The sequence below is a fragment of the Cupressus sempervirens genome, chromosome 5, assembly GCF_028749045.1.
Source record: "Cupressus sempervirens isolate cs-2001-9-10 chromosome 5, ASM2874904v1, whole genome shotgun sequence".
Classification (NCBI taxonomy): domain Eukaryota; kingdom Viridiplantae; phylum Streptophyta; class Pinopsida; order Cupressales; family Cupressaceae; genus Cupressus; species Cupressus sempervirens.
The window spans coordinates 100,104,627-100,176,715 of NC_143122.1; the positions used below are offsets into that span (position 1 = coordinate 100,104,627).

Genomic DNA, 72,089 nt, shown 5'->3' on the forward strand with positions numbered 1-72,089 from the left:
ATATTTAATTTATTTAATATTTTATTAGTCTAAAAATAATTTATAATAGAATATATGAATTTTAGAAACTTCTTTTACCAATTTAAAATATTAGAATGTAATTATTTTTACTATATATTTATTAAAAATTAAAATCATTTCTTAAAATTTCACTTTACAATCTATTCAAGTGCAAGTAGTGAGGGGAAAAGAATGGAGAAAGAGAATCATCAATGTAGCCTATTGAATCAATGCTTACTTTAATAGTTGATCACCCTAGACTTAGTGGCATTGTTAACAATGTTTTAACATTACTTACATTCCCAAATATCAATATATTGTTTAATTTTCTTCAAATAACAGATTATGTCTTAGAGTTAGAAATAAATATTTATTTTATTTTATTAAGAGTAGATATTTTTATCTCTCTCCATCTTGCTCCATGTTTACTCTTTTATCTAATAATTCCATGCCTATTCAAGAATTTTTAGTGGATCACATATATATTCTCTAGTTTACATGATTTTGAATCAATTTAAATACTTTTACTTAACTAGGATTGTGCTTAGTCATCCAAAGTAAGTATTAAGTAATCATCAATTGGAGCCCCTTGACCAATATGGTATTGCAATCGCAATAATGTGACTAATACTTATTTTACATTACTTATATCACAAGTAATTATTTTATATAATGTATTGTATAAAATATATAAATTTAGAAACTTGTCGAACTTTAAGTTTTTTTTTAATGTGTAATATTAATTTATACTTGTGTTCTAGTTTTACGCAATTATACTTAAGAAACTATAATATAAAAAGAATTAAATAATCAAAATGTATCATAAGACATAACATGAAACACATTAAGAGGACTAAATTCCAAGCCACCGGTTCATAGTTTGATTTTCTTACTACTTATTAAAATTCAAAATAAACATTTAAAAATATAGAATTAAAATACATATATTAATAAAAGTGAAATGCTAATTTGATGTTTATAAAGAGATGAAGTTCTATTAAATTGAACACCAATAGTTACAAATGTACAAATCTTACGTATAACTACTTATATAAATAGGCAAATCATAAAGCATTACTTAATAAAGATATTTTGCAATGTTTAATTGTATGATTTTTAACTTTGAAAATTGTGAAAATTATTTTTTTACAATTTGATTGGCTCATATATTTTGGGTTTATAGGAGCGGATTTGGAGGAACCACTACCCAAAATTTTTGAATGAAATATTTATTAAAGTTTAAAACCAATATAATAACATATAATTTCATATTTGATTTTTCTACCTTAGAGCTACCAATTCTTTTCTAGCATTTCCCTGATAAGGTTTAAATTCAATAATAATTAAAATTCTTCCTATTTCAATTTTCAATTTTTAATTTTAATTTTAATGTTTATGTCTGATTTTTAATTTCTAAAATCATCAATTTATTTTACTTGGTATTTTGAGTCTTACTACTCTATTAATATTCTTACTATTATAACTAACAATAAAACATATAGATAATTTATATTATAATAATAACATTACATTAATATGAAATGTTAATTAGATTAAATACTATTAAATATTATCAGCACAATTATTGCTTTCTAACTATTAAATTTTTAACTTTCAACTATTAGAACTTTAGGCAAATACATGCCACTATGTGGCACCTGTTAAAATTGAAAATAAACATTTAAAAATATAGAATTAAAATACATATATTAATAAAAGTGAAATGCTAATTTGATGTTTATAAAGAGATGAAGTTCTATTAAATTGAACACCAGTAGTTACAAATGTGCAAATCCTACGTACAACTACTTATATAAATAGGCAAATCATAAAGCATTACTTAATAAACATATTTTTTTCTCTCTTCATCTCACTCCATCTTTACTCTTTTATCTAATAATTCCATGCCTATTCAAGAATTGTTAGTGGATCACATATATACTCTTTATTTTATGCAATTTTGAATCAATTTAAATACTATTACTTAACTAGGATTGTGCAAGGGTGAGTTAGTAGCCGAGTTGGTGTGAAGGCAAGTCGTGAGGCGTAGTGTTAGGCTAATGATCCCGGTGCTATGCATCAACTCCGGTTCGAGTCACACTAGGTTTACCACAAACCCTTTTAAGGGTGAGTGAGTAGCCGAGTTGGTGTGAAGGCGATTCATGAGGCGTAGTGTTAGGCTAATGATCCCGGTGCTACGCATCAACTCCGGTTCGATTCACACTAGGTTTACCACAAACCCTTTTGAGTCTTAAAAAGTATTAGTTTTAAAATCCGTCTGGGCTAATATAAGAGGTAAATGAGTTCACAAAATTAAAAACTGAATGAACTGGGTTCTGTAGTTTTTCATTTTGAGGGAGGATGTGGAGAAGCGTTGGCTGCCGGCTGGGCTAGGGTTTTTCCTCTAGCTTGTTCTTGGTGTTTGATCTTTACTATTTTTCTGTTCTGTTTGGATTGCTAGCTACTGGACATAATTTGCGTCGGTGTTTTTGGAGATCTTCTGCAGTCAATTTTGGATTGGGTTTTTATTGTTTGCATGGCAGGGCCTAGGATTTCTTCTCCGTTGGTGAGAACAGATGGTTCTTCTCCAACTATGCATGCAATGTAATCTGAATCGTTTTATTCAGGGGAGAGCTCCAAGCTGAAAAAAGTTAATGGTTGTTTTCCGCGTAGCCATGATCGCCCTATTTTGGTTATTCCTCCAACGGCTGTAATGGAGGACATTGATTATTGGACCAAGCATGCTTTGATATGCAAATTTCTTGGAATCCGAATTTCCCTATCCGCTCTTGAGGCATGGATCCACCGCTCTTGGTAGGTGGAAGACGATATGGAGATTATGTTGGCAAGGAATAGTTTTTTTTTTTTTTATTCTCTTGCATGTCTGATCGTGATCATGTTTTTGAAGGAGGCCCTTATTTCTACAACCATGTGGGGTTATTTGTCAAACCTTGGCATTCAGGTTTTAATTCTGTTGAGGATCTCCCTTCAACAGTGCCAGTTTGGGTTCGCTTGCCTCGTCTTCCCTTGGAATTTTGGCGTGAAGACATCCTTCGACAAATTGCTGCTTTGTTGGGGAAGCCAGCTGCGATCGCAAATCAATCCCTCGATAAAAAGGTTATTTCTTATGCTAGAATTTGTGTTGAAATTAATTTGAATAACTCATTACCAGATTCTTTGGAAATTTGTCTAGGGAATTCTTCTTGGGTGCAGCAGTTAGATTATGAATCCCTCCCTTTTCGTTGCCATATTTGTCATGAGTATGGTCATTTACTGCGGCAGTGCCCCCGTAACTCGAGTTTCAAAGGAGTGGATCGTTCTACAACTGGCAATGCTGGTGGTTTGGCAGATACTACAGGGAAAGGACAATCTCAAATGGTTAATACTACCAAGGGGATGAATCCACAAGATGCTACAGGTAAGGGTAAGGCTCAAATGCAGGATAAGGATGGATTTACCCCTGTTCGCCCTCAAGCTAAGGGACGTGGTCAAAAGAGGCCTTTGAAAGAAAGATTATCTGATTCAGGTTTTAACCGCTTTGAGGTGCTGGATAGTATGGTTCTAGAGGAGGCCTCGTATTCCTCCTCCTATCTCTTCTGATCCAGTTTGCCCAGATGAGAGATCTGTTCCTAATGATGCTTGTGGGGCATCTCAAGTTGTAGTATATCAAAACTATGAGATTCTTGTAGCTCCTGTGACAGAGGCTCTAGTGACTCCTGCAGTGTTGGAAGATAATGATGTTGTTTTGGCTAACCTAGTTAAGGATGTGCTACCATCAGGTAAGGGCAAGGGATCTCCTCTCCCCTTGGGGTTGCTGCCTCGACCCTTTAAGCGGGCTTCTTCTACTCCCCCTTTAAGGAGTGGGCGCAAAACAGACAAAGAGAAGATTAAACTCACAGGAGATATATTGATTGAGTCTAGTTCAGTGAAACCTTTGGATTCTCATTTTCCCAATTCTACCCAACGATGATTATTCTCTCATGGAATGTAAGGGGGTTGAATAGCATCCCTAGACAAAAGGCTATTCATAACTTGGTGGTTGATCATAGTCCTGATGTTTTTTGTATCCAAGAGACTAAGCTCTCTGTGGAGTCTATGGTCCAACATGCCTCTAGTATTTGGTCTCATGGCCAATGCCAGTGTGTTGGGGCAATAGGCAGTGCTGGTGGTTTAGCTATATTTTGGGATCCTCAAAAAATGTCTCCTCTTAGCTGGATGTCTTCTCGCTCAGCTCTCTCTATGGTAGCTTCTTCTCTAGACTCAGGAGAGGTAATCATGGTTACTAATGTGTATGCACCTGTTGATCTTGTGGGAAAGGAGGAACTTTGGGAACATATTCAATATGTTAGAAATTGTCATCCTTATCATCCTTGGGTGTTACCAAGGGACTTCAATTCAGTTTTAAGTCTGGAAGAGAAGCATGGTGGTTTGGCTAGATTGGGGCCTTCTTCTGCTCTTCTTCGGCAACACATATCTCTTTTGCATCTCTCTAATGTTAAGCCTTCTAATGGCCTCTATACTTGGAATAATTGCAGGACTGGTGTTGCTACTATCTCAGAACGTCTAGATAGATTTCTTGTTTCTTGCTTCTGGCTTAGTGGCACCCTTACTATCTCTTCAGAAATCCTTGATTGGAGGGGTTCAGATCATTGGCCAATCAAATTTTCTGCTATAGGGGCTTATGTTTCGAAGCATCCTCCTTTTAAGTTCCAGTTGATGTGGCTTCGTGACTCCTCTCTTCATGATTTTGTTTTTTGTTGGTGGAAAGATGGTGCTCCTGCATATGGTATTGCAATGTTCTCATTTTCTAAAAGGCTTCAATATGTTAAAAGGCAGCTCAAGATATGGAATAGGGAATGCTTTGGGAACCTTCACTTTATGAAGAGGCTTGCTCAAGAAAATCTTGATGTCATCACAAGGGAGATTAGAAATCAAGGTTTCTCAGAAGATCTTGGCCAGGCTAAATCCCTTGCTTCTAGAGCTCTAGAAGAATGGGAACTTTGAGAGGAAATTTTTTGGAAGCAAAAGGCTTGAGTTGATTGGCTCTAGGAAGGTGATCAAAACACTGCCTTTTTCCATAAAATAGTGCAATCTCGCCAGAATCAGAGCACTATCTCTTCTTTGGTTAATTCTCAAGGTATCCAACTGAATTCCTTGCCAGCTTTGTTCCAGGAGGCTATTTCATACTTCTCTACCCTCTTCTCTAAGGACTCTCCTCCTACTGATAATGAAGAAAATATTATTTTGTCCTGTATTCCTTCCCTTATCACTCAGGAAATGACTGATTATCTCATGCATCCTATCTCTTTGGAAGAGCTAGAGGAGGTGGTCTTTGGCATGCCTAAGGGGAAGGCTCCTGGTCCTAATGGCTTTCCAGTTGAATTCTTTCAGGAATTTTGGGACATCATTAATCATGATTTGTTGGAGGTGGTTAAAGAATCCTATGCTAGCAAGCAGATGCTTCAAGCTTTGAACTCTACATTCTTGACTCTTATTCCTAAGAGAGAGGGTGCTAATCAATTGGAGTTTTTTAGACCAATTGCCTTATGTAATGTGGTTTACAAAGTTATTACTAAGCTGATTGCTGAGAGACTGAAAAGGTGGCTTCCCATTATTATCTCAGAAGAACAAGGTGGTTTTGTTGTTGGCAGACAAATTTTGGATGGGGTGGTTATTGCTACTGAGGCTATTCACTCTATGGCTACTTCAAGGGAGAGAGCCATGTTTGTTAAGCTGGATATGGCTAAGGCCTACGATAGAGTTAAATGGAGCTTCCTAAGGAGTATTCTTCTTTCTTTTGGATTTACCTCTAACTGGGTGAGTTGGATTATGAGTTGTGTTACTTCTGCCTCTTTTTCTGTTCTTATTAATGGTCAACCTTCACAACTATTTGGTGCTTCTAGAGGCCTCTGCCAGGGTGACCCTCTCTCCCCATATCTATTCATCATCATGGCTGAAGGCTTGGGCAAATTCATTAAGCATCAGGTGTCCCAGAATTCTATTCAAGGCTGGCGGTGGGGTAATGGCTTACCTTCTCTTTACCATCTTCAATTTGTTGATGATTCTGCTCTTGCCGGTCTTGCTAGGATCAAGGAAGCTGAAGCCTTTCGACATGCTTTGGACGTTTATTTGGCAGCTTCAGGCCAGAAAGTTAATGAGCATAAATCTTTCATTTACTTTTTTAACACTCCTGATTCTATTCAACACAGGATTGTTGGTATCTTACGGTTTCAGATAGGTTCACTTCCTTTGACTTATCTTGGCATTCCTATTGCTGTTTCTAGGCAGCCACGTCTCTTCTGGAAAAATTTGATTACCAAGCTTTAGGATAAGGTAAATCATTGGACTCATAGATGGCTTTCTACTGCTGCCCGGGTTACTCTTCTTCAAGTTGTTATCCAAGCTCTTCCTACTTATAGAAGCATGGTTCATGCTGCACCTATTTACTTTCTCAAGGAGTTTGATGCTCTTTCTCGACAATTCCTTTGGAGTGGTAACTTGCATAGTACTAAATGGAGCTTGGTTAATTGGGCAACTGTTTGTAGGCCTAAAAAGGAGGGTGGTCTTGGTCTTCGATCTGCTCTATTGAGTAGTCAAGCTTTGGCTGCTAAACTTTATTGGCGATGGTGCTCTGGACAACATCAACTTTCGGCTCATATTATCACTCATAAATATTTTCATGGTGCTGATCCTTGCTCTGTTTCTACACTTCCTCTTGAAGGTCGTGGCTCAATGGTTTGGCATACTTTGAAGATAGGTGCGATGTTGGTGAAGAGGTGTCTGTTCTGGATATGTAAAGGAGGTTCTCAGGCTTTGTTTTGGTCTAATGCTTGGGATGGATTCCCCTCCATTTTATCCATATACCCTCATCTTCAGCCTCTTTGTGACTCTTTTCTTGCCTCTGGATGGGATAAAGTGGCTCATTACAAGACTCCTTATCAATTGGGACCTGTTGTTGGTTACAGATGGAAGCATTCCTCTGATTGGCCTCCTGGAGGTACAGACATGGATCGTCAGGAGCTTTCTCAAATTCTAGCCTCTAGAGAGTGTTCTTCTTTGCTTGGTCTAGATGTTTTGGCTTGGGGCAGTACCTTGTCTGGTAAATATCATGTCTCTGTTGGGTATCAGGAAATAACTAGACAATTATTTGGGGATGCTGAGGTCCCTTGGTGGAAGCAAGTTTGGAATAAAGTTTCTTGGTCCAAGTGCAATTTTTTCATGTGGCTAGTGGCTCACAACCGTTGTCTTACTTGGGATAATCTTTGTAAACGTGGATTTCAGGGTCCCTCTTATTGTGTTTTGTGTGGTAATGGCGAGGAGTCTGTCTCCCATCTGTTCTTCCATTGCTCCTATTCTACTCAGATATGGCACCTTTGGTGGAGCGCTTTGGGTTGCTCTTGTCGACATGCTTCCTCTTTTCCTGAGTTTGGCCCGCTTGGGTAGTGCTCCCTCCAAGTCTTCTTCTCTCCATGCTGCTTGGATTGCTGGCCCATCTTTCATGCTTTGGCATATCTAGTTGGAGAGGAATCGTCGCATATTCCAAGATGTTCGGCTTGGTGTTTTGCATCTTTGGTGGAAAATATCACATTCTCTTCAGGAAACTATTCTTGTGAAGTGTGAGCTTGATGGGGGTATGGATCCGGTTGATCTTGCTATCTATAATCGCCTCAATTTTCATTTGCAGGATGGTGTTGCAGCTCATAGGTTTCCTTCTATGTCCAGGCAGCTTCACCATCAAAGGAAGGGTCAGGTTAACCGGGATGGGCACTGGACTCCTCCTCCCTGTGGAGTTTTGAAAATTAACACTGATGGTTCTTCCTGTGGGAATCTTGGTCCGGCTGGTATTGGCAGAGTGGCTCGTTGTAGTTTTGGGGATGTTAAATTTTTCTTCTTAGTTCATAAGGGTGATTATACTAACAATCTCATGGAAGCTCAGGCTATTTTATATGCTGTGGAACAGTGTTGCTTGCGGGGATGGAGTAAAATTATTTGTGAGTCAGATTCCCAGGTGGTGGTGAACATGCTTTCTTCGCAAGAGCTTGAGGATGTTAGTTGGTAGCTGGCCACTATTGTTAAGCAGATTCTTTTCTTCTCTTCCTCTTTTCAGTTCATTAGGTTCATGTATATTCCTCATGAATGGAATAGAACTGCTGATTGTTTAGCCAAATGGGCTTCTAGTCATGATCCGGGTTGGAATATTAGGAATAGGGGGCAACTGTCCTTTGAGATGGTGCAAGAATTTGATGATCTTGTTGCTCAGGATCGAGCTCCTTGTTGAGCTCTCCTTGTTGTATTCCTTTCTATCTTAATAAATTTTTACCCCTCTTTTTGCAACTAGGATTGTGCTTAGTCATCCAAAGTGAGTATTAAGTAATCATCAATTGGAGCCCCTTGACCAATATAGTATTGCAATCACAATAATGTGACTAATACTTATTTTACATTACTTATATCACAAGTAATTATTTTATATAATGTATTGTATAGAATACATAAATTTAGAAACTTGCCAAACTTTAAGTTTTTTTTTAACATATAGTATTAATGTATACTTTTGTTCTAATTTTACACAATTATATTTAAGCAACTATAATTAAAAATAATTAAACAATCAAAATGTATCATAAGACATAACATGAAACACACTAAGAGGACTAAATTCCAAGTCCACTACTGATAGTTTGATTTTCTTACTAGTTAAAATTGAAAATAAACATTTAAAACTATAGAATTAAAATACATATATTAATAAAATTGAAATGCTAATTTGATGTTTATAAAGAGATTAAGTTCTATTAAACTGAACACCAATAGTTACAAATGTACGAATCCTATGTACAGCTACTTAATATATATAGGCAAATCACAAAGCATTACTTATGCATCACGAAAAGCTTTTGAAAATTTTACTTAAATTTCAAACCAGAAAACACACAAACCAAGCTTTCAAAAACTACTAAACAAGATATTTTCTACAATGTTGAAAACCACCTACTCGGACATGCATTGGAATTCCTTCCTTTGAAGTAAATCTATTCTTTCGTGCTTGACATCTCAACTAGAGTAGAAAATGGTTCATCTCAGTTAGTCCCAACTAGAGATCATGGAAAACTGTTACTCCTGAATCCATATGAAGTTTGTGATATTTCTGTTGAAATGCCTATCTGACTCCCATGAAAAATTCCCTTTCTTGCTCCATCTCTTACAAGCAAAAGTTCATCCACAACCTCTTTCATGGACGGTCTCTTCCTCCTTTCCAAGTGAAGGCATTCTCTTGCTAGCCTTCCCATGTCTTCCATCTGTTGAAGGTTTCCCCCCTCTAATACTTTTCTATCCAATATTTCTATGAGGCGGTTGAGATCAAGCCTAGATAGAAAAAGGTTAGATAAACTCATCTCCTCGCTCTCCCTTTCCACAGAGATGGGTTTCAGAGATGTCAAAAGCTCCACCAGGACTACACCAAAACTATAAACATCACTTTTGTTAGTCAGTTGATATGTTTGAAAGTACTCAGGATCTAAATAACTGATTGTGCCCATTATATTTGTGGTGATATGTGTGTCATTGGAAGTTGAAATGAGACGGGAAATCCCAAAATTTGCAACTTTGGGAGAGAGTCTCTCATTCAGAAGAAAATTAGATGATTTTATATCTCGGTGGAAAATGGGTTGAGAAGCTCCAGAGTGTAGCTATGCCAAAGCCTCCCCTGTCTCAATTGCAATCTGTAGACATGACGCCCACTGCAAAATCCCTTCTTTGGACTGTAAATGTTCAAAAAGTGTTCCATTCAAAATGAATTCAGATACCAACATCGGGAACTTAGTTTGTATGCAGCACCCTAATAATTTCACTATGTTTTTATGATTAATCTGCGAAAGAATTGTAACCTCATTTAGAAACTTGTGATCATCTTCAACATTCAAAGCTTGCCTGGACTTTTTAATGGCCACAAGATTACCATCCAACAGAACACCTTTAAACACAGTTCCAAATCCTCCACTTCCCAACACCATTTCTTTTGAATAATTATTAGACGCTCTTTCCAGTTCTTTTGCAGAAAACATTCTCAGGCTTTCTCTACCCACTCTAGAAGCGATGTGTTGCTGCAAGTGCTGAAAATACTTGGCCTCCAACAGTTTCAAGTTGCGTTTCTTTAGCCACGAAACCACAAGAGTCGCTGCTAAACACACAATCACAAATGAAGAGACGGATCCTTTGTACCATAGTTGAATAGACCAGACATATTAAAATTATATTTATACCTATTTTTGGGCAAGTAATTAAAATAAGACAATCCTTAAACAAAGAAATTAAGTTTGGAAAAATTAATCAATTTTGACTATTTAAGACTTTTAGCGTAGGAATCAAGCCTTAGTGTGTGATGTTTAAGCAAATAATAGACACAATCAGTAAGTCTAATATTGTTTTGTTACCTATGATTGTAGAAATGACAACACGATTTGAATTTGTGGACACACATCCTATGCCATTTTGAAAGCCATCTCCTTGATAGCCCTTTGCACATGAACAATTGTAAGAACCTACCGAATTTAGGCATACTCCTCCCCCCTCTTCTCCAACACACATATTCTGCATCTTCTTATCATTGCAGTCATCTATGTTTGTAAGATCATCACCACTATGATTAGAAGTCATCAGATTTGAGATGCTAATAAGGATAGATTTATGGCAACAATTATTCATAGATCAATATATTTGACTCAAAAACTATACAAGTTAAATATCTATGACAATATATATATAAAACTCATAGATTATACCTATACAATCTGTACCATTGATGTATCCATTTCCTTGGAACCCAGGAAGGCATTTGCACACGTATCCTTTCCTAGAATGGGAGTCAATGCACTCTACTTTGGACAAGCAAGAATAGTTATGGGCAGTACGTACTTTAGCCACAGAAAAATTATGAAGGCCAATACCCTAGTTAAGGCGGAGACCGTATGAAACAACGTTATGTTTTTCCCAAAAAAGGGTTGATTTATTGTTGAGGATCTTGAAGGTGGAGGGGTAGAATATGGTAGAGAAACCATACACCTCCTCATATTTGTTGGTGGTAGAATTGAAAATTTGAAACGTACCTTCACCCATGAAATTTATGGAGAGCCAATTATTTGGGAGGTTAATTTTGCAACATCCATATTGGCAGTATGGTTGATCTTGCATTTCAAAGTCATACATTGCTACACATCTCACCTCCCCCAAACCCCTGAAACTGTAGGTGCCAGATGTATTGTTGCCCACAACCACGAATCCATTGGAGCCTTAAATAGTGAAAGGCCCATCTGAAGGTAGCTCAATGTAGATTTTCTTTATGTGGTCGCCATTGTTGGAATATTAAATGCAAAAGGTCGTTTGTCCTTGGAGCCAAACGCCCACCTACCATCTCTGACGACCTGCACAACAGTCATAAACATTAATGTGGTAAGTGAATTTTGAAATCATGTTGAGAGGGAAAATGAAATATGACAAAAGGAATATCTTAGTTCATTCGACCAGTAGAGTGTGTGTTCAGCAGAGCAGAGCAAAGAGTTGCAGACCAGAGAAAGAAGAAAGAAGTTGATTAGCAGATCAGTCATTGCAGAGATAGAAGAAAGCTTATTTCTAGTTGCACATGTTTCCTCTATTCATTTTGTAAGTTTGTTGTTATCGGATTTTTCCTATTGAAGTAGTGATTGCTCCATGCACCATTGTATGTAGCCATTAGAGCTACAAGTTTAAAGTTTTTGAAGTATTGAAGTTTTACCAGTTTTAGAGTTATTTTAGGGTTTTCTGGTTAAGGTCGAATGCTCCCAGATTTTGTAATGGTTTAATCAAAGTTGAATAGAAAGCAACCAAACATACTTGAATCCATTGTCGTTCTTTTCTATTCATTGCATTTGAGAAGTGTGTTTAGATGCTTCAAGCTTTAGCTCTCTGGTTTTAATGGTGAAAGCATTCAAGTTCAAATTTCTCTAAGTTAATTTTGTTCAGATAATGGGTGTTGCACACATTGCATAGTATTGTTATATTTTATTATTTTATTTTATTATGTAATGTTGTATCTAGATGGACGTGCAACATGTAAAGATTCCCATGGAATATTATTGATGAGTTGTATTGTAACATTGTGATAATATTTTATGTAATTATTTAATATTGGGGAAAAGAATTAAATGCCCAATATTAAATGTGGGGTCAGTGGGTTAGGTAGGACATGGTTTTAGCACATATGGTTTATGTAATACCACTTGGTGGTTTTGTGGGACTTGCTACTATATAAGTAGCCACAAGGGTAGTTGTTGTAGAGAGAAAGAGTGAAAAAGGCAAGAGTCAAGCGGGACAAGGATTGACAGGTTAGCCAAGGGAGCATTTGTGAAGGTTGGAAGCATGGCATGGGATGTGTGGATTCATGCTTGTTCACATAGTTTTCTCGGTTGTAGCTATGGCCATGAATGCTTCCATGGTTGTATGGCAATGGTATTTTTGTTGAATAATACATGGTGATGGATGCTTTTGGAGGCTGGGTTTTTCCCTCAATGAGGGTTTTCCAGGGTATATCTTGTGTCACAATTTTTGTGGGTATGTTGTCTATACTCTTGCATGTGGATTTTAATTTTGTGTTTATTTCAGATCTATTATGGGTTATGTGGAAATGGTTATATTCTTTGTTGCCAAGTTTCCTTACAAGTGGTATCACAGCCTGGTTTTGGCCTGGTCATGGGTTCAAATCTCCCCGGTGCCTTCCTGACCCGTGTAAGCACTTGGTATGCGCATCAAGGGGGAGATTTTTGGGTGATGCGATGCACTCCCCTGTCCACCTGGTATCGCTCCCACTCAACTGTGAGACTCCCACTTAACCGTGAGACTTTCTTGCAGAGGATAACTGAAAGACAACCTCGTTCTAATACCACTTGTTAGGCCCATTTTCCGTTGCACCAAAAGCCATGACTATTAGTGAACATGGAACACCACATAATTAACCACCTTTGGGCAGGGGAGCACGTCGCATCACCCAACAATCTACCCCTCGATGCACATACCAGGTGCTTACGTGGGTCAAGAAGGCATCGAGGAGATTTAAACCCATGACCAGGCCAAAACTAGGCTCTGATACCAATTGTAGGGCCCATTTTCCATTGCACCAAAAGCCATGACTATTAGTGAACATGATACACCACATAATTAACCACCTGTGGGTAGGGGAGCACATCGTATCACCTAACAATTTTTTTTTTAGTTTGAGTCGAGCTCACTCAGCATCGACTATAGCCGAGCATTCCCCTTTGGTTGCCAAGCATTCCCCTTTGTGTGTCGAGCTTACTCGACTTCTTCTTGCGCTGAGCTAACCTGGCTAACCTAGCACCTATTGCCTATCACTCGGCACCTTCAAGTGCCAAGCAAACTGCCACTCGGCTCCTTAAGGTGCCGAGAAAAACTAGCACTCGACACCCTCTTGTGTCCAGTAAATTTTTGAGTTTTTGAATTTGTGATTTATATTTCTCACATGGTATTAGAGGTTTGAGGCCCCCACATCCACATTGAGTTAGGGTAAATTTTTTTGGGATATTTATCATGGTAGGATGCAAGAAATATATGGCAACAACCACCACCCTTCAATGGACAAAATTATGATACATGGGCAAAGAAGATGAAGACCATAATGGATGCAAATGATTTATAGGAGTTTTTGATTAATGGGTTCAATGATGTGACAGACCCAACTCAGTATGCTACTCTTACCAATAATCAAAAGACTCAGTTGAAAGAGTCAAGGAGGAAGGATGCTAAGGCATTAAGTCTTATTCAAGCAGCAATGATAGAGACAGTATTCTCCAAGATTGCAGTAGCAAATTATGAAAAGGAAGCATGGGATATCCTTGAGACGAACTTCAAGGGGACTGATAAAGTCTGTACTATAAAGTTATAGAATATAAGGAGGGAGTTTGAGAACCTTCAAATCAAAGAAAATGAATCAATTGCAGATTTCAGTTCAAGGACCTCCAATGTGATTAACCAACTGAAATCAAATGGAGAAGACTATCAGGAGCAAAGGATAGTGGAAAAGATATTGAGGAGTTTACCTCATAAGTATGACAATTTGGTCATGACCATAGAAGAGGCAAAAGACCTCACTGTTTAGACAATGGATGAGTTGATGGGTACTCTTCAAACCCATGAGCATAGGATCAATAGAAATACATCTTCTTCTTCCCAAGAGCAAGCATTCAAAGCTCAATCAAATCCAAGAGGAAGGGGGAGAGGAAGAAATGGCTCAGGTAGAAACTCTAGAGGCAGAGGCTGAGGAAATGGAGGACAAAGAAATGTTGCAGCAGAAAGCTCAAGAAGAGCAGATGGAGCAAGTAGTTCACAAAATACTTCAAGAGGAGGTAAGAAAAAAAAAAACACAAATAGAAGTAATGTAGAATGCTACTACTATCATAAATATGGGAATTATGCAAGTGAATCCTGGAAGAAGCAAAATGATCAGTCAGGACAAGCAAATGTGGCTGATGTGAACATGGAAAGTGGAAACAATGCCACTACCTTCATCATGTGTAATGTTGTGATGTGAATATCAGGATTTAACTGTGTGATTTTGAGTCAAACTCGATGACCCATCTTTCATGAGTAGTGATTCAACATGAATCCATCTCTCATGAGAATAAATGGAACACTTAGCACTCATTGGATCTAGGTGATGCTCATAGGGGTGAATCACCTAGATCCAATGAGTGCTAAGTGTTCCATTTATTCTCATGAGAGATGGATTCATGTTGAATCACTACTCATGAAAGATGGGTCATCGAGTTTGACTCAAAATCACACAGTTAAATCCTGATATTCACATCACAATTTGACTAGCTGTGGAAATCATCTCCTACTTATCAATGTGTAATGTTGCTGAAGACGGAAGCCCTGAGGTTTGGTACCTCGACAGTAGATGTAGCAACCACATGAGTGGTAATGAAACCTTGTTTTCATTCATTGACAAGAGTTTGAAATCTGAGATTAAAATGGGTAACGATGGAACTCTACTAGTAGTGGGCAAAGGATCTATTATGGTCCGCACCAAGCAAGGTGAGAAGAAGGAAATACAAAATGTGTATTTCACCCCTGGTATGAAGCACAATTTGATGAGCATTGGTCAACTCATTCTAAATGGATACAAAGTGCTGATGGAGAATGACATGTGTATCATTCAAGAAAAAGATGGGAGCAAGAATTTACTTGCAGCAGTTCAAATGACAAAGAACAGAATGTTTCCCTTGAAGATAGAGGCATGTTTCTCATCTCAAGTTGGTGCTACACCTCCCACACAATCAGCTATAAAGAGTGTGATTGAAGACCCCTCATGGCTATGGCACCTCAGGTATGGTCATCTCATCTATGTTGGTTTAAGTTTGTTGTCAAATAAAAGGATGGTAGAAGGTTTGCCATGAATAGGAAATTCATGTGACAAGTGTGAGGCTTGTATTTTGGGTAAGCAACATAGGCTTCCCTTTAATTCTGAAAATTTTAGGAGGGCTAGATATCCATTAAAGTTAGTGCATACTGACCTAGTCAGTCCTATGCAAGTTATTTCCATTGGGGGGAGTACTTATTTCATAACATTTATTGATGATTTCAGTCGTAAGACATGGGTGTATTTCTTAAAGAATAAATCTGAAGCATTTGATAAATTTGTAGAATTTAAAGCCCAGGCTGAAAGAGAATGTGGATACTATATCAAGGTCCTAAGATTAGATAGAGGGGAGTATACTTCCAATTCTTTTGTAAATTTTTGCAAGAAACATGGCATAAAGAAAGAGCTCACAACCAACTACACACCACAGCAAAATGGAGTGGTTGAAACAAAGAATAGAACCATTGTCAAAATGGCAAGGAGCATGATGAAAGAAAAAGGTCTCCCAGCTGAATTTTGGGGAGAGGTTGTGGCAACAATAGTTTCCCTAATTAATAGGTGTCCTATAAAGGTAGTATTTGATAGAATTCCAATGGAAGCATGGTCACGAGGAAGATGGATAGTTGAACACCTAAGGGTGTTTGGATGTGTTGCATATGCACATGTGCCTAAAGAGCAAAGGCAAAAATTGGATGAAAAAGGTGTGAAGTGCATCTTCACAGGGTATAGCTCAAAATCAAAGGCATATAGATTGTATGACCCATTGAACAACAAGATAACTCTTTCAAGAGATGTGGAATTTCTTGAAAATCAGTCTTGGTATGGTCCAACCAATGAGTCACCGAGCACTTCAAGTAAAGTGCCAATTATGAGTAAAGAAGATGTTGATGAACAGCAAGAAGAAGGAGCAAATAGAAGAAATGGTAAGAAACCTCATTCATCACTGAGCTCCTCTAGACATGACCAAGTGTCAGTACTGAGTACTAGTGAAGACCGAACTAGTCGACAAAGCAGTAGCAGTGAAGATTTTGATCCCACACTCTCCTCCCTATTACCAAGAAAGACCAAGAGTCTTAGGGAGATATACCAAGATGAAAGGTATGAAGATTATGATGAGAGTGTTAATTTTGCATTATTTTCTCATAGTGATCCAATATATTTTGAAGAAGCTATTAAGGAGAAGAAATGGTGTAAAGCCATGGATGAGGAAATAGATGCTATAGAAAGAAATGAGACATGGGAGCTAACTGAATTACCTCCCAAGAAGCAAGTGATTGGAGTGAAATGAGTCTACAAGACCAAATGCAATGCTGAAGGAAAGATTGACAGGCATAAGGCAAGGCTGGTAGTCAAGGGCTACAAATAGCAGTATGGAAGAGATTATGATGAGACATATGCTCTGGTTGCAAGAATGGAAAGCATGCATGCTATCATAGCAATTGTAGCTCAACACAAATGGAAGGTATATCAAATGGATGTTAAGTCTGCCTTCCTAAATGGTGTATTGAAAGAAGTATATGTGGAGCACCCACTTGGTTATGAAGTTACAGGTGAAGAGAATAAAGTATATAGATTGAAGAGAGCTCTTTATGGGCTCAAGCAAGCTCCACAAGCATGGTATAGTAGGATTGACTCATATTTGATGAGCAATGGCTTTAGCAAAAGCAATGGTGAGCCTACTCTCTACATCAAGGAAGCAAATGGAAATGCGTTGATTGTTGTCTTGTATGTAAATGATTTAATTTTTACTGGTAATGACAAGGCTCTAATTGGCGAGTTCAAAGAGGCTATGAAAAATGAATTTGATATGATAGACCTTGGTCTCTTGAAGTACTTTTTAGGCATAGAAGTAAAACAAATGCATGATGGCATCTTCATCTCTCAAGAAAAATCTGCAGGGCAGATCTTGCAGAGATTCAAAATGCAGAACAGTAAGGTAGCCCCCACACCAATAGCAATAGGTCTGAAGTTGAGCAAGGAAGACTCTAGCAAGAGAGTGGATCCAACACTATACAAGAGTATGGTTGGAAGTTTAATGTATTTGACTGTAACTCGGCCATACCTAATGCATGTAGTGAGTTTGATTTCCAAATTTATGGAAACACCAAAGGATTCCAATTGGAAAGCGAGAAAGAGGATCCTAAGGTATGTGAAAGGTACCAAGGGATTTGGAATTTTGTATACTACATCAAATGAATTCAAGTTGGTTGGTTACACTAATAGTGATTGGGTTGGAAGTATAGATGATAGGAAGAGCACTTTAGGATACATGTTTCATATGGGATTGGGTGCAATTTCATGGGCATCCAAGAAGCAACCTATTGTTGCTCAATCTACAGCAGAGGCTAAATACATAGTAGCAAATGCAGCAGCATGTCAAGCAATTTGGTTAAGGAGGATCTTGAAAGATTTGAATGAAAGGAAAGAGGATGGAACCACAATTTATTGTGACAATATCTCATCAATTGCATTATCCAAGAATCCAATTTTTCATGGGAGAAGCAAACATATTGAGATCAGATATCACTTCATCAGAGAGCTAGTGGAGAATGGGGATATCAAGATAGAATTTTGTAAGTTTGAGCAACAACTAGCAGATATATTTACAAAGCCATTAGGCATTGTAAGTTTTGTACACCTAAGAGAGTGTCTTAGTGTAGTTGATGTGGATCAGTAGTGATCCTTGTTTGTTTGGCTCAGGACAAAGGGGGAGTGTTGGAATATTAAATGCAAAAGGTTGTTTGTCCTTGGAGCCAAACGCCCACCTACCATCTCTGACGACCTGCACAACAGTCATAAACATGAATGTGGTAGGTGAATTTTGAAATCATGTTGAGAGGAAAAATGGAATATGACAAAAGGAATATCTTAGTTCATTCGACTAGTAGAGTGTGTGTTCAGCAGAGCAGAGCAGAGAGTTGCAGAGTAGAGAAAGAAGAAAGAAGTTTATCAGCATATCAGTCATTGCAGAGATAGAAGAAAGCTTGTTTCCAATTGCACGTGTTTTGTCTGTTCATTCTGTAAGTTTGTTGTTGTTGGATTTTTCTTGTTGAAGCAGTGATTGCTCTAGGCACCATTGTATGCAGCCATTAGAGCTGCAAGTTTAAAGTTTTTGAAGTATTGAAGTTTTACCAGTTTTAAGGTTATTTTAGGGTTTTCTGGTTGAAGCTGAATGCTCCTAGATTTTGTAATGGTTTAATAAAATTTGAATAGAAAGCAAGCAGGCATACTTGAATCCATTGTCATTCTTTTCGATCCATTGCATTTGAGAAATGTGTTTAGATGCTTCAAGCTTTGGTTCTTTGGTTTTAATGGTGAAAGCATTCATGTTCAAATTTCTCTAAGTTAAATTTTTTTTAGTTTGAGCTGAGCTCACTTGGCATCCACTGTAGCCAAGTGTTCCCCTTTGGTTGCCGAGCATTCCCCTTTGTGTGCAGAGCTTACTCAGCTTCTTCTTGTGCCGAGCTAACTCGACACCTGTTGTCTGTCACTCGGCACCTTCAAGTGCCGAGCAAACTACCACTCGGCTCCTTAATGTACCGAGAAAAACTGGCACTCAGCACCCTCTTGTGCCGAGTAAATTTTTGAGTTTGTGAATTTGTAATTTATATTTCTCACAGCCACACGTCCACGAATAGATACCAAAGGAGTCTATGATAAGGTGGCATGTATAGTCGATCCCCATGATATTGCAAGGTAAACGAAGCGTATGAGTTATATTACTAAAATATGAGTAAAAGAAGGGAGCCATCTTCCCATTGTAATCCTCACATGTGATCTTAAAACCAGGGTATCCACAAGCAGAGTTGTCGATCTAGAAAGAATAACTCATGCTCGTTGACGCACACTTTTTAGGATCACATTTAGCAACAGTAAACCCCAACATACAGAACCAAATTACATAGCGAACCACGTATCCATGATGCTTCAACATTTTTTGTTTCAGCAGAAACTGTCTACAACAACAAGAAAGACTTTTCAAAGAATGAAAGGTTGTGTGGAGTTAAAATAGCATCAAATAGTCTTCAAAACAACAGTGATGCATCATGGACGAAAACAAAACACAATTAGACAGCCACTGATATACTAAGGGAAAAATTAAGCTTGAAAAAAGAAAGTTAATTTCAATTCTTTAACACTTTTAGCATAAGAGTCAAGTGTTAGTGTGTGATGTCTAAGCTGTCCGCAATGGACAAATACCATATTATTTTCGTGATAGCTTTTTATTGAGCCCATCTTTTCACATGCATATAGATGCACTTCAAATTTATGTTGTAACAAAAGAACTTCTAATTAGTTGGCACTATTCAATTTCAATATGATGTATAAGAATACATTCTAATATTGACTATCCAACATTTGTGAAAAATGGAGGAATTAATTTTTACTTGATACCTATGTTATCCGAAACGAAAAATGATAAAGAAATCATAACGGTAACATGATGAGAAATACAATGTATAAAAGTTGCACACACACATATAATTTGACCATAAAAATGATATATACAATTACATCATAAAATGAAATGAAAATCTCAATTGAATATAGAATAATATTTCAATGACCTTAGAATACATGTATTAAATGAAGTATGAGAGGTCTAATATACTCCATATGTATTAGACGAAGCATGAGAGGATTAATATTGAGACAAAATAAAAAATATCAGACGAGACAATATTTCAATGACTAATGCAACACATCCATTAAATGAAACATGAAAAGTGAGTTACTAAATTTAAACAAAAATGAAAAGTCAATTGAATACAAGACAAAATTTCAATGACTCCATCCCTTGAATGGAACATGAAATGAGAGGCATAACGCTACAATTACACTGAAATGAAAATATGGATAAAATAGAATCATTGACTTCAATCTGCGGTGGTAATTTCTTGGAATAGTCTAATCCAGTTCACTGAAATGAAAATATGGATAAAATAGAATCATTGACTTCAATCTGCGGCGGTAATTTCTTGGAATAGTCTAATCCAGTTCAATCAAAGTTTAATGAGACCTTATTTTCTTTTTTCTTTGAATTTTCATCCATCGTCATAAATTAGCGTATATTGACGTTGAACGAGATTTTGTCGGGATTGTGTTGAAACATCGCTCTCGCTTTCTTCTCAATGTCAGAAATGGAGAAAATAATAGGCGTTAGGGCCCACGATAGACTAGTCAGCTATAGAAGATAAGTACTAATTAATTCAATGGATAAATCACAGGAAGTCATGAAATTTTGCATACTAATTACGCCATAGGCTTTCCCTATTTGAATGTGAAGAGCTAAATTTTGCATCCAACAGTTGACAGCCATAGAGAGCAAATGACTACCATTGGAATGATTTGAAACATAGATCTTTTTTAAGCTTTACACTATTAAACAAGAAGGAAAGCCATCACCTATGATGACGACCATTGAGGAATCTTTAGCCATTGATTTTTTTAAGGTTAGAGGTGTAGATTGATGTTGTCATCTTTTATTATTAACGCCAATAATTTGGTATTGGAATGCGTGCAGATTTCAGCATTACAAATCTATAGTTCAAACTTTAATCGTCAATGGTATGTGGCCTACTATCTTTTCAGAAGTGTAGTCGATTTTAGGGATCCGTTCACTGTTCAACTCATATCAGAACTGACTGATACCTGTATTAGAATTGACAGAATTCAATTAGTGTATAGTACTTCCGTCAAATCACTGCCTTTGGACATGGTCTTGGCAAAGAATGGTTGTTCTTTTATGAAATTCACATGTCGTGACTACAACTTTGTACCAGATACAGAGGCAAAGATCGCCATGAAGAAAGATGACTCAAACGCTAACTTCACCGCTAGAGGGCAAGGGCTACCCAGCCCGTCTCCTTGCCCGTGGCTATACAGCCACGAAAATGCACTTCATTTACATTGCTTTTTCTACCTTTTTAAAAAATTGACTAAGTCCTCTCCTTCGTATTGCGTCTTCTCATGCACGGACCCCACAACAGACTTCTCCATACCGTCAGCGATGTTTATGATGGTACTCTCATTCGTTATTTTGACAAGATTGTTTTAACATATTGACTATGATTAAATTGTATTTAATCATTTTTGTTTTTTAAATACTTGGCTTTTTGTATTAGAAACAATGAGTTTGTAAGAATTTTGATTTTTCAAATTGTCACGTGTTGTAAATATAATTAATTTAGAGAAGAAAATGTAAGAATATTAAATTTTAAATTGAAGAAAAAATTATGTTTTATCTTAAAATTATATATATATAAACAAAATAATTTATGTACTAATTTGTTTTTAGAATTTATGTTCTATCTTAAAATACATAGTAAAAAATAATTTGTAAAATTAATTTATTTTATAAATTAATAGTGTGTTGTGTATTTATTTATAAAATAAAATAATTTATAAATTATTTCGAAGTGTTTATCTAAGAAAAACTAATAAAAAGTTCATAATATATATTATTAATAAAAATTTAATTAATTTATAATTTAACTACGATTAATTTTAAAAAATAAAAAAGATAAGAGATATTATTTATCTTATATTTGATTTATTGTATACAAATAGAATGATTATCTAAAAAAAATCTTCTAAGAAAATAAAACTATAGCTAAAAGATTTGCATGGTTAAAAAACAAGTCAATTAGAAAGGCAAGGAGGAAAGCTCCCAAAATAGCATTTCAACTAATTATATAAATTTTCATATGATTATTAAAAAGATAATTTTATTGTTTTAAATGTTAAGAGACATTTTTAAGATAATTAGCATGAGGTGAAATATATATAATTAAATAGATTTAAAATAATATATAATCAAATTAATAAATATTTATGTGAATTGGTATAACAAGGTCATAAAGTTCTCAAGATAAAAATTCGTGTTCAAATTTCTAAAGTGATATCTTGTGATTCAAGTTGAATAAGTGACTTGTAGTTGATTATGTATTCAACTTGATATCTCTTCGCATTTTTTATATACTAGTGTTATGGTCTTGAGGCTAATTATTCACTTGATCCTTTTAAATGTAAATTTGGTTCAACTTTGAATAAATGATTTCTTACACAAATCAATTAAATATGAGTTCATAAAATTTATTAGTATGTTCATTTATAAGTTATTTGATGCATTCATTCTAGATGTTCATGACTTTGAAACAAATGTGTGTTAATCTTCTACATTTACACATCAATTGGTACAATAAAAATATTTTAGATCTACATGAGTATTCCTAAGAGCTTTAAATAGTTTTATTTTTTAGGAGTTAAATATACTCTTAATCTATATGAGTATAATAATCTATATGAGTATAATTTTATTATATGTTTAACTTATTGTTATCAAATTGATCATATACATAATTAATAGTATATAAATATATTATATTATTTAATATTAATATATATTAATATTAAATAAATGTCCCTAATGTTTATATATATATATATATATATTAAATAAATGCCACCAATGTTTATTTAATATGCATTTTTTAAATATATATAAACATTAGAGACATTTATTTAATATTAATATATATTAATATTAAATAATATATTATATTTATATACTATTAATTATATATATAATCAATTTGATAACAATAAGTTAAACATATAATAAAATTATACTCATATAGATTAAGAGTATATTTAACTCCTAAAAAAATAAAACTATTTAAAGCTCTTAGGAATACTCATGTAGATCTAAAATATTTTTATTGTACCAATTGATGTGTAAATGTAGAAGATTAACACACATTTGTTTCAAAGTCATGAACATCTAGAATGAATGCATCAAATAACTTATAAATGAACATACTAATAAATTTTATGAACTCATATTTAATTGATTTGTGTAAGAAATCATTTATTCAAAGTTGAACCAAATTTACATTTAAAAGGATCAAGTGAATAATTAGCCTCAAGACCATAACACTAGTATATAAAAAATGCAAAGAAATATCGAGTTGAATACATAATCAACTACTAGTCACTTATTCAACTTGAATCACAAGATATCACTTTAGAAATTTGAACATGAATTTTTATCTTGAAAACTTTATGACCTTGTTATACCAATTCATATAAATATTTATTAATTTGATTATATATTATTTTAAATCTATTTAATACATATTTAACCTCATGCTAATTATCTTAAAAATGTCTCTTAATATTAAAAAAAATAAAATTATCTTTTTAATAATCATATGAAAATTTATATAATTAGTTGAAATGCTATTTTGGGAGCTTTCCTCCTTGCCTTTCTAATTGACTTGTTTTTTAACCATGCAAATCTTTTAGCTATAGTTTTATTTTCTAAGAAGTTTTTTTTTAGATGATCATTCTATTTGTATACAATAAATCAAATATAAGATAAATAATATCTCTTATTTTTTTATTTTTTTAAATTAATCATAGTTAAATTACAAATTTATTAAATTATTTTTTACTATGTATTTTAAGATAGAACATAAATTCTAAAAACAAATTAGTACATAAATTATTTTGTTACTATATATATATATATATATATATATATATATATATATATATATATATATATATATTTTAAGATAGAAGATAATTTTTTCTTCAATTTAAAATTTAATATTCTTACATTTTCTTCTCTAAATTAATTGTATTTACATCACGTGACAATTTGGAAAATCAAAGTTTTTACAAACTCATTGTTTCTAATACAAAAAGCCAAGTATTTAAAAAACAAAAATGATTAAATACAATTTAATCATAGTCAATATGTTAAAACAATCTTGTCAAAATAACGAATGAGCATAACATCATAAACATCGTTGATGGTACGGAAAAGTCTACCACGGGGTCTGTGCATGAGAAGACGTGGAAGGAAGGAGATGGAGGGGATAAACGGCGTCATACCCATCCAGTTGAAATAACTGGCTAGGTAGTTGTTGCCCCGCTAGAGGGCGCATCTCAATTTGCGTCCTGATAAACATCATCACGGCGGCTGAGGACCCAATGCCCCTACTTCATGGAGATGTAGTGGAATTGATTTATTTTACTAAACAATAATCCCGAGAGGATGTCTGGGCGCCTAAATCAATGGCATCCCCACCAGCCAATAATAATTATTCAAAATTGTCAGCACCAGCCTCTGCTTTAACTATGTGCTTGAAAGAAAATCCCCTTTCTATATACCTATCGATCTTCCTCTCAGCTTTATCAAAGTTACTTATATATCTTATCTGAAATCAATAATATGCCATCAACAGTAGAACAAACAGCATATGATATATTATCTATTAATACTCTATGGAAGTTGTTTCTTAGGGATTTTATGGAGTATATTACAATGGATGGTGGGTTTTATAGAGCCCACAACTACCATTTTGTCTTCTTAAATAATTTTAGTTAAAAGAAAAGGCTTTTCTTTCCTTTCTATTTACTTTTCTCTCTTATACATAACATTATGAATCATTGGGAAAAGTTGCATAAACCCATTTTGGACCACAGTTTGATGGTCTTAATCCATAATTATATGGCTAATAATATTTAAATTACTCTTCCTAGGTCCTTGGCTTTTAGTAAGGATAAGATCCCTAAAAGTAATGCAGGTGGTAAAGGCGAGGACAAAAGAATGATTTTTGACTTGGGTGAAGTCAAGAAAAAATGAATAAAAGGTGGAAGAAAAATGTATATTAAAAGGACATGGAAATTCAGTCAAAAGGTGAAAGTAAGGAGCAAGGCAAGGGCATGGAGATGGCACATGATGGGAATAGTGAGTTTTCTAATGACTTGATGGAGAAATTCTATAGGCCAATGAGAAATTTCCCTTCCCCTATTTCATCCCAATCTTAGGAAAATCAAGGTCTTCCTCTAAATGAAAGGGTGGACAAGGAAAAATTCATTAATCAAGATGAGGATAAAGAGCATTTTTACAAAGAGGTGTGCCCTGTCTTGATGATTTTGCAGAAAATGCTAATCATGTGATGCACACATTTCTCCAAATATCTTGGCCCAGAAATAGGAGAATAAAGACAATGATAGTGAGAGAAAGGATCATAAAAAAAGGCATTTCCCTATGAAAAATATGGTGTATTTCAAAGAAGTTAATGTGAAACTTATGGAAGATGACCTCAAGGATCTTAGTGTTGAACACCTCTAGGTGTCTTGCAAATGGAAAAAGCCATTTCCATGTATACTTTCTGTATGGATATATTATCTTTCAATTCTATTAAACTTATCTATATTAATTATAGATCCCTTAATGCTAAAATGAATGAGATCCTAGAGAAATGCAGGAGAGTGTAGAGAAAGAAATGTCAAGGGAGCCCACTAAAAATCACAATGTTATCCAGGCATTAATTGAAAGAATTGAGAGCCTAGAAAATACTTTGAATAAGAGGATTAAAATAAGTCAAGGGACTTAAGAAGCTACCATTGAGTGTCTCAACAATGCAGGGACAAGTAGATCAGAATATTGATAATCTTATGGTGTTGGATTTAGAGGACCTAAGGTACATTGAGGAAACCCCTGGGATTACCAAAAGAACCTATGGAAGCACAGGGAGGATGAAAACCAAGATTAAGGAGCCTACCAAGGAGGATATAAGGGAGGCCATCAACAAGATCAAGGAAACCAAGGAGGAATTGGTCATGGAGTTGGCATAATGCTATTAGTTTTGTTCTTTTTGTCACATGGTTTTTGGTTTTTTTGAGCTCTAGTTATAGTTCTAGTTTGATAGGGTTGATTCTCATTTTTTGTGCTGATTATTTTGTGTTGGTTGTTTTTGTACTAGGCATGCTCGTTATTTTATAACAATGATGGAATTTGGATATTTTTAAAAATATTCTATTATAAAAAATCTTGGGGTTTTGAGTCCATCATAAAATTAAAAACCTATTTTAATGCTTAACTTAAAACAACTAGTGGATTATAAATAACAGAAAAATGTCTACACAATTTTAGAGAAGCAACTCTATTTTTTCATGGATATATATGTTTGTTTCCTTTAGTCTCTATTTTTTTCTTTTTCTTTTCCTTAATCTTTTCCTCTCACCACCATCCTCGAGTCACTATGTTTTGCTTTTCAATTTGCACAAAATGACCTTAAACTTATTAGCAGTGTTTGACTTAATAAGACATGGTATTCGCTTGAATTTAGCTAACTTTTAGCCCAAAGTTTTTAATTCTTAAGCTAGAACTTCTCCTTTTGATTTTTGAAGTTATCCAATCAATAATTTAACTATATAACAATTATAACAGATTATAATTTTAAAAATCTTTTGTCTAATTTGGTTGCCTTAAGCTATATTTTGCATGCACATTCCACTTTTTGCCAATAGTGTTTTACTTATTAAATGATAGGCTCTTCATTGGCCATTGTCTCATTTTTTTTTACCAATACTCCCTTTCAAAGTATCTTATAAGAATTGAAGGTTCACAAACCTAGAATTTGATGGCCATATTGGCCCATTTTCTATTTTTTGGTCATATATGACAAACTAAAAAATGATTGGATCTATAGATTGTCATGTTATTTTTTGAAAATATTGTCAATATGGCACTAGAATTTATTTAAAAACTATCAAAATCTTTTATAAGAAAAATAATAGCTTATTTAATAAATAAATATATACTATTTTATAATATATGATACATGTGTATGATAAATATATGTTATTTTATAATATAAATATTTATATTTTGTTCATTTAATATTTTATTAGTCTAAAATACTTTTAAAATAGAAAAATAAATTTTATAAACTTCTTTTACTAATTTAAAATATTTGAATGCAATTATTTTTATTATATATTTATTGAAAATTAAAATACTTTCTTAAAATTTCACTTTATAATATGTTTAAGTGCAAGCAATGAGGGGAAAAGAATGGGAAAAGAGAACCATCAGTGTAGCATATTAAACCAATGCTTCCTTTCATAGTTGACCACCCTAGACTTAGTGGCATTGTTAAAAATCTTTTAGCATTCCTTACATGCCCAAATATCTATATATTGTCTAATTTTCTCCAAATAATAGATTTATGTCTTAGAGTTAGAAATATGTATTTATTTTATTTTATTAAGAGCATTTTTTTTTTTGCTCTCTCCTTCCCGCTCCATCTTTACTCATTTATCTAATCATTCCATACCTATTCAAGAATTGTCACTGGATCTCATATATACTCTCTATTTTACTCGATTTTGAATCAATTTAAATACTATTACTTAACTAGGATTGTACTTAGTCAGCAAAGTGAGTATTAAGTAATCATCAATTGGAGCCCGTTGACCAATACGGTATTGCAATCGTAATAATGTGAATAATACTTATTTTACATTACTTATATAACAAGTAATTATTTATATAATTTATTGTATAAAACATATAAATTTAGAAACTTGCCAAAATTTAAGTTTTTTTTTAAATATATAATATTAATTTATACTTTGTTCTAGTTTTAGGCAATTATATTTAAGCAACTATAATTAAAAGGAATTCTAGTTTTAGGCAATTATATTTAAGCAACTATAATTAAAAGGAATTCTAGTTTTAGGCAATTATATTTAAGCAATTATAATTAAAAGGAATTCAACAATCAAAACGCATCATAAGACATAACATGAAACACATTAAAAGGACCAAATTGCAAGTCCACAGCTCATAGTTTGATTTTCTTACCAGTTATTAAAATTGGAAACAACATTAAAAAAATATAGAATCAAAATACATATATTTATAAAATTGAAATGCTAATTTGACGTTTATAAAGAGATTAAACTCTATTAAACTGAACACCAATAGTTACAAATGTACAAATCCTACGTACATCTACTTAATTTAAATAGGAAAATCATAAAGCATTACTAGATGCATCACAAAAAGCTTTTGAAAATTCTACTTAAATTTCGAACGAGAAAACACACAAAACAAGCTTTCAAAAACTACTAAACAAGATATTTGCTGCAATGTTGAAAACCACCTACTCGGACATGGATTGGAATTCCTTCCTTTGAAGTAAACCTATTCTTTCATGTTTGACATCTCAACTAGAGCAGAAAATGGTTCATCTCAGTTGGTCCCAACTGGATCAGATGGAAAATTGTTACTCCTGAAGTCATATGAAATTTGTGATATTTTTGTTGAAATGCCTATCTGACTCCCATGAAAAATTCCCTTTCTTGCTCCACCTCTTACAAACAAAAGTTCCTCCACAACCTCTTTCATGGAGGGTCTCTTCCTCCTTTCCAAGTGAAGGCATTCTCTTGCTAACCTTCCCATCTCTTCCATCTGTTGAAGGTTTCCCCCCTCTAATACTTTTCTATCCAATATTTCTATGAGGCGGTTGTGATCAAGCCTAGATAGAAAAAGGTTAGATAAACTCATCTCCTCGGTCTCCCTTTCCATAGAGATGGGTTTCAGAGATGTCAAAAGCTCCACCAGGACTACACCAAAACTATAAACATCACTTTTATCTGTCAGCTGAAGTGTTTGGAAGTACTCGGGATCTAGATAACCCCATGTACCCTTTATATTATTTGTGGTGACGTGTGTATTATTGGAAGCAGATATGAGACGTGAAATCCCAAAGTCTGCAATTTTAGGAGAGAGTCTCTGGTTCAGAAGAATATTAGATGATTTTATATCCCGGTGGAAAATGGGTTGAGAAGCTCCAGAGTGTAGATATGCCAAAGCCTCCCCCGTCTCAATTGCAATCTGCAGACGTGACGCCCATTGCAAAATCCCTTCTCTGGACTGTAAATGTTCAAAAAGTGTTCCATTCAGAACGAACTCAGATACCAACATCGGGAACTTATTTTGTATGCAGCACCCTAATAATTTCACTATGTTTTTGTGATTAATCTGTGAAAGAATTGCAACCTCATTTAGAAACTCATGATCATCTCCGGGATTCAAAGCTTCCTTAGACTTTTTAATGGCCACAAGAGTACCATCCAACAGAACGCCTTTAAACACAGTTCCAAATCCGCTGCTTCCCAACACCATATCATTTGAATAATTATTAGACGCTGTTTCCAGTTATTTCGCAGAAAACATTCTCAGGCTTTCTCTACCCACTCTACAAGTGATCTGCTGCTGCAACTGTGACTGCTCCAAATACTTGGCCTCCAATAGTTTCAAGTTGCGTTTCTTCAGCCACCAAACCACTACAGTTGCTGCTAAACACACAACCACAAACGAAGAGACGGATCCTGTGTACCATAGTTGAACAGACCAAGTGCTGTATTAAAATTATAGCTATACTTATTTTTGGACAAGCAATTAAAATAAGGCCACCCTTAAGCATCAAAATGAAGCTTGGAAAAATAAACCAATTTCGGCTATTTAATACTTTCAGCTTAGGAAGTATGTTAAAATAATAGAAACAATCAGTAAGTCTAATGTTTCGCTACCTGTGATTGTAGGAATGACAATACTATTTGAATTTGTAGACACGCATCCTGTGCCATTTCGAAAGCCATCTCCTCGATAGCCCTTTGCACATGAACAATTGTAAGAACCTATCGAGTTCAGGCATATTCCTCCCCACTCTTCTCCAATGCACATATTCCACATCTTGTTATCATTGCACTCATCTGTGTCTGAAAGGTCATTACCACTATCATTAGATTTATGCCAACAATTATTCATAAAATATAGATCATACAACTAAAAGAAAAGCTCTCAAATTATACCTGTACAATCTGTACCATTGATGTATCCATTTCCTTCATACCCAGTAAGGCATCTGCACACGTACCCTTTTCTAGAAGGGGAGTCAATGGATTCTGCTTTGGAGGAGCAAGAATAGTTATGGGCAGTTTCTTTAGCGACGGAACAATTATGAAGGCCAATACCCCAGTTAAGGCAGAGACTGTTAATTATTGTTAGTTGGACAGCTGTTATTTCTGACCCGGAAACAGCAGCACTATTTATGGGTAGCTTGGACAGTTGTTCATCCTTATCTATGAATAGCGGTTGTATTTATGGGTGGTTTGGACAGCTATTTGTCCACTTGCCAAAAATTAGTAAATGGTTATTATTTACTAATTTTAGTGATTCCTTTTGGACACTTTGCAACCAATTTTATTATTGGCTGTTGAGTTGTCTTAATCTCAGCCGTTGGTTAGATTTAATCTCGGTCGTTGGTTTACCAACAGGAGTAGTATAGAAAGGGGTCATTGGGTCATTTGGACAGGAAGATTTGCAGGGTTAGCAAGGAAGCTTTTGGAGAAGCAGTTTGCAGTGTTAGCAAATAGTCTTGCAGTGTTAGCAAGGAAGCTTTGGAGAAGCAGTTTGCAGTGTTAGCAAACAGTCTTGCAGGAAGCTTTGGATGTGAAGAAGCTTTTGTGAAACAGTTTGCAGTGTTAGCAAACAGTCTTGCAGTGTTAGCAAGGGCACAGGGTGAAGCTTTGGTGAAGCTGTTTGCAGTGTTAGCAAACAGTCTTGCAGTTTTAGCAAGGGCATAGGGTGAAGCTTTGGTGAAGCTGTTTGCAGTGTTAGCAAACAGTCTTGCAGTATTAGCAAGGGCACAGGGTGAAGCCTTGGTGAAGTTGTTTGCAGTGTTAGCAAACAGTCTTGCAATATTAGCAAGGGCACAGTGAAGAAGCTTTTGGAGAAGCAGTTTGCAATGTTAGCAAACAGTCTTGCAGTGTTAGCAAGGGCGCAGTGTTAGCGTGGGAATAGCAGTGGGGAATATCAGCAGGAGAAATTAGGAGGTTGTCGAAGTTCTGCCAGTGTGAGGCAAGGAATTTTGTATCTCTTGATTTGCTGAAGTTTAATATAATTTCTCATCTGTAGAACTGGTTTTCCCTTAGGGGTTTTTCCAGGGACAACTTGTCCGAAAATATTGTGTTGATTCTGTTGCGCATTTCTTTCCGTATTTTAAGTGAAGTTGCAGTTGTGTTATTTTTCGATATTAGCTGGGAATTTATTTTCAGCAGTTTAATAATCATTTGTGATAGGAGATTAATAATCAGTGACTGCAATAGTTTGATTTTTCACATGGTATCAGAGCATTGTTAAGGGTAGAAGAGTTTTGCCCTAGGAAAGAAATTTTGATCTCTTTAGATTTATTATTGCTTTAAACCCTTGAGATGGCTTCATCTGGTTTGAGCGATCAGGATAGATTGGATAGTGCCTCAAATTTTGGTGTCTGGAAGGCCAGAATTTCTTTATTGTTGGAAGAGAATGGTATCAAAGATTATGCTACCAGTGGTGTACCTGTACCAACGGATGCAACACAGCTTGCAGCATATAGGAAGGACGATGCCAAAGCGAGGAGGATTATCCTTGATGATGTCAAGGATCATATTGTTCCACATATCTCGAAGCTAGATACAGCAAAGAAGATGTGGGACGCCATTCTAAATCTGTTCCAGAATGCTACCACTAACAAGAAGTTGATTCTCAGAGAGAAGCTAAAGAATACCCGGATGAATCAGGGAGAAGACGTCACAAGTTACCTCACCAGGCTCAGACTTGTCAAGGATGAGTTAGCAGTTGTTGGAGATAGCCCTAGTGATGATGAGCTAGTGAGAATAGCCCTAAATGGGTTTACTAAACAATGGACTGTCTTTGTTCAAGTTGTCAGTGGACGAGATACTTTACCGAGTTGGGATCGACTATGGACTGATTTCACTCAGGAGGAGTTTAGACTAAGTCTTGTCAATGGGGCCAACAAGAGTCAGAAAAATGAGGTGGAACAAGAGAACGTTGCCCTAGTGGGTAAAGGGAAAGCAAAGAAGGGATCTAGCAAAGGATCAAATTCACAAAGTGAAAAGAAGAAGAAGGACCTTTCTAAGGTCAAGTGCTTTGGATGTCACGAGTTTGGCCACTATGTTAGTGATTGCCCAAAGAGGAAAAAGGCTAAGAAGTAGGTAGCAGCTTCAGCAAGTGCAGAAGAACTCTCCAGCAGAATGGAAGATGAGTTTGCACTCATAGCTTGTATGGTTAGCTCAACCTCACAGTGTGTTTGGTATATAGATAGTGGGGCATCATTTCATATGACAGGAGTTAGAGAGTACTTCTTCAGTTACAAGGAGGAGGACACCAACATCCAGATTTCTATGGGAAACTTGTCCAAACTCAACCCTGTTGGGAAAGGGACTGTTCAGTTTCAGAGAGAGAATAGAAAGATAATTCCTCTTCATGATGTGTTATATGTGTCGGACTTAGGTATGAATTTGATTTCTGTATCTGTTCTTCAGGATAGGGGGTATAATGTACTCTTTAGAGGGACACATGTGTTGATTAAGCACAAGGATTGGAAATCACCCATAACTATTGGAGTTAGGAGTGGTCGCCTTTATAGATTGCAGTTTGATACTCCTAAGGCACTTATGAGCAACAATAATCCTAGAGATCTTGGAGAGCTATGGCATAGGAGGTTGGGCCATATTCATCATGGAGCACTTAGATTGCTTTGTGAGACAGTGACAGGTGTTCCGGAGGTGAGCACAGAGCATGACGATGTATCTAAGGAGAAGGATGTAGATCCCACTTTATATAGACAGGTGATTGGTTCGCTTATGTATTTGGTCAACACTAGACCAGATATAGCATTTGCAGTAAACTCTCTTAGTCAGTTCATGGTTGAACCAAAGAGAATGCATTGGATAGCGGCTAAGCATGTGCTACGTTACTTGTGTGGTACAGTCGAGTATGGGATCAGATATGTTCGAGGTGAAGGTATCAGGTTGATAAGCTATACTGACGCAGATTGGGCAGGAAGTACAACAGACAAAAGGAGCACTTTAGGGTGTTGTTTCAGCTTGGGATCAGGAGTTGTATCTTGGTTCAGCAGGAAGCAGAAGTCTGTGGCTCTAAGTTCAGCAGAAGCAAAATACATAGCAGCTAGCATGGCGACATGTGAAGCTATATGGCTTCGGAAGTTGTTAGTAGCCTTGTTTGGTCAGAAGGTTGAGACTACTGTGATACATTGTGACAATCAGAGTTGCATCAAGTTGTCTGAGAATCCAGTGTTTCATGATAGGTCTAAACATATAGATATCAGATATCACTTCATCAGAGATTGTGTACAAAAGGGAGTTGTTCGACTACAATACATACCTACAGATGAGCAGGTAGCAGACATTCTGATGAGGGCTTTGGGAAAGGCCAAATTTATCTTCTTCAGAGATAAGATGGGTGTCATGCAGAACAACTTCCTCGCTAAGAGGGAGTGTTAATTATTGTTAGTTGGACAGCTGTTATTTCTGACCCGAAAATAGTAGCACTATTTATGGGTAGCTTGGACAGTTGTTCATCCTTATCTATGAATAGCGGTTGTATTTATGGGTGGTTTGGATAGCTGTTTGTCCACTTGCCAAAAATTAGTAAATGGTTATTATTTACTAATTTTAGTGATTCCTTTTGGACACTTTGCAACCAATTCTATTATTGGTTGTTGAGTTGTCTTAATCTCAGCCGTTGGTTAGATTTAATCTCGGTCGTTGGTTTACCAATAGGAGTAGTATAGAAAGGGGTCATTGGGTCATTTGGACAGGAAGCTTTGCAGGGTTAGCAAGGAAGCTTTTGGAGAAGCAGTTTGCAGTGTTAGCAAACAGTCTTGCAGTGTTAGCAAGGAAGCTTTGGAGAAGCAGTTTGCAGTGTTAGCAAACAGTCTTGCAGGAAGCTTTGGATGTGAAGAAGCTTTTGTGAAGCAGTTTGCAGTGTTAGCAAATAGTCTTGCAGTGTTAGCAAGGGCACAGGGTGAAGCTTTGGTGAAGCTGTTTGCAATGTTAGCAAACAGTCTTGCAGTTTTAGCAAGGGCACAGGGTGAAGCTTTGGTGAAGCTATTTGCAGTGTTAGCAAACAGTCTTGCAGTGTTAGCAAGGGCATAGGGTGAAGCCTTGGTGAAGCTGTTTGCAGTGTTAGCAAACAGTCTTGCAATATTAGCAAGGGCACAGTGAAGAAGCTTTTGGAGAAGCAATTTGCAGTGTTAGCGAACAGTCTTGCAGTGTTAGCAAGGGCACAGTGTTAGCGCGGGAATAGCAGTGGGGAATATCAACAGGAGAAATTAGGAGGTTGTCGGAGTTCTGCCAGTGTGAGGCAAGGAATTTTGTATCTCTTGATTTGCTGAAGTTTAATATAATTTTTCATCTGTAGAACTGGTTTTCCCTTAGGGGTTTTTCCAGGGACAACTTGTCCGAAAATATTGTGTTGATTCTGTTGCACATTTCTTTCCGTATTTTAAGTGAAGTTGCAGTTGTGTTATTTTTCGATATTAGCTGGGAATTTATTTTCAGCAGTTTAATAATCATTTGTGATAGGAGATTAATAATCAGTGACTGCAATAGTTTGATTTTTCACAGAGACCGTAGGAAACAACATTATGGTTTTCCCAAAAAAGGGTTGATTTATTGTTGAGGATGTTGAAGGTGGAGGGGTCGAATATGGTGGAGAAACCACACACCTTCTCATATTTGTTGGTGGTATAATGGAGAATATCAAAGGTACCTTGGCCTGTGAAATTCATGGAGTGCCAATTATCTAGGATGTTAGTTTCGCAACATCCATATCGGCAGTATGGTCGATCAGTTTAAGGCTCGCATATTGTTACACATCTCACCTCCTCCAAACCACCGAAACTGTAGGTACCAGATGTATTGTAGCCAACAACCACGAATCTATTGGAGCTTGAAATAGTGAAAGGCCCATCTTAAGGGAGATGAAAGGAGACTTTCTTGAAGTTGTCGTCACACGTCCACGAATAGATATAAAAGGAGTCTATGATAAGGTGCCCTGTATAGTCGATCCCCATGATATTGTAAGCATAAAGTTGCATATCAGTATTATTACCAAATTTTGCATTAAAGAAGGGAGCCATCTTCCCATTGTAATCCTCCCGACATGTGATATGAAAATCAGGGTGTCCACAAGCGGAGTTGTCGATCCAGAAAGGATAACTCACACTCGTTGACCCACACTTTTCAGGATCACATTTAGCAGCAGTAAACCCCAACATACAGAACCAAATTACACAGCGAACCACGTAGCCATGATGCTTCAACATTTTCTGTTTCAGCAGAAACCATCTACAACAAGAAGAAAAACTTTTCGAAGAATGAAAGGCCGCGTGGAATTAAATAGCATCTGAAGACCTTGCAAATTACCTTGGAATCAAATAGTCTTCAAAACAACAGTGATGCACAATGGACAAAAAAAAAACATAACATACATCACATAATTAGGGAAAAATTAAGCTTGAAAAAAGAAAGTCAATTTCTACTCTTTAATACTTTTACCCGAAGAGTCAAGCCTTAATGTGTGATGTTTAAGTCATCTGCAACTGGACAAATACCATGTTATTTTTCTTAATAGCTTCTTATTGAGGTCATCTTTTCACATGCATACAGGTGCAGTTCAAATTTATGTTGCAACAAAATAACTTATAATTAGTTGGTGTTGTTCAATTTCAATATGATCTATGAGAATGCATTCTAATATTGATTATTCAACATTTGTGCAAAATAGAAGAATTAATTTTTATTTGTGCAACGTGACTAGAAAGACAATGTATAAAAGTTGCTCATAATATATATATATATATATATATATATATATATATATATATATATATATATATATATATATATATATATATATATATATATATATATAATTAATTTGACCGTTAAAAAAAACAATTAAATCATAAAATTAAATGAAAATCTCAATTGAATATAAAATAATATTCCAATGACTTTGGAATACGTGTTAAATGAAGTATGATATGTCTAATACACTCTACATGTATTAGATAAAACATGAGAGGATTAATACTGAAACAAAATAAAAAAAATATGACAAGACAATATTTCAATGACTAATGCACCACGTCCATTAAATGAAACATGAGAAATGAAATACTAGAATTAAACAAAATGAAAAAGTCAATTGAATACAAGACAACATTTCATTGACTGCATCCGTTGAATGGAACATGAAATGAGAGGCATAACACTACAATTACATTGAAATACATTGATGTAGTGGTCTTACAATTAAGATGAAGTAGGGTAGTTCAAATTTTGCAATGTCATTTTTGAAGACAGTGGAAGACTAGCACAAATGTAGTAGGAATATATTTGTAATAAATAAATTAATTAAAGAACTTCAGACTATTCCACAAAACTTGTAATTTTGTTTGAATTTTAATATTTTTACATTTGAAGGGATAAGTTTTTTAATTGAATGAATGGAATATATTGTAAGTGTCTTAAGTGTCTAGGATGTAACAGATTTATTTACACCAAAATTGAGAAACATCAAAGCAAATGAGAAAATGTTTTGAGGTGTATTGTGAGAAAGGAGTTTGAGAACCAACCCTCAAAATCATTTGTAGTGGAGATGCCTGAATGAACTTGACTCTGTGCTCCATTATTCTTCATACTCTGTAAGAAGATTCTTCGCACGATCTTGATGTTGTGACCAGAGTGATCTGTTGATGCTTATGACATAAGCAAATCAAGATTGAATTTTCATATTGCTACTTACTAAAATTGAACAAACTTTCTTTAATTTTTAATTATTAGACATATTTGTAGGGCCCATTCATATTGCTACTTACTAAAATTGAACAAACTTTCTTTAATTTTTAATTATTAGACATATTTGTAGGGCCCATTTGCCATTGCACCAAAAGCCATGACTGCTAGTGAACATGGAACACCACATAATTAACCACATGGCTTTTGGTGAACATGGAACACCACATAATTAACCACCTGTGGGCAGGGGAGTGCATCGCATCACCCAACAATCTCCCCCTCGACACGCATACCAGGTGCTTACGCGGGTCGAGAAGGCACCGAGGAGATTTGAACCCATGACCAGGCCAAAACCAGGCCCTGATACCAATTGTAGGGCCCATTTGTCGTTGCACCAAAAGCCATGACTATTAGTGAACATGGAACACCACATAATTAACCACCTGTGGGCAGGGGAGCGTGTCGCATCACCCAACAATATTAACGTTGCAGCGGATTAAAGAAAAACCCTTCTCCTTAAAAAGAAACACAAGCCCTAAATATTAGAAATGGTGGTGTTTCCATTTTTTAGGGCAATGTACTCCATGTATTTTCCTAAAAAAAAAAATTATTTATTTTTTCTAAATGGTTTGAGGCCACGTTCTATGTGGAATTCGGCTACTTTTGATCTGAGCTGGTAGATTGCCAGAAAAGATGCAATTAAAAGAAAATTTATTTTTATTTCTGCGGGGTTTGTAATTATTGACAAGTATTTTGCATGTCAATTGGACGTGGGAGTTAAGGATGCAAACAACGGTCCAATAACATAAGTTAGAAAAATGGGACAAAGTCGTGCGGAGCAGGTTAAGCACTCCACCATGAAATGTATGTCCTACTGTTCTTTTTTACCTTTGTTGGAATTGACTGAAAATCAATACACCCTGTAGAAATATCTAATTGAAATTTTGGAACCATTTATTTGATTCCTCTGAGGCTTACTCCAGCATGATATAATATCTATGATCACGCCCAGATTGACTAAAATCTTCCATGTCATGCTAATCATTCACATGTACTTGTTTTGATTGGGAGATTTGAGTGTTCTCGGGAAGAATTTCTTGGTATCACTTATATATCACAACCTCATGCTTTTGTCGTTGATGACAGTGTCATAGATCAAAATTTGTGTGATTTGCAGCGGGTTTGTATTGAGCGTGTAAGCAGCAATAAGAGTTTTAAAGAAATAAAATTTCAGTTTGAGAAAGAATATATACAGAGCATAGATTATATAATTATCATTATGTTGAATCGAGCTATATATCTCAATACTATTTGATTTATAGTTTACTCCAAGTGAGGGGTCATGTTTAGATGTGGGGAAAAGAAGCAGAGCATGCAAAAATTCTCCCTGTATCTGCACATTTCCAAAGGGCTGTCGCAAGAATGCCTTGGGCTTGGGCTATGACTCGAACCCCTGACCTATAGGACGTCAATTGTTCTATCAGAAATGTCCATCAATTCACCATTTTTTTCGTGATCAGGTTGTGCAAAGCAGCGACCAATTGGTGTTGGGCTTCTATTGATTTGATTGGACTATTTGCATGCTTCTGTTCTTGCACCAGCAACGCTCTTGCTCATCGGCCACCATTATTTTAAAACTCTATTTGTAGATTTGGAGTGGAGGAGAGGTGCTCGCTATGGTGCCGACACCGTGATCTGTGATCTCTTTGTTCCACCAAGCGAGTTCAAGGGATGGTAAAGTAGTGCAGTCGAAAATCTTTTCGACTATCTTATCTGGTGATGCCAAAATTTGTCACTGCGTAGAGTTTAAACTCCTTCCTGTTAATTACATCGCTAATTGCTAATCGATCAACTATTAATGATGAACATTCTACTTTTGTGCGAGTTAGGTTTGTGTGTGAAACTATAAAAAAAACTATTCTATGAAAATGAACTATGAGGATGCATTCGATGGTTGTCTACGCCTTTTACAAATTCTGAACTATTGATTTCTAAATTGGCTTGTTCGATTCATATAGGGAACGCCTCCAGCGTAATTAATATGAGTTGCCAATAGAATTTATTTAAATAATTTTCAATAATAGTGTGAAAATTTTAGTTCAATATTTAATTTAATTTTTAGTAATAATTTACGATTAAAATTTTAGTGTGTGATTAATAAGATTTAATTAAATTTTAAATCTTATAATAGATTTTTAATTTTAAAATTTTTTTCATTTTGACTATATTTGTTATATTGTAAGTTTTTACATCTTCAAGTTCAATGCATTTCTTTTTGTTAGTTTAATATTTGATTTTATATTTTATATTACCTAATTTGATAGATAGTAATAATTTATTATTATAAATTTATGTGTCATTAGTAAAATTAGTTACATGAGAGGCATATACTCTTTCTCAATAAAAACACTTCCATTTTAAATTGACATTTTACTGTGCTTAGTAATAAGTGTATTTCGTTTTATGTTAAATATTTTTAAATTATAATCAATGTTGCATACACATTCCATTTCTATTTAGATTTTTGTTTTCAATTTATTATTTAGAAAATATATAATTATTTACCAAGATATTATTTGCAAGAACTTATTTTAAAGATTTGTTTAGTATACACATACAGAATTATATATGTTGAAAAAATATAGAAATTCTCTATTTATCTAATAAATTAATTATTTAGAATATATATTGATTTACACTGTGTGTGTGTGTGTGTGTGTGTGTGTGTGTGTGTGTGTGTGAGAGAGAGAGAGAGAGAGAGAGAGAGAGAGAGAGGTATGATGATGAGATTAGGGAGGGATATGGAGGGAAGAGAGTCAGAGAGATTGACCAATGGTCATAACTAGAGAGACAGAGGGAAGGGATATGGGAAGGATGCGGAGAGGGGCTCATATGATGTTTTTTAATAGAGAGGGGAATAGAGTGAGACCTAGATAGGGGATAGATAGAGTGTGAGGAGGAGTGTGTGTGTGTGTGTGTGTGTGTGTGAGAGAGAGAGAGAGAGAGGGAGAGAGGGAGATGTATGATGATGAGATTAGGGAGGGGAGGAGAGAGAGTCATATTATGTTTTTACTAGAGAGAGTGGGGATAGAGGGATAGAGAGAGACCTACCTAGGGGGTGGAGAGAGATGATCATATTATGTTTCTAATAGATATAGGGGGATAAAAGGAGACTTGGGTAGGGGATAGTTAGAGGAATAGAGAGAAGGGGATTGAGAGAGGTTGATCATGTGTCAGAGAGAGAGAGAGAGAGAGAGAGAGAGAGAGAGAGAGAGAGAGAGAGAGAGATGATGGTGAGATTAGGGAGGAAGGGGGAGAGAGTCATATTATGTTTTTACTAGAGATAGTGGGGATAGAGGGAGACTTATGTAGGGGGGTGGAGAGAGAGATGATCATATTATGTTTCTAATAAATATAGGGGGATAGAAGGATACTTTGGTAGGGGATAGATAGATGAATAGAGAGAAGGGGATTGAGGGAGAGAAGAGACTAAGAGAGGTTGATCATGTGTCGTAGACAAAGAGAGGATCATATGATGTTTTTTAATAGAGAGAGGAGGAGGGGGGGAGAGAGGGGGAGGGGGAGGATAAGATTGCCGGATTTCTTCGAGCATGCCTCCTAATTTTTGTTTCTCTTCTCTTCTTGACCGATAGCTCAGTTCTTTACGACATTGTTGACACGACATATTCTTTCTCATTGGCAGACACCAACGAGTGGTTGCTACATAAAATTGTCCTCTCACCATCGCTGATAAAGTAGATAGACATGAGTACACCATTTGAGTATTTGTTTTGAACCTAGTGGACACCAAAAGACCAACCTTGACAATTGGGGCCAGGAACTAACTTAGCAACATGTCTTACCAGAACATCAACTTCGCTAGTCCCATTGGAGTAACACTCCCGAGGGACTGTAAAAGAAAGCCATGAATTTTTTGCAGAGGACCATAATATTCTACCCATGCATCCCATTTTCTTTGTTGTTGAGAACAACATCATCGAAAAGATCACTTTTGAATGTTGTTGATATCCATTAAATGTTGTTGATATCTATCTATCCTCTCTACTCCTCATTATCTCTCTCCCATCTCCAACTTACACTCCTTTGTACCCATCTCTTTATAATCACTTGTATCTCTCACTCTTTCTATCCTTATTCGCTCCTCCTCTCTTCCCTTTCTCTACCTATTACAAACATGACAACAAGTTGTAAAAAAAATCTAATTATATTATTGGTCAAAAGATTTTGATTCAATTATGTTTAGATCCCACACTTTTACTACAATAATAACATAATGTCAACCAATTGGCCTCATGTTCTAAATAAATGCACCCAAACCTATCTACCCAACAATATAAGGTGCATGATATATTTATTTCACATCTTTGTTGAGCACTACTTTTCAACAAGCACTAAAAATAATTGTTTAGTGATTTCTAGGCATGAAAAAGTATCATCTTTAATTACAAGCATACATTCCACAGTAATGGTGTCATCACCAAAAGGGTAATAATCACATTTCTTCTTGCACCTAAAAGCATCACAACTTTCAAAATCCAAGCATTAACAATTTATTCTTCCCTTTGAATACCAATCAAATAAATGATACCCCTAATAGGACAAATTAAAATTATGGCATAACCTCACGCAATTATAATACTAAACACAAAAAATTATAGAATTTCATATAGTCCTCTCAATTTACAACATGAAAAACCTACAATTTCACATTGGTAACTTCTAATGTTATAACTAGGTTTTGCACTTAATCTAAAGAACAATATATTTTCCAAACATCCATACACCTTTATGCAACAAATGAGATGGTGTCTCCGCATAATAAATTCATTTAATCTCTTTATAGAGCGTAGTTGTTCTATCTACTGCAAACTAACTTTAGGAATTACAACACTAACTTCAATGAGTTGTTTAAAATGTAAATAAATTGAAATGTCATTTCTCATTGTGCACTGCGTCCCTCTTAATATAGAAGGTTTGCACTGCTAGTAGTAGGTTCATTTACTCTATGAGTAGGATTTGTATGGCATTTATCAACACCTACCATTTACTTTTAAAATATTTTTTAATCTTAAGTTGATATAGTACTTTGTATTTTTTATAATATATTGAATTATTATGATTTTATTTGAATAAAAAGGTTGAAATAATAGTTTAGATTTAAAAAATTGGTTTTTAACTATGAATTATATTTAAAAGAAAAACAATCTTTTATATTTTTGTTTACTTTTACTTCTTTTATATAATATTGTAAGAATATGTTGTAAATAAGATATATTAGTCTAAATATACAACCTTCTAAAATAGAGATATATTAGTCTAAATATATCATGCCACTAGGAACGAAATAGTTTTTTATTCGATTTTACCAATGTGGAATCTCTATGCAGGCTTTCTTTTTCTCTTCTTGGGGATGGTAATTCTAACACTGGCTCTTACTTTGAATAAGAGTGTACAGACAATGAGATCCATGCACACTTTTCTTTAATGATCTACAATTCGTTGTAAAAATCTTAACAACGTGAGTGGTTAAGGTTTTCCTTCTTTTTTCCTCAGATTTTTTTGATTAAGTAAAAGTAGGTTTTAAAGGACCTGAAATATTTTTACATAAAGTCTAGATAGAAACAGAGAAGAAAGCAATAGAGAGAGCTATCCCGAGCATACATGAAACAGACCTCCAAAAAGTACATCGAAGAGGTCATTGAAAGAACTGTTGAAAAAGATAGCAAAAAGATAGCAAAAGAAACATCAAAAAGCTAGCTAAGGAGACTTGATCAAGTCAAGCGTATGGTTCACAAGGATGTGCATATTTTCAGCCATGGCCTTCACCTCGTCCTTATTGCCCATGTCCTCAATCTTCTTTGAGTGAGCCCTAGTACACTTGCTGGCACCCTGACTCTCAATAGCCTAAGGGGAGTCCTGACCTTTCTCACTCTCCAATTTCTTCAATAGAGTGCTCACATTCTCAACAATTTGTTTGGCCAGTTTTTCCAGATTGCTCATCTTGGCTTCCAATTTTGTGATCTTCCCCTAGTTGGCATTAAACTCTTTGTCCATCACCCTGTTCTTTTATTCCAGTTGCGAGATCTTTTGCATTAGATTTTTAACATCTTATGTACTCCCGATCACCTCCATTAGTCTATCAATGTGTTGTCCAAGTGTGCGTTCACCATGAGCAATTTTGTTGGCATGCCCAACTTCTTTCCTCAAAGCTTTCATATCCCTTCCAAGCATCTGCATTTGATTTTTCATAACCCCAATCTCTTTCAGAATTGTGCTAGAATTATTGTGTATCCCTTTAGTAGACCCTAGCATACCTTTAGATTTTTCACCAAAATCAAGGTGTATCCCTTGTTCCTCAGATTCCTCATTATTTGACTCCCCTTTGTACCTTAAATTCTTCTTTTGATGTCTTGAGGGATATCTCTTCCTCTCCAACCTACGAGCTAAGGGTTCATCATCCGAAGGGGAAGAAGCCCTCACAATAGGGGTGCCCTTGATCCTCTTTCCCTTACTCTCACGTTTATTTTTATAATCCCTCACCAAATCCTCCATAAAATCACTTTCCTTGTCTGAATCAAATTGAAAAAACACTTTTTTCTTCTTCTTTGAACTACCCCCAAGGCCCTTGTTCAAATTCTCCTCACCCCCCTTAGCTTCATCCCGAGTTTCAGAATCATAACCCTTCTCTGGAATGTTCCCTTCCATGTCATAATCTGCATCCTTCAGATGACCTCTAGTCCTCACAATCTTCTTGGATTTTAAGACATTCATGATGAAAAACATGAGACCCTCATGGAAAACATGTTCACCATTCAAGTCTTTCTGAATAGTTAGGATAGAAATGCTAAGAGGTTGCCTCAAATAGTAAGGAAAATTGATCTTAACATTGTGCCTAAAGTGGTTGGCCAGCATGAAATGATACCCATAACATTTCATGAATCTCCCATCAAGAATTAAGTAGTCCATTATCACAAACAAAACAAAACACCATGGGTGAGAAACAGAGGCCAAATTGATAAAGGAATTACCTATTTTGACTAGACGGCTCTTCTCGTGCTCAGGCTCCACAAATTTCTCAATTGCTCTATCTAAAAGTTTTCACTCCTTATAGAAATTAATACCGTCTAGCTCCAAGCCCGTGGCCTCAGCAATAACATCATCTGAAATCTCCATTCATTGATTACCCACCATAATCGAGTCCTCCTACCATATTTTTATAAATTGTTGTGTAATGGTCAGGTTATTACCATTTAGCCTCTCCATATACCCAATAAAATTACCCCTCCTCAATATATCTCATACCTCCTCCTTCATCCACTCTTGAACAACTCATTGGTTCCACCCTTTTCCTCTTACCTCCCATGTTCCTGTCACCAAAAACCCAGTTCTTCTTTGTCTAAAACCCCCAAATGAATGTGACAAGAAGAGTCTCACATAAATCAAAGAGGAGAATGGCACAACTAACCCAGAATCCATGCGAATAAATGCTCATATCATTGAAAATAATAACCCAATGCCTAGGGCCACTTATCCCCACATAATTACATTGTACTGACACTATCAAATTTAAATATTTTTTTGCAAAGACCTCCATTTATCATGATGAAAGAATTGGCGATCATCCAGAGGTAAAGGATCATAATGTCCCCAAATGATAATATGATCATTATTGCATGCCACATTCATTGCCCATTCGATAGTACCATGAGCTTCTCTGAAATTATGAGTTATAACACAAGTTTCAAAGGAGTTTATAATGTGAATAGCCTCATAGATAATATTACTAATTGTCCACGAAGGTATAGAGATTTTATTAAGGAAATTAATAATATTGAGTGAATCCCCTTCCACCCATATTTTTTTCATATTCATTTTCTTAGCATAAATAAGACCATGAAGAGCAACAGAGGCTTGAACAACATGATTTGTTTGCTTTCCAATTGGTATAGCCATACTTCCCATATTATCACCATTTGAATTCCTTATCACGATACTACACCCTACTTTGCCTGGGTTTCCTTTCGAGGCCCCATCAAAGTTTATCTTAAACCAATTATCAGGAGGACAATCCCATCTTGCATGTTCCCTAGGATTAGGTCTATGAACACCCATACTCAAACTTTTCAGATTCCAATTATGAAGAACACAGGCTTCCCACTCATTACATAATTGTTGTTTAGATCCCATAGTTTTAATATTCTCAATTGAATAAGAATCTTTATCTTATGGAAGACCTGATTAGGACTGGACTCCACATCTCTAAAGATCCTATCATTGTGCTCCTTCCAAATACCCCATCCCACATATAGAAGAATGAAGTCCCACAGTTTAGCAATCAGAGTATTCTTGGAGGGAGCCTTCCAACTAGAAAAGAAAAGCTAAATAGTGGAGGGAAACACCCATTCAACATTCAATAAGCTGCAAATTTTATCCCAAATCTTCTTAGTAAAAGGACAATGCAAAGTGATGTGGTCAACTGATTCCCCATCATTCTTACAGAGAACACATCTATTAATAATTATAATCCTTCTCTTTTTAAGATTATCCGGAGTAAGGACTTTATTCTGCAGTAGGATCCAAAAGAAAATATTGACTTTGGGTGTCATACCTTTCACCCAAGCCTTAGCCCGACACGGTTCATCATAATCATCAAAGGAATCATCATAAGAAGAGGCAATTGAAAATACACCACTGGGATCATTTTTCCAAATCAGGTCATCCTCATTTTGGTTTAAGAAAAATGCATTCAGGCACTTACGGAGTTCAACCAAATTGGGGTCCACTCTATTGAGGTCCATCCATTTACTCTCTTTCCAATAATCCGCCACAAGAGTTCCAATTTGAGTCTTAAAAGCTCCATGTACCTATTCCATCTTGGATCATCACACAGGGGGTAATCCAAAATCCAAATGTCTTCCCAAAAAGGAACTGTCTTACCATTACCTACCTTCCAAGATTGTTAGGCCAACCCTTGTGTTGAATAATTTGTTGCAAGTTTTAGAATCGTGTAGATTAAACCTATTCTTTACTCGTTTATTGATCACATTAAAATAATTTAATGTGTATTTAATCTTCTAAAGTAATCTCTATTGTCCATTTTTTCGATTTTCAAGGATTCCAAATGGCTTTAGCTTAGACATTTACTCATTTATAGCTAGCTCTCAATTTTAAAAACATGGCCACTCACTATAAGGTTAGGTTATGATATGAACTTATATGTTCTATTTTTTCATTTCTTTTCTAGGGGAAATGAGTAAGTTGTTGCCCATGTACACACAAGCATGCCAACACAAATCACCATGAACATCAATAGTCATTCTTTTTTTTCCATTTAGTTTTCTTAATTGTTGAATGGTCTTTTTTAAAGATCTTGTTTTAGTTATGATTGAATTCCTATAAGTACATGCATAATTGATTTGAGCCAATCAATTTTCCATTGAAGCCTGTATGGTGTAAACATCATCATGGTCTACCAATGACCTCATATGCTACACAAATTAATGAAAAAATAGATCATGAGACCTTGAGTTTTGACATCAACAATTAAGAATCCATGACACGTAAGGATGACCATCACTATAAATTTGACACTCTAATTTGTATCATAATATTTTTTTACTTTTATAAATGCCTTTTAATTGTAATAATCCTATTTTTTAAATCATAAATAGAAATATGTATTTAATTACACTCTACATAAAATCTCCAATAAACTACATTGTTCTATTAGTCCAAAATATTAAGGATAAAAATAAATAAAACACTGGAACGGACTAGTGTGATATGAAATGCGAGAATTAAAGAGCAAAATTTTAAAAATCTTTTTAATCCATTATTGGTGTAAATGACTTCATTGTCACCATTTCTTCATAACAATTGTCTCTCGTTGCATGTAAAAATTGCTAACCTACTTATCCATTGCAAGTCCCAACATAGAGGAAATCAAAATAGTAAGAAGATGAAAAATTGTAATGCTTTGAGTACGAGGCAATAAACTGGACACCATTAACACTAATGGTGTTCACGTGACCACATCTTCTGTTCACGTTGGTTTTAACGGCACCATAAGATAAGCCATTTCGAAGAATAATTATGCCAAAACAAAGCCAAGCTGGTTATGGTTCCGCCCGCATATTCTAATGAGCAACGTTAAAGTCAACATTTATAGCTTCTTTGCAAAATAACAAATAAATTCCACACCATTTCATCATCAAATGTGGGAAAATATTTTTGTTTCTATGTCACCTTACAATTGGCTGCATATGTGGACGACTCTGATTCTTTCAGTAGCAATGCAACTATCTCTTTTATTTTCAACAATAGATCTCAAACTTAGCTTTTCCACTCTGTACATCATGGTCTGAGATGTGTTTCACAGAAAAGAGAGAATTAAAATCAGTTGATCTTAATAAATATTTGCATTTACTATCTTTACTTTAGTATTGACTTTTTCTTTTAAACGTATATACAGGCGGCATGCTTGAGGAGACAGGGAAATGCTTTAAAAAACAATAAAAACAAAGAAACATATCTGCGATGAAATGAATGGCCACAATGTCTTCCATAGTTGTCCAGGCCTCTTTATAGACTTTTATCCATTCAATGGACAAAATCTACTTTTAAGCTCTTCACTCACTTATGTAGGTTTATCAAAAAAATTAGAAAATTTTGACTTACGGATTAGGAACTATCAGTATAGGAAATTAGCCTAGGTGTCTAGTAGGTTCTTTCCGCTATTTTTCTAGCATTTTAGTGCCAAAACAAAACATTGGTAATTCAAGTGAGAATACTAATAGGCAAAATACTAGCAAATTTTGAGTACTATAGCACAAGGAGTCTAAATGGACCCCATACACTTTCTCCCACTTGTCCCTCCACTATTGGACATCACAACAAATATTTTCCCTCTACAAACCCACAAGAATTTATTTCCAGTGTTCACATAGCTTCATCTTGAGTAACACTATCATAACCATTCTCTTAAAGACTTCAAATTCTTTAAATTACAAGGGTTTAAGAAGTAGCAATTGATTTATCATTTATAATCAAAACAATACCTTGTGTATATTGATACTTTAATATGGTTGTATGTTGATTTTCATGCAACAAACAAATATCATATTTTACCATCTTACACTTTTTTTCAGTCACTGTTAAACATAAAATGTTAAGGGAAATTTTAGGTCTAAAAAAAGTAAGTCAACTTTAACTATTTAACACTTTTAACTTGAGAATCAAGCCTTACAGTCTATTTGGCTACAAGAATAAGAATATTGAAATAAGAACACATATTCTAGAATTGTTATTCTAGAATAGAAAATAGGAATACCTATTCCTATTCTTGTTTGGTTCAATCAAAATTTGTTGGGGAATTCACATACCTAAAAATTTATGTTTTCTAAAATAAATAAAACTTGAATAAGAATAGGTATTCCAATTCCACCTATTTAGGTGGAATTGCAAATGATCATTTTTGTGCCAAAATTAGAATCCATATTTCTATTCACAATTCTGATTTGGTGCACCCAAATGGAGAATTTGAAATTTTAAGAATTTACATATGCCTATTCCACTCATATTCCTGCTGCCAAATAAACCCTTAGTGTGTGATGTTTAAGTTGTCCACTATTTTTCCTTCCAACAAACAAATAACATCTACAATGTTCTTAGATAGTTGAAGTTTTCTTCCTTCTTTCTTAAAAAGGATTTGATTAAATGTAAAAATGTGTAGCCTATATCTAATTTGTTCAAAAAAACACAGCATAATTTAAAGATATGTTTTAATTTTATGGTTGAAGCCTAGTTTAAATATTATTATTTGTTGTAATTAATTATTTTTATGTCTTAAGTGAATTTGAACCCAAGACCTCCCACGTGAGAGGCTCACAAGTTATCATTGTGTTGTAGGCTCTTGCCTATATTAATGATAGTATTGTTATTAATTTATTTTAAACATATAAAATATATAGATATAAAGATATCATCATATAATATTAGAAATATTTATAGAAGTTAATGTAATGATAAATAATATTAGTTATAATATTGTGATATGATAATGAGATTACAATTAAAACAAAAATATAATAATGATGAGATACATACTTTAAAAATTACATTTATTATTAACTTTTAATATTAATTTATTATGTATTTGGCTCTCAAAGGGGAGAGAGATATCTAATACAACCCTCCTTCATTATATATTGTGATAAAATACATATCTAATTGTAAAGCTCTCTTTTTTTGGCACACTCAAAGAGAAAGCGAGCAACATTTATTTAGACAACTTCTACATATTCTAGAAAGCAATTACAATATATCTTTAGGGAATTCTACCAAATAAAATTTTCTCCCATGTAATTTCATCACTTTGAATTTAGGTCAAAGCAATACCTATTATAGTAAGTTGATAATATGAATTGTCTCATTACTCTCTCCATAGTGTGGATTGCATGTTATGAAGCTTCATTACTTCTTGCCCAAACAAATAATTGGTGGAATCCTTTTTTACTCAATGTATCACTAAGGACCTCGCTAGGTTGATATGTAGGTAAACCATGAAACATAGACTCATTTTTCCAAAAGTATTTGTAGTTGTGAGCTATGCTAGCTTATACATTTTAAATTAATATCGATACAAATTTATGGTAATAACGATAAACCATTTTAACTCTAAACCAAATTATATGAAATTACTCTGTAAAATTAATTTCATGCATCAAAAAAAATTAAAATTAAAATTAAGTAATTTAAACTTCATACATTATTTAAGTAGAATTAATAAATTTTAAGTGCATATATATTATTTCACAACTTTACTGCATACTTATTGCACACTATGGTGTGATTGCTAGTTAAATATTATAGGGAGATAGAATTGGTAGGTGATCATGAAAACTATTTAAGTCATTTATTAGGTTTTATTTTTATTAAAAGAAGAATGATGGGGTGATTGGCATTGAAAGAAGAATATGTAATCAAATTATGAAGTTATAAATGGAGAAGATTCTAAAACAATAGGTAATGTTGGGTAATAACTTTAGATTTCCAAATGGTTTGCTTGGTATTGTAACATTTAGAATTAAATAAAGTGTTATTCATCTTAGCATTTAAACATACTTCAAGGTCATATGAATGAGTTAATTATTTTTTAATAACATTAACTAAATAATTCTATACATCTCATCCTCACATGTCATTTCAATTACCTAAACAATTTGTAGATACATATATGCTAGATATTGTGTCATTTGGACACCTAATTTATGGAGAAGTTAAACATAAATATTAATACTAACCTTGGGATCATTTTTTGAGTTAGGGACATGATGTCAAATAGGTATTCACATTTTAAATTTCTTTCTATAAACAAAAACTTGTCACAAATGTTCCTATAGAACACAACATTTCTTCTATCAATGAGTGTCATATATTCCATTAAATAAATGAAATGAGGAAGATAAATAAAATTTTAAACTAATTTTTATACAAGATCAATAGAGATAAATCATTTATGAGGTCATTAAATTCTATTGAATTGCGGTGACAAATTTGGTTGAAATATCATGATATGTGGTGATGAATTTGGTTGAAGTATCATGATACATGAACTTTGAAGTTTGGGCATGCTTTCATAGATACAATAGTTTGAATGGAGTGTAAAATTATAATTTTTTAGAGAGCATAGCTTAGAAGTTCGCTTACACTATATTTATCTAAGAGTTATTGTCCATTGATACTTAAATACATTTTATCATTGGGATAAATATAGTGGAATAAAGAGGGGCCTAGAATACCTATTTTATTGTTATACTAGTGTCCTTGGATTCCATAAGATAAGGAAGGTAGTTGGATCATTGATAACTAAAAAAGTTTTATCATTTGAATAAATATAATGGGATAAAGAGGAGCCTATATTATATCTTTTATCATTATACGAGTATCACTAGATCCCTTTAATTGTTTGAGTAAGATGTACCTAAGATAAGGAAGATAATAATAATAAATGATTGCAAAATAGGATTTTAAATATCATTAGTATTTAAATGGGTGTTCAAATTTATTTATTTTTAATGAGATAAGTTTAAATTTTAGTTTATTCAATTTGCACATGCATATGTTACTATGGTAGACATGCTTCAAATACCAAATGATTGCCTTACACTTAATCAAATCCATTGAAGAGATTTATTTTTATGCATGGAGAATTGAAGGCTTGAATAAAAATAGCACAAATCAACATCATCAAGAATATTTTCTATTATATATATATATATATATATATATTCTATAATATTAATAATATACATTAAGAAAATATCATTTATTACAATTATCCATTAGAGATTGATTTTGTGAATAAGTTGTACAATGTGATAATATTAAAGAAGGAACCAAAATGCATTAATAATACAAACATATGAAAACATTTAGAGAGGCCAACCTTGACTAATGAATTTTTCAATAGATATTCATTAGAAGTAAAATAAGAATTTATAACTTTAAAATTATTTTCACATGAGAAATAATATTACATTTAAAATTAGACTAATAACAATATTAACACTGAAATAACAATGTAATATCTCATGTACACTTTATCAAAATATAGTTTGGATGAGAGGAGTCTTAAGTATCTTATTATTTTTCATCATGTATTTTTTAGATGAAAATTCATTTAAAATGCATAATCTACTTTAAAATTGTATTCATTCTAGTTGATAAATTTATAGAGTAATACGATTGATGTATCCCAAAATATTTTCTGGATAATATTTTATTATGTGTTCAATATTTATGTAATGAGATGTCAACTAATATGTGTTGAAATATAAGGTGAAACTAGACCATAAGATATACCTATAAGTGTCTTTGAAAACATAAAAGTAACATCACTAAATGAGATTATTACATATGTGTAACAAAAAGGATAAACCCACTAATAACATAAATGATATCTAATTTGTGTGTAGTACATCTATCAAGAAAAATGTACACACAAGAGAGAGGGAAGGTATACTATTAATCTTTAACAAATATTTTATAATATTACAATTAACTTTCTAAGCATTGTGGTAGTACCTAGATACCTGCAATTCTATATGAGACCAACCAATATGGCTCTAGCTCATTAATAACTAGAAGTTATGTACTCTAGTGTGTGCAATGCTAAGCTGATAGATTTATTTAAATTTTTAAATATATAAAAGAATAAGTATCTCTAGCTCAATCTTTTATACCTAGCAAAAAATCTTATGTGAATTAGCTAATCAATTTTGTTGTGGATTATGGTAGAAATGGGTTTTAAGGGGAACCAAAACCCTAGTTCAAGTTGTAATTACCCAAAATTGGCCTTGCAAAATCAAATTGCTAAATTCATCAATTCTTATAATCAAATCAAGCAAAATTGAAAAATTATTGAATCAAATTCTAGCTCATATTCATTAATCTCTCATTTCAACCTAGGATGGCTATACATTTGAATTTATTTGACACTCTAATTTAATTCAAATTTGAACCACTTTGAGAAAAATACATGAATTTCCATTTTCAATAAAATCAAAATGAGTCTTATTTCTAATCAAATTAAAAATGCAAATTGGAATAAGAGATCTTAATTTGATTATATTCTATTCATAGTGGGATCTAGGATATCAATATTTATTCCTAGTGGGATCACCACTTTGAATTATAAAATTCCTAATGGGATCTCTACTATGACTATTTTATTCAAAGTGGGATCCCCACTTTGAATTATAAAATCTAATGGACTCTCCACTATGAATTTGATATTCTAAATAGTCAAAATGGGATCTCCACTATAACTATTTTATTCAAAGTGGGATCCCCACTTTGAATTATTAAATCTAATGGATTCCCCACTATCAATATTCTATTCAAAGTGTGTCTCATACAAATGATTTTTAATTCATCTAAATTACACCATGGTGAATCCTAAAATCTACCCCAAACTCTTTGAAAAAAATCTATAAATAGGAGGCATTCCAAGAAGGAAAGGAGATCTCATTTTGGCTAATATTATGCTATAGGATTTAAAGACCTTGTTGCTTGTGGAGAACTTCTTGCTTCTTATCTCATTCTTACATCCACTCTTTTGCTACTGTTATGCTATAGGATTAAAGACATATGCTTGTGGAGAACTTCTATTTCTTGCTACATTCTCTCATCCATGGCATTTTAGCATATAGCATTTTAGCATAGTTGCATGTTAATGTAGTTTCTTTGAGGAACTCCATTTTAGCAATAGCTTCCATTTTGTATTTCATCATTGAGGAACTCCTTGTGGACATTTGCATTCTTGCATCTCGTCTTTGGAACCTCTCATTGCATGATTTACTAGCAAGAAGTGTATCTCTAAGGCTTGGCTAAGAGCCTTCATATTCTTGAAATATACTCTCTTGTACTTTGTGGATAGGGAGCTCTAAGTCAACATCTCAAGTTTTCCAATCTATGGAAAGCCTTGGATAGAATGGTTTAGACAAGTGTACTTTTCTTAGTGTACATAAGTTACATAAGATAATTGTTAAAGAGAAAAAAGTAAGACTTTGTAGGATAAAGATAAAACCTTCTAAATATCTAGCAACTAGAAAGAAAAAAATAGTATATAATAGATCTAATTAGGAGAAAAAAGATAGAGAGGAAGGGAATTTATTACACTTCAGGACAAGAGGAGTTAATTAGTGCCTCATCACCAAGAGGTATTTCTAAAGAAGTATCGATAACAAAACATCAAAACTCCTTCTCCCAACTTGTAACTCTATTGAAATAATTTTCCCAAGTGTTGAAGAATGAACTAGTCATTCTAAATGAAGTGAAGTTTAAACAATTAGGACAAGGAGATGATGAAATTTGAAGAGGAGGAGATTCATGTAAGGATTCCTCCTCTCTTTCTTATGTCCTTGTTCCTAATTCCTAGATGAAAAAAGTAATAGACAACAAAATAGTTAGGCTCAGTGACACTATTATTTCCCTAGCAACCTATGACATTAAAAAGCTACTTGTTAGATCATACCTAAACGAATAGTTTCATAAATACTAGTTGAAAAAACTAGGGTATAAATTTTCCTTCTATATGATTATTTAGAGTGATCTTTTTCTTATATTCTTTGAAGACCCTAAATCTCAATAAGATGTAATAGATAAACAATTTAGAGGATTGGCAACTCCGCTTTCTAATCCATTTCATCGTCTAGAAAAGTGGTAATCGAAGAAATAATGGCTATTTTGTATCACATTGGGTCATAGTTGGGAATGTCCCACTATTTCTTTGGAACCTTATTCTCGAGGCGCTAAACCCGATTGGAAAAGTCATAAGGATTCTCAAGTCCTCCACTCTACTAACTCATTCAGATGCTAGGGTCTTGATAGATATCAACCCAAGTAAGGCCCTCCCCAAAGATATAACATTCCTCATTCAGGGTGGTAATTATGTCTATCCTTGTGTTTTCATGGGTGGTGTCAATTCATATTTCCTTTACAAAAGAGATAGACATGTTAGGAAGAAATGTCCCATTATTCAAAAGTATAAACCGTCTCCTAATTCATGAAACTGGAATAACACCAAGACAATGAAAGTAAAAGATACATATGTTTCTAAAAATAGGAAGAATCCCCCTAAGGAAATTGTTGCATTAAGTATTGAAACACAAAAGGTTTCAAAAGACCTTTTTATGGAATTGGATGCCCTTGAAGCAGCTTTCAAACCCCCAATTGAGATTGACCCTTTAGTTTTTACCCACAATCCTTTCAACCCTGTGATGCCCAATCCATCACCAAAGGCCATAGGAATGGTACATGAGAGGCATAAACATAGAACTATGAATGCCTAGTAGATTGTGTTGGAGAAAATCAAGAAATGTTTAAGACATAAGTTTAGGAAAGAATCTAATAGTTACCCAACTCTACCTCCTCTAAAGGAAATAGAAGCCCTACTCAAAGGAAACAAATTGATAAGCAAGACTTCAACCCCAATTGAACACAACAAACAATGTAGTCCTAAATATATTCCTAGGAGTTATGAGTATGATTCTTTCATAGATTCTTATGAAACATATGATAAGCTAAATGAATTTGATCTATTAGTCATCCCAAATTGCTCCTACCTTGATACAACCCTAATTGGTAGGGAGATTAGGAGGAAATTGGCCTTTGAGATTAGAATAACGAGAAAGGGTGAGAATGAGGATTAGGATATATAGAAGAATCAAATAAAGATAAAATTGAAACCCCTGAGACAAACATGGAGTTAAAAAATGAGAGCTTTGTATAAAATGTCATAAAGAAAAGTTGGAAGCATAGGAAGAAGATAGAGGACAAAGTAGAGGAAGTATCTGGGATGTAGAATGAATGGGATGATCTTGCAAAGAGAAAGAGAGGTAGATATGCATTGTCCTCCACCCTTGCCAAGCAGTCTAAGATACAAAAAGATGATCTACCTAATTATTTTAATAGATTTATGTCTCCCAAAGGTGATTTTACCCCACCATCCCAATTGTAATGGCCAAATATATCTCTTAGAATGTGAGGGGATTGGAAACTCCAAACAAGAAATAAATAATAAAGAGGTTGATTATAGCACATAAGGGCATTGATTTTCTGATGATCCAAGAAATCAAGGAAACTAGTTTTCAGCTTGATATATAGCCCTAAAATGTATTTGGAAGAAGGCCAAACTTTTCTATACCAATAATGAGAAAGGAAGAGGAGGAATTGCAATCCTAATTAGTCTTAAGTGGAAGAATTTAGTAGGTAAGTGGGGATCCGCATCTTGTAATAGAGTGATTTGGGTGATACTAGACAATTAGAGGGAGAGTTTTAGAGTGTGCTCAGTATATGTACCTAATGATCATATAAGCAGGGTTTCCTTATGGAAATGAATGTCCCTACTTCATAATATTGCCTAGATTATAGCTAGAGACTTAAACATGGTAGAAATCCAACAAGACAAGTTAGGAGGGTGCAAATTCGAGTGGAAAGGGGATGAATAATTCTTCTGGAATAGAATGATGAGTAAGCATCTATTGTTTGATCCACTGGAAAGAAGGAAAACTGATCAGAAGGGGATATAATATTCTTGGACCAACTTCCAAAAAGGGAACAACAAAATTTGTTGTAGACTAGATAGATATTATGTAAGCATAAAAGCACAAACCTATGTCACCATTTTGTAAAGGAAAAGGCTAACAAAAGTATAATTGTTCACATTGAATGACATAAAATTGGTATTATTATTTTGAATTTGAAAATGAAGTAAACTAATGAAATGAGTAGAAATGGATGTAGTTTAGGATTATAATTTTTAATAATTATTTGGAATAAGAATTGATATATTTTCCTAATTTTCTAGCTGCTGAAAAACTTTGAAAATTAGGGGTCTAGTTTCCACCTCAAAACTATATGGAAATAAACTTATTTCCTTTTGATCTTAGACTATGTTATAGATAACATATATAGCTAGAAAAATAAAAAATAAAGATCAGCTATAGACCTATATTTTCTCTTTTATAATGATTCAAAATTCAACTCACTGGGACTCAATAGTTCTCATCTCCCACCACATTTTTCAAAACAAATCTATTTACCTAGGAGAAAAATTATACATTCATGAAGACCACTCTCTCCTCTAGAATGCCATATAATTTTTTAATATTTTTGATATGATTTAATATTTTTTCTTTCTCAAAATTGACCATTTTTTGAGTGTTAAAATACATGGTTGTAGAATTTTTTAATTATAATATACTATAACTAATTAAAACACTATAAAATTTATATGAGAATAGTCTTGATTCTAAGCTCTACAAAATGGTGTTTATATGTTTTAAAAAAATAATTATAAAAAATAGTAAGAGTTATTGAAATGCCAGTTTTTTGAAATAATTTTATTTCTTTAGTAATTGGATACAAACTAGTATAAAACATGCATTTAATAGACATTTTCAATTGGAAAATTGTGAAACCATATATAAATTAGCTAGAATGAATTTATCTAGATCATATGTTTGAAAAAAATTGACTTTAGATAGGAATACTCAAATTTATTCATTCTAATAAGTCAACTTGAAAGGTGACACAACATTGTACTTTTATCCGTAAACAAAAATACATTTAGTTTCCAAGTGGTAGATGAGGGATCTAGTGTGTTAGTATATCCATATACATTATTCAATCATCACCCCATTATTGTCAACATCTTCTAGATTGATAACCAGAGTTTTGAGTTCCCTAAGTCAGAAGGCTTTGCCCTTAATACAATGCTTCTAAAAGATGTTGACCTCATTGCAACAATAATTATGGTAAGATGGTTCAATCATTGTGTGGTACCACATCTAGATGGAATACTATGATAGAAAGTTGGAGACATGTCTTCAAGACTATAGGGAAAAAGAAGGCCAAAGATATGAGAAGAAGACAGTACTACACAACACCTTGGTTGAGGAATAAGCTACCATGCCATTTACTCTCAAGATTGTTCCCACCAAGGTGTAATGCCTACCCCTAGTTGACTTTTCTAATTGTATTATCAAATTCTTTTAGGCCTATTTTAGGTTTATGTTTTATGATTAGCGGTACTTGGTTGCCAAATTTGATTAGATGTTGCTTCATACTCAGTTGTTTAATGTGATGAGTTATTTAGTTATTTCAATTATTTCAAGATTATTTCAATGATAATATATATGTTTATTTAGTGACTTTTAATTGTTTCATGATGATACTTAGATGAATGTTTTATATATAGTTTTATGGATACTTACCCCATACTTGCATGTGTATGGTGTACTTGTATGTTTTACTTTATGTATGACATTCTTGATGTGTGGTTGAGGGAGGGAGTTGTAGTCACGTTCTAGTTAGGATTTACATGATGTACCACTCCTTGATATTGCCTATTTAGTTTAGATTTTATGTGTATGTACATGCATGAATTTTATGTAGATTGCAGGTACTAGGTATCAACTTCCCTAAATTGCCAGGATGAGTGTATTGTAGTATCTCAATGGTATAAGTGGGAAGATAATTCTTGATTCTAAATCCTAAACCCTAAGCCAATTGTCCTAGAAAGTAGCACAAGTATCTGTGTTGTGTACCCATCTAAATTCATCAAGTGATGTGAATTCGTGATTTTGACCCTAGAGTTTGATTTAGTCTTATGTTCTTTATGATGGGTTTTCATATTTAGTCTCGGGGATCTGTGATGATTTTTTGTTATAATTAAATTAAATTAAAAGATAATTTAATGATTTAATTTAATAGAAACTCTATAAAGAAAATTAAATATTTAATTATATTTAATTAATTGAGAAATTAATTAAATAAAAGAATTAAATTTAAAGATTTAATTAAAGTTCTAATATTGGGGTATTTATATTAATTTAACTTAATAATTATTTATTTAGGAGTTTCATTTTAATAATAAACTCTAAATAATATTGTTAATTAAATTAATAAATATATTATTAAAATGTCTAATGATTTAATAAGAGAGAGAAAGCATCAATTTAATAAACTTTATTTTAATTAAATTGCAAAAAGGTTGTGCATGAATATAATATATAATAAAATAATAAAAGATAAAAATCAACAAGTCTTCTCACATGATTTCACAATAAAAGCCCTAAATGTAGGGGAGAACTCGTTATCATAAATCTAGAGCTCATTTTGCAATAACCAAGTTTTGGAGGAGCAATTTTCCGAGAAGAAGGGTTTTAGAAAAAGAGAATTATTTATGTGCTCCGTGTGATTGTTGTTTTAGCATCAGATCTAGGTAGGATGTCATGGTTTATTTGTATAGAATTTTTTGTTCTTTAAACTTCTGTCTTCTCTATGTTTGTTGCATATTCTAGTTTTAGAATGTTATTTGAGTTGAAACCCTTGTATGCAAATTTATTGTTCTTTGATTGAGAAATATTTGTATATATGCTTTGAAAATTTGAAAATCTTCGTATTGAAATTATTGCTCTTTGTCTCTTGATAATATTGATGAATGAATTCAGTTTTGAAACCCTTGTGCAATGGACTTGAAGGGTTGCTTTGAATAGTTAAATTGAGTTGTGGGTTTTGTAAAGAAAATGATTTTTTTTCTATGGATTTCGATTGTTTAATCCAATTTCCATATTAGATCTTGTTGGGAGGATATTATAAAAAAATAAACATGTATATACATATATAGTTACCATAGTAGTTTATAATTACTATGATAACTATAAAATATAATATAGAATGGTGAAATTGTGCTTTTTGATGGGGGTTGTGCATGTTCCATTCTTTAAAAAAAATTGTTGATTAGAAACTTCAGGCTATATGATTTTTATAGGGTTGTGCCTTTTCTTTAAAAATAAAAAATAAATATGTGAAATTTATTGAGGGAGAGTGGGGCCATGACCCCTTGTCTCCCATCTTTCCTCTACTTGGCATGTGGCCTGCTACTACAGCAGCTCATAATGCCTTAGCAATGTTGAGCACTACTCAGCAGTGGCACACACTGCCTTACAATAGCCCACGCTACTATGTGAAGCTAAGAGGCTATAAATCATTTCAAAATATGATTTTTAAAATATTTTTTTATTAATAAAAAACCTTATTATATATTAAATTTTATAAATAAATTTATTTTATATTAATGCTAGTAATAATATTAAAATCGTTATTGAATATTGATATTGTTATTAATAAGATTATTATTATTGTACTATTAATATTATTAAATTTTTAATTTGACAATTGTTATTATTAATAAATAGTATATTATATATATTATTATTAATTCAATAATTATTAGTATTAATAATTTAATATTAGTTAATTCAATATTTTGGATATTAGTTTTGAAAATGAAAATTTGGAAAATAATTAATTTAATAAATTCATATTAGTTTTGACAATTCAAATTGTATATGAAAACACTTTCTAATATTAGGAGAGATTTATTATATCTTTTGACATTTGAAAACCTTAGTAGTTATCCTACTTTGCAAAGACATAAACTAAAAACTCTACTTGTATATTGAATCTTGCATCTTGAAAATGAATTGAACTATGAAAACTATGTTTAAACAACTAGTTATGATTTGTTGAGTGTTGAGACTCATGTGGACTCAAGAACTTTAGTGAAAACTATTATATTTGCAAACGAAAATGAAAACTTATAAACCTATAGTGAAAATTGAACATATGTGTTTTCAAAACCAAATAAATTATGGAAGTCACTTTTGTATGCACTACATGTGATGTGTGGGTTACTAATGTTGGGTTCGGTTTGACTTAGTACTTTAACAAGTTGGGATGTTTACTAGACGCTTGGGGGTTTGTTCTGTGATGTCTTGATGATGCTTTGTATATGATCTTTTATACCCAACCATGGTAATGTGTCATATGTATTCTATGCTAACTTGATTAGATGTTTTGTTATTGCCTTCTAGTTTCTCTTTTGTAGAACTAAAGTGAATGGTATGACCTTTCTAGTATATCCTTGATTGCTTTCTAGCTGCTTGTATAGGGTTGAGGTGATTAAATGATTTGTTTTTGGTGATGTCATGTTATGACATGGATTTGGTTTATGTGTACTTGATTTTTTATTAGTCCTATTAAGATAATTGTATTACTGGAATTTGTGATTATGATCAATAATATTTTAGTAGTTTCTAGTTGCTTGTTTAAGAACTGATGTGTGGTTTATGGTCATTTGAGATCTTTTTCTTTTGTTGAGCTTAGGGTAGGTTATTTGTATGTCATGTTGGGAACTGACTTGCAATGGTGGCTGAAGCCCAAAAGAAGCTGCCTAGGTAGCCTATTATAGTTTATTTTATAAGTGATAAAATTTCATTAAATGGGTTAAAATAAATTAATAAGATAAGGTAACACATAAAGTCACTAGGGGACTCAATTTCCTAAGGGACTAACAGGGTAACCTTAGAGTTGAGTTGTTAGTATGTCTTGTTCATATGAAAGGATACTCATATCACATAGAGGCACTAGGGGGTTTGAAGTCCATAGTGGTTGCCAGGGTAACTTTAGAGTTGGTTCATGTGATTACACTTTCCCACTTGCCTAGTACATTTCCTACATGTCTTGTTGCCTTTGGGATTAGTTGATACTTGTGTCTTGGTACCCTTTGAGATAGTTTTCTTTCAAGTGATTCCTTGAACCTAGATGTTGGTTTTAACTTATGTTTTATTATGTTGTTTAGGACTTGAGACTATCTCCTCAATGTGGTGGGAGTGGGCCATTTAGGTCCCACGATGTTGATTGGTAGTATATTTTCTTATACCATTGAGATCCAACCATTGGATGTCATTGTTGGATGTGTTTGTGCAAAAGCTCCTTTCGATTTGATTTTATATTTATATGGTGGATGGTTATACTCTAAGTGTATTGTATTTGATTTCATAGATCTTACAAGATGATGTGATTTATCTTATGATGTATATCCTTTCAGCCTATCATACCCTATGACTTGTACAATGGATGATTGTGCATTTTGTTTATTTCCAAGTGGTATCATGTAATTTTATATTATTTAAATGGATTCACACTTGTAGTTATTCTATCATGTGTAATTGTTATGTATTAGATTTAATATTAATTTAACTTAAATGTGATTCAATGTCATGGAACCCTAAGAGATGTAATCTATTTATGGTGGTTGTTATGTATGTGAGTTAATGATTTCGCTATTATTTTATTTCTTATTGTTATTGCTTCTGCTATATTCTCTGTTGATGTTATTATCTTTAAAAAAAAGGTTTGACAAGCTTAGTGAAACTTTAGGTTAATTTCTTTTGGGTTCCCTGGTGAGGCATTACACAAGGTGACTTGACTTAAGTGAGAGATGCACCAAGAAGGATGAAACAAATTAAGATTCAAGGGGCTAAGACTAGAGTCAGGATCAATTAGATAGAGCATGGGGACAAGGGCTCTAAGTATGAAATAACCCCAACAGGATTATTGCTTCTTAAACACCAAAATACTAAAACTTCAAGGGTTTGACATTTCGTCAAACAGTTATCAACCAAGGTTGTTCAACGGACTAGTTACAAACTGATGTCGAATTCTATTCTTGTAATCAGAGTTGTACTAATACCCTATGAGATTTGTCATGAATGGAGTAATTTCTCACATAATTCACCAAGACATATCAAATGCAATATATAATCATACCTTCAATGTAGATACAGAATTCAAGCCAACTGAAACATCTACTCTATCAAAGCTCAAACCCCTATCAAAATGGCACATGCATCCAACTACACTGTAGATATGACAACAGCCATAGGTACCTGAAACACTGCCATCAAATCCAATCTCTGAAAAACTGCTCCGGGCGTGTCGATGCTGCAGGCCAAGTAACTTGCTACTACCAGTTTTATTTTCAAAAGATGGTGCCAATCTATCCCCTAATGGATGGTAAGAAACTGGAGCCAATCTACATCTGCGTGAAATGAAATCTTCTATCTCTATGTCAAAAGAAAAATGATGAGCGTACCCCACCGTATAATGCCGGTAAGAACCTCCAAACTCTGCTGCTGGCTCATCATCACTGAACTGGGAATCAACAGATGGCTCCATTTTCTGACTCCGAGTGACTGTAGGCTGGATAGGATCCCGTGCATTCTGCTCAACAAACCCTTCCTCGAGATCCTTGTGAGGTAGCATAGTAGCAAGGACCCCTATAATCTTCTCAACCAATCTGCAAATAACACTAGTATCTTGGATGAGAACACCTTCTGTCACCTTATGTGAGTCCAGACAAATACGTGCACTATCTAGCAAATACTCCATGAACGGTTCAGTGCAGTAAAAATTATACGAGGAAGCATCAACATACTCCCCTGCACACCACAACTGATCTTCCTGTAAGGATGGCACGACCAACCGTACCACACTGTCATCCGGCTGCGAAGAACAAATCTGGAAACTCGACTCCACCGGTATCCCGAACTCATTAGAACCAGCTACTACCAAATCCTGAATATGTGTGTCAGCCTCAACAATAAGCTCCTCAATAGCAACTGTAGGAGTGTACTTACCGTCATCTACCTCAATTGACAAATGAACTGGGTCTGGGGCTGGGTTTGACCGCAAATACTCCAACTCCACAGTCACCTCCTTCAACTGAAACTGCGACTTTTGTAGATCTCACTGTGTGTCCTCTAATGCCTCAGTAGTCGCTATGAGCTCCTGGGAAAGCTCACTCACCTCCTCTTCACGATCCAAGAGTGCCTCATATGCTGTACTCCCCCACTCAACCAAGTGATCACGGTCGGCTACCAATCGTAAATAATCCTGCTTCAAAATCCTAACAGCTTCACGCAAGGCATGAATCTCTGCCAAAGAAAAGTAACCACCACTGGACTCATCTGTCATAGAAGTACCCCAACCAGTGACGGCCAACAACTGACGAGCAGTATCAAAATGCTCACAAGTGATAACAATGTCTTGCTCACTAACTTTCAACTGGCTAGTCACACGATGGCTTTGGCTGAACTATCTCCTACAAACCTCTTCTAGTGCCCTATCTAAAAGAGTATCCTCAAGATCACTGGTTTCTAGAATATTATCATTCATATCTCATGAATCATCTCTAAAACTCATATCCTCATCCGGAGTGTCAAAAACTGTAGTACTGCTGTCTGACTCCCCTGTACCCAAAGAATTTGTCAAGGAAGCTGAATCTTCAAAACTGTTCACTTCTTTCTCCCAGATGTCATCAAGGCCAAAACGATCCTGGGAATCATCTGTACATGCTTCTAAATATGAAAAATCTTCAACACCTTCTAGCAAGAACAGTCGTCTGCATATATAAACCAGACCCAATACCGGTGTATAAAAACCAATACCAACATCGGACAAGCTGCTGGCACTAGGAAAGACAACACCATGTATTCTGCTAATCAAATCCATGATAGCACTCAAACAAACATTGCTACTATTAAGTGTTAAAGATCTCCAGTTAACTGAACCCCAAATGCCCCTAAAACATTCTTGAGTCCATATCCGTAAACAAGGAACAGTTGGTAACTCAAGCAAACTCCTTACCTGAGTAATGTGACCAATACCAACTAACTTCACATACCTTTCTGCCATTGTCCTTGTATCCTGGATGTGAATGCAAGATGAACTCGTAACATTATCAGCTACCATATATGATCCGTCTTTTGCAGGGAGCTGAATGTCAGGCATGTAAGATGAAACTAAGCCCAGCTCCATGCCATGCTCATTTCCATGCCTCTCCCAGTCCTGTAAAGCCAAAGTTGCTCGAGTGTCCTCAAGCTCACAAGAAAGCTTAACAATTTCCTCCTCCTTCCTCCTCAAGGCATCTGAATAGTCTTTGGCAAGGCTTAGAAGATGGTCACGATCTGATAGAAGATGTAAATAGCTCAACTTCGTCGTTCCCATTCCTTCACCAATTGCATGTAAGTCACAACAAGAAGATTTTGTCTGAACTCCCTTATGTCTTCCTTGTAACTGAATCATCTGGATGTGCTCTTCTAACATCTCCCGCATCCAGTCATGATGAGATAAAGAAGCCATAATTCTATCCTTGCTTACCTTCAGTTGACTGGACAAATCATGTGAAGTACTGCCATTCTCATCCTCATGTGACGAAGCATCTAACTGAGCCTGGTACTCTCTCTCAGCAAAATCATGAATACGCAGTGTTTGCTCATCTCTATCTGGTATCTCACCATCAACATCCTTATCATCATCTGAACTCACCTCACTGTAATCATTTCCTGTCGGAACCAAACTACCTTGAGTACCTGAGACATCACCCTTGGGAAATCTGTATTCAACTGTCTCAACTTGAGTATCAAGTTGACAGTTACTATCCATCAGCGTAATATCCTTCACCACTTCTTCCTGTGACCGAATTGAAACCTCTGACCGGTTGCACACTTGTTCCTCGAATTCCTCATTAAGGTTCCTAGTAACATCTCTCATTGTATCAGTCAACGCTTTGTGAGAAGATTTGACAAAATGGAATCCAGTTGATTTATTCACCTTAGCTGGGTCGGACAGCCTGTCAATCATACAGTGGTGCTTATCCAACAGTTCAGACATGTTATGTCTGATTTTTCTGAGCTCATCCTGAATGCCTGAATAGTCCTCCTTTCCACAATTCTGACTCTGAATACTATGTCTATTACTTGTCCAAGATTGTGTCCTCGGAGACTTTGTGTTGTACCTGTCCATCTTGGTTGAAGTAGAGTGCTGATCACTCATGTAATTCGGTTCTCACCCCACAGGATGGCAAGAAATCCGCTCTGATACCACTGAAATAACCCCGACAGGATTATTGCTTCTTAAACACCAAAATACTAAAACTTCAAGGGTTTGACATTTCGTCAAACAGTTATCAACCAAGGTTGTTCAACGGACTAGTTACAAACTGATGTCGAATTCTATTCTTGTAATCAGAGTTGTACTAATACCCTATGAGATTTGTCATGAATGGAGTAATTTCTCACATAATTCACCAAGACATATCAAATGCAATATATAATCATACCTTCAATGTTCAAGGAGAAATTCTTATTTCAATCAAATGTTACAATGCTTGACCATAATCCAATTATCAAACCATAGACCTGACTGTATAGGAATAACACCTGAGATTGCCGGCTCCGCAAATCATTATGAAAGTTGTTGATTTTATACCAAATCTGCCTAATTGATGCTGTAGTTCTACAATTCATACCCCCTTTTAAGTCTATCGAATGGTGAAACCCTTATAATTAATCCCTTACCAGACAATCTAATTAATGGATAGCAGTGATTGATTAAAACATGTACTGAATTGTATTGACAAGGTAGATATAATCATGGCACTTCTTAACTTCCTAATCATATATCAAAAACTTGGAAAATCACTGCCGTATCATACATGAAAAGAATTTCATGAATCGGCCCCCCCCTTCAAATAGATCTACCCCGAGTGCATTTTCCCCAGTACAAAACTGAAATCAAAAGAAAATATGATTGGCACTACAGGAAGACAATGAATTAGAAAGCACAACTACCTCTGCCCACCAAAGCTTAATCTCCACACACTTTCATGAAATATTTTAAGAAATACTCCAAACACTGCTCTAGGTAATGCGAAAGCCGCCAACGAAATATGAAACCCACGTGAAACTCGCAGTCGCAGGCAGTGGGCTTGTATTGCTAAGACGGCGGTTACTTACTGACGAATGCTGGAGTGATGGCGTTAACTCGCACAAGTCTCTAATACTTCCGTCCAAGCCCTAAACTCATCTTTGACCTTCCACAAAGAATTAATAAACAACTCGCACTTTTTCCGTTTCCACGATGTCAACTGGACGCGTTTCGGGGGTCACGATTAATCCGTTGATTATGAAAATTGCTCCAAAAATCTTGGTGGCGGCCGCGTTTCGAAAATTCTCCTGCTGTGATGTGAAAACCTCAGTACTGACCCTCTGCTATAGCCGCTCAACGACTCGCAACTCACAATTTTTGTTAAGGAAACCTCAAGTCTCCCGCCTGCGACGTTATTGACAAAAAGCTCGCTGACACTCATGAAACTCTAGATATTACGAGCGAGTTAGACTTGCGATTGGAGCCCGATGGTTAAGTTTCGATCCACCGAGTTAAGTGATCTTTGCAACTTGCCTTCGGCCCAGATTTTGGTCCTAATGATATATAAAAGTGCTGTTGGAAGGATGGCTCTGAAACTCGTTCCCAGATCTGTTCACACTGCAGCCTTCTATATAGACTGTTGAAGAAGACTCCTTACTCCTTGTGCCAACTGAAATGATAAACTCCGACCTTGCAAATAGCTTAATCTTCCAAAGTCAATTTCTTAGAATGATCCTCCAAAGTTCGGCCTTAGACCACCCGATTCTGCCCCTGATGAAATGACTGAATGTCACCTCCAATCTGCAATAATTCAGATGATATTTCACACCCTCAAAATTGTGCACCGATTGAGAGTTATCGTTCTCAATGGCCAACTGTGACAATTGCGAAAACCCTAGGTTCCACAATACACCTGTGATTGAATCACAATCTGAAAAATCAAAGAGAGATAATCAACTGCCTGATTCGAATGGAGCCCCGGGGTGCCTATTTATTCTTTTCTCTCCATCCTCTCCAGAGACTTCTAGAACATTTTTGATCTTATCCCTCAAGTGACTTTATTAAATATTAAGTTATCTTTTAATATTTATTTATTTAATTAAAATAATTAATTAGTCATCCTTGGATAACCATTAATTAAATTAATTAAATCGAACTGTCACCAAAAATGGGGACATGACAAAGTACCTCCTTTAAATTCTTAAAACTAAAGACGCAAGGGATAGAATTAAAAATCTTAGAGAAGAAGATAATCTAATCATTGATCTTAGAGAGGTTGTGAAAGATTTTTCCCAATTTTATAGCAAACTATTCACATCAAAAGAGAAAAATCTAAATATGGAAATTGAAAGGATCATAATCAAGGGAATAATTCTAGAAAGAGTATCGGAAGATGATAAAACTTGACTAAGTGCCCCCATCTCCAAATAGAATACTATTCAAGCTATCACTCAAATGAGTAATAATAAGGTCCTAGGACCATATGGAATACCCATGGAGTTCTACAAGGCTCACTTTGATTGGATTTGGCAAGATTTTTTATTGTTGTAGAAAGAAGGCTTTGAACAGGGATCACTAGGAGATGTTGTTAATTAAGGACTGATTAAACTCATACCCAAGGAAGGGGATAAGGCCCTCATTAAAAATTGGAGGTCCATCACTTTGCTCAATGTTTCATACAAAATACTAGAAAAATACTAGCTCTTCATCTTAAAGAAGTCTTGCCATATGTTATTAACTAGGAAAATATGGAGTGCACTAAGGAATCTAGGCAAAAAATAGGAATGGTCCTAATTGACTATGAGAAGGGATATGATAGAATCAAATGTAAATTCATAAATTTGATGATGGAAGGTCTAGGTTTCCCAAAAAAATTTATAAAAATGGTGCTTACCCTAATGGTAGAAGATCATGCTATTGTAGAAGTCAATGACCTAAGATACAACTCATTTATCTCTTAAGATCTATAAGACAAGGATACCATCTTGCTTGCTCACTATTTCTTATTGTAGCTAATAGTCTACACTGCATTCTTTGAGATATATCTCTCTCACCTAAAGTTTGAGTTATTATATTATGTAACAAGGAGGAAATTGGTAATGTAATGTTTGTAGATGATATCTCTCTACTCATTGAACTGATAAAGAATAATATCAACAATCTCACAACCAAATTGGATATATTTTTCAGAGCCTTAAGATTTAAATTTTTTATTGGAAATTCCATTATGCTAGCATGGAAAGAACAACCACCCTCTTGGTATTGTAAATGTGGATTCTCATGGGTTGGACCTACTCATATAGTTAGATATCTAGGGATAGCATTCTCAGTCTTACCCAACCTTAACTCAATGTGGGAATGGATTAAGGAAAATATTATCAACAAGCTTAATAGATGAAATAATAACTACCTATCTTTAGCTAGCAGGGTTCAAGTATGCCAAAAAATTCTATCTGCATAGACTATATAATATTCCTCTGCATGGCTATTTAATCAAAATTAGATCGACTACATTCAAAATGTTATCAAGAAATTCTTGTAGTCTAATGGAAAATGTAACTAGAAAAGACATGCAATTTAATGGAGTTGGTGTGCCATGAGGAAGGAAGTAGAGGGGATGGGACTTAAAGATTTAAGAATGTAGGGTATTACGCTTGTAGCCAAATGCATTTTTAGATCCATAAAAAGATGTGAACCTTGGAAGGTGTTAATTAGACATAAAATTGCAAGATGAGTTTCGTGCATTAAAAAAATATGGAAAGGGATGCACATTCATGACCTGTTATCAAGTAGATGGAAGATCAAGTTTGAAGGATCAATATTCTTTAAGGCCATTTGGAAAGCTTAGGAAAAACCAAGACATTGGGTGATAGGGGCTAGAATCACAGATAGACAAGCCAAAATATGTGGGGAGAAATCTCTTTGGTGGAAACTAGAAAGAAAAGGGAATCCTCTCTCTCTTATACAAGGGTGTCCAACCAAGGCTTGGGATAGAATGGGTATTCACTCCTTTAGCTACCGCATTGTAAATGATAACCTTTCCGCTTAGGAGAACCTAGCCTCTGAGTTTAGCCTACCCCAATCTTGAAATATAACCTATGCTATTGTGAAAGATGCTTGGCCAAAATCCAAGCTTTGCCAAGTGTGTGGTAATGATATTGATAGACTTCCTTTTTTTGTTGGCTAGATGGCTCCCAACTCTATTCCACCAAAGCCAACTACCTGTACAAATTTCTCTCTCACAATAATGAAAATTTTGAGCACCTTAACATCAAATGAGATTATAAGTTAGATCCTAAAGATTGGACAAAGAATATATTAGTTATTTAGCATTTAAATGTGGAATCTATGATATATTTCTTTATCTAGAAAACCTTTCTTCATAGACTTCCACTAAATAAAGTTGATGAGTTTTCCTTCACCTATTCCTTCTATTCTATTCCTAAAACCATGGCCCACTTATTTTATGAATGTGACTTTTCCAAGGGGGTCTGGAACTAGTTTTGTGTCCAAATTGATTCTAAACTAATAACAATATTTTCTATTACTAGGTGCATCCCTAGCCTCTCCAAACATATTAGTAAATTCTAGGCCATCTTTTTCTCTTATTTTCTTTGGTCAATTTGGTTAATTAAGAATGATGGTGTATTTAAAGATAGGAGTAGAATCCTTACTAAGTCCCTAAGGAGACTCGTTATGCATAACCTTTTTATGCAGGTTACTATCATCTACAAAGTTAAAACAAAATAGGCATTGAGGGTAATAGGTAAATCCTCAAATGTGTTAAAAGATGAAGGTATTTAGTTTGAAGTGAAGCCTAATGCAATGGGAACTTTTGATGGGACTCTTAAAGATATATTGGATCATATCAAGTTGAGCAAAGAGATTGAGGAGCTGAACATGCATGCTGATGAAAGTGGTCAAGCTAGTAATAGTGACACCATGTATAGTCCTAGGACCAACAACACCAAGTTGGGAAAAACAGTCAATATATTGTCAAAGACTTGTGAGGATAAAAGTGTTATAGTGATTACTAAGAATAAGGAGGAGTTCAATGAAGGCATAACACCCTGCATAATGATTTGTGTTATTCCCCATGCACCTAGCCTTCCATGCAAACAACTAATGAAAGATTCAAATACAGTGATCAAGGATGAGGAATTGAGGTTGTAGTGGTCAGATGGTCCCTTGCCTTTGATGGCCTAGATGGAAAACTAAAGATGCTGATAAACACTTCTTTTTTTAATGCCAAGATTGGTTTTTTGTTAAATGATCTAATGTTTAAAGTAGATCTATATGGACCACAGATCATGTTAATATACTCCTTGTTTATACTTAGTCTATGTGGTAAAACTTGGTAGTGACTCTACTTTATAATTGATATAAAAATAAAATAGAGAGAACCTTGAACATCTCTTTAAGAGCTTTAGCTTCCTGGTTCATCCTCTGGAGTCTTCATGGTTCTTGATGTGGCAATCATCTTCTTGTTGATCCTTTCCCTTGTCCTCTTACCAAGACCCTCAACCATTTCCTTATCTTTCTCCTTGTTGTCTATATTGACACTGGTCTCAATCCATTTGAGGTTTACTTATCCCTTACCATTCATCAATTTCAAGATGGAAGCATTGATCCTATTATCACTACTCTTAAGGATATTATTGATCCTTTCCTCAAACACTTTGAGTTGAATAGGAATATCATCTTCTTACTAATTTCTCTCTCGTCCAACAAATTCTTCACCAAGATTCTTACCTTATTTGTAATGAAGTGAACCACATTGTTGATCTAATTATCCTTAAACAAAGATATATTGTCTTTGTCCTTCACTTTTCTTTGAAATTTCAAGGAGGAAGGGACTATATTACCTTGAAGAGGAACATAATCCTTATTTTCATGCACAAAAGCAACCTCCTTAGAACAAATGATAGGATAATCCATAGTGTTAATAATAGGAGAGGCATCCTTTATGTTATTATTCTCCTTCAAATTTTCCTCTTGATTACATTTTCCTTTATTTATTTTCTTGCTAGGGGAAGGAGAGTTGGCCATCTTATTTTAAAAATTAGAGGGATCCCAAGATTATTATTCCTTTTCCATACCCTCCACCTTTTCATCCTAGATATCCTTGGTATCCCTATCTTTTTGAAAATACTCAAAAACATCTTCAACCTCATCCCTAGTTTTCATCCCACTATTAGCAATATTTGAATGTTCCCCTTTACCCTTTTTGTTCTAGAAAATATTAGAGAATTTACTTTTAGACCCACTTCCTAAAAATACCCCTTCCTTCTCAAGCTTTTCATTAGTAGTTTGGGGGAATGAACCTTACAATATTCCTAAAAAAGGAGGATGAGCCCTTCATGAAGAATCAACAAAGAGGGCTTCCTCTTATGTTTTAAAACACTCATATTCAAAGAGCATAGAATGAAGAAAGGAAACAAAAATTTAATCTCATAGAAGGAATGATTACCTTTTTCAAGGCCGTGATAGCACCTTTTCAAGCCTTCAATGCTTTTTTTAAAAATCCCCCGATAGCGCCTTGTTAGGCCCAAATGCCTTTTTGAAGGCCTTGTTTCACCTTTTTAGACCCAAACAACTTTTTCAAGGCCCTATTTTTCCTTTCAAGCACAAATTCCTTTTCAAGTTCCCTTAGCACCTTTTTAGGCCACTAAGTGCCTTTTTAGGCCCAAGCACCTTTTTTAAGACCCTAATAGCACCTTTTTAGGTCTTCCAACACCTTTTCAAGTCCCCTAGTAGCTTTTAGGGCCAAATGCCTTTTCACTAGCACCATAAGTAGTTATCTTGGCACACACCTAGAGAAAAATCCCAACTTTGGCCCTAAGAATTTCTATGTATCCTTCACATGCTTTGACCACTCCAGAAGTTTAACTATGTCAATTGAGAATCTGAATTCCTTCATAAAATATTAAATGCACACTCGATTAATATTATGTTCATCAACCTTGGTCATCACTAGACAACTCCGTTAATACTAACTATCTTTCTCGGCATACTCTATCTTTTCTAATGCTTGGATGATATTATATTTTCTCAGCTTCTA

At 34.6% G+C, this 72,089-nt stretch overlaps 2 pseudogenes; both read right to left on the reverse strand.

Annotated features, from left to right (window-relative positions):
• Window positions 1-9,032: 9,032 nt before the first annotated feature.
• Window positions 9,033-19,352, reverse strand: LOC149554755 (wall-associated receptor kinase 2-like; annotated as a pseudogene).
• Window positions 19,353-28,418: 9,066 nt separating this feature from the next.
• LOC149554756 (wall-associated receptor kinase 1-like) lies at window positions 28,419-35,421 on the reverse strand (annotated as a pseudogene).
• Window positions 35,422-72,089: the final 36,668 nt, after the last annotated feature.